We start from the raw sequence: 60,948 nt of genomic DNA on the forward strand, positions 1-60,948 counted from the left end.
AGTCTATTTGTTAAGTTACCAATAATTAACATATAACTATAGCTTTCTATCTTTCTTAGGCATAAATAGGATTAGGTAGCCTGCTAGTGATATTAACAGGTAGATATATCCTCTTCGAAGGTTCTCCTCTAAATATCACTTAAGTTCTTCGTTCTATATCTAGCTCATATAGTAAATCTTAAAGAACTTTAGTCGTACTCCTTTCTTAAGCTTGATCTCGTAATCTTATAGGCCGTACTCTAGTAATCCTTTTAGATACTTCGGTTCGAATGCTAGGTATCCTTTGTATTCCTTTAGTACTTCCCTAGTCTTGTCTTATCTCTTAGCTTTCTAATAGTATACGAACTTAGTTCTGTCCATAGCGATGCTAGTGATTTCTCCTATCTTAACTTACTACTCTAGTTATAGTGCTCTGCATTTGTTAATAGAGAGAATAGCTATTAGCGGTTTAGCTCGTTCCTCCTGTCGTAACGTTGGTGTCGTTATACCGCTTCTTCTAGAGTCTGTAGTAGTCTGCCTGCTATTGTCTGTCTCTTGTAGTAGATCCGTAGGATATGCCTTTCCTTGAGCATTGTCTGCTTGTAATCCTTATATACTCCTTATCTTACTAGTCAAATATAACTCCATTTAGGGTCGTAGGTAGCTACCATTTTTCTAGCTAATGTCTGGGTTATAATCTTCATACTATAGTAATCCTAATATTATATCTTTGTCGTTGCCTATATCTATAATACTAAATACGATTGCTATAGTTTTCCCTGCTATAGTAATATTAATCGGTTCGGTCTCCTTATATACCTATTATATTAGAAATGGCCCTTTAACTATACTATACTTCTACTTCATTCTCTAAGGTATCTATAGCTAATTTACAAATATTGGCGAAATTAGGTTTATCTCTACTCTACTATCTACTAGTATAAGCATTTTATACTGTCTCTATTGTGCTATTATCTATAGTCGCTTATCTTACCGCCGTCGTCCAAAGATTATAGCGATTTCCTATATTTCTGCCGGGAGGTCTCGATATAATAGTCTCTTATGCCAGTTCCTCCTATACTATGCTACTACTTGCCGCTATACAGGCATTAATAGTTTTCAGGCCCCTTGAAGGGCCCTAACCCGTTTCCTAGGTTAATACTAACCTCTTTGGTTATTTAGCTAATAGTAGCTTTGTCGATTATACTCATTTCTATAAGCTATTAAGTACTTATAGCTTCCTACTATTAGGTCTGTTCTGCTTTTCGTCGTACGTGCCATAGCTTTATCTAAAGCTCCTAGATCCGCGATTTCTTTTCGTCTACGTAGTAGAGGCAGTCGTTACTCCGGCACGAGTCCTATATATCTCGTCCTATTCTATAGTGCCTAGGCTAGGCTCGTTTTGGTACTACTATAATGCCTTCTAGATTACGGGCTTCGATCTTCTAGAGTAATTTGGCTACTCTATTTCCTATATCATAGACCTATTCTATAGGGTAGAGGCTTCCGTTCTCATTTCCTTATTAGGTTAGCTAGTGATTGTTTTTAAATTTGTTATAAAAGTAGTATTAGCATTCTGTCATAGAAATATACATGTAGATACTGCCTAAGCCACTGGCACAAATAGGCCAATCAAGTCAAAGGAACAAAAGGACCAATCATAGCATGGGAAGCATAATAATCACTACGCTTACCAGTGATCAGGGTAATTATCGCCATACGATCACTTACAATCACCGTAATTAGGAATGATCACTAGGATTATATATATATATAGATAGTCACTCGTTATAGTAGACTCTAGGAGTTTACTAGTAGTAATAATTACAATCATAGTACTTATACTAAGCATTACTAATTACTATAAGAGACAACTCTAAGTATTATTATAAATCCTTTAGCTTTACCAAATCCCTTAGACAACCTATACGCCTATCCTACTTTACCTACCTCCATCTAGACCCTTTTAGAAGAAATCTAAGTTAGGTTCGTTACGTATTATTACTACTCCCTTTGTTCTATCATGGTTCAAAACAGAGGTAACTTCGACCTCGACATCGATATAGCTACTAACGTCACGGCCAAACAGCTGCTCACTTAGCTTAGTCAACTCTAGCAGCGGATCTAGGAGTTAGACCAGAGAGATAAGGCTGCTTAAGCTTAAATCAAGGAACTCGAGAACCACGAAAAGTACTTGTAGAAGCTAGTTAATGAGGCCTACACTAAAATCGAGACGCTCGAGACTACTAAAGCGAGCTACATCAAGATCGAACTACCTGGTAAATATAGAGGAACTAAGGAAGATCTTGTAGGATTCCTAATAAACCTCTGATCCTACTTCTGGCTTAACGACAATAAGTTTCTAGATAATAAAGCTAAAGTTCTCTATATAGCTACGAGACTAGAGGGTAAGGCACTTAGATAGTTTGAGCCTATATAGAATGACTATCTTATTGAGGAAGACGAAGACGACCGAGACACGTTTATATAGGCAGTCTTCTAATCTTACGACCGTTTCGAAGAAGAGCTTTAGAAGGTTTTTAGCAATAAGGACAAGAAGATTTATATATAAGAAAGACTCGCTAATCTCCGACAGACCAAGTTAGTAGCCTCCTATACTATATAGTTTAGATAGGACATACTTAAGTCTTAGCTTAATGATAAGGTATTAATATAATTATTCTATAATAGCTTAAAGGAAAAGGTTAAGGACAAGCTATATAAGTGTAATCGGCCTAAGACCCTAGACAAATATATTATATAGGCTATTAGAATTAATAATTAACTCTATATATAAGAGCAGCAGAAACGAGGTCAAATAAACAGAACTATAGTTAAGGCTAATAACAAGAAAAAGCGAGTATATATTAGTACCTTATATAGGATATACCCTAGAGCTATAGATATAGATATAGCATAGAAGCAAGACCGGAAGAAGACGACTAAAGACAAGTCCAATGTTACCTACTATAACTATAGAAAGAAAGGGCACTATAAACAAGAATACCAGAGCCTAAAGAAAGAATAGAAACTAACCCCTAGAAAGGAAATTACGACTATTAACGAAACTACTAAGGACGTTATCAAAGTAGCGACTATAAGCTACAAAGACAAGGGCAATAATATAGATAGTCTTAGATACGACAGCGACAGCGAAGACAAACAAGCATCGTACTCCGAACTAGTCACTATAGACCCAGAGACAGGTCTTGCCGAATGGGACATGGCAGGAGAATATGCACCGCCAGTTTCGATTCTCCTAGTCTTGAGGCAGTGGGGTTTTACAGTTATACAGAGGCGGGATAGATCGTAGATAACCGACACCTAAGGAATTGGAAGACCTAGACCTAATGTTCTATTCCTCTAGGAACGAATTAAATAGTATTATAATAAAGTTTTTCGGCTTAATATAGAACTATACGAACAGGATGGACGCTTGATTTGACTTGCCTATTAGAGCGATAGAATGAGGGACGAAATGAGGGAACTCTAATATATTATAGAAACTATCAAAGGAGAACAGCCTATAATATACGATAGGCCTGATAGCTATACTAAGTATCTTAATAGCTAATAACTTAGTAACGACATATAGAACCTAGAATACTAGTTTATACAAGCAAACTATAGAAAAGACAAGCGTACGTGGGAAAGCTACTAGAAGAAATACTCCTATATTAGTACTAGAGTACCTATAGTCTATATATAATGGGAAGGATTTGGGAAAGAATTCTAATACCTCCTAGGTGACACTACGCAACTATACCCTCGACATAAGGCATATACGCAAGTGCCCTAGTTCTAGTGTATAGCACACGAATGCCAATACCACTTCTATGACAAATTCGAAAATAATCACTAGCTAACCTGGCAAGGAAATAAGGACAGAAGTTCACGCCCTATAGAATAGGTCTATAATATAGGAAACAGAGTAGCCGAATTGCTCTAGAAGATTAAAGCCTACAATTTAGAAAGCATTACAATAGTTTTAAAACAAGCCTGGCCTAGGCACTACGGAACCAGACAAGATATATAGGACTCGTGCTAGAGTAACAATTGCCTCTATTACACGGATAAAAAGAAATTACGAATTCGGGAGCTTTAGATGAAGCTATAGCATGTATGACGGAAAGTAGAATAGACCTAATAGTAGGAAGCTACAAGTACTAAATGGCTTATAGAAATAAGTACGATCGATAAAGCCGCTATTAGCCGAACAATTAAAGAGGTTAGTACTAACCTAGGAAATAGGTCAAGGCCCTTCGAGGGGCCTAGAAACTATTAACACCTGTATAGTGGCAAGTGGTAGCATAGTATAGGAAGGACTAGCACAAGAGACCACTATATCGAGACCTCCTAGTAGAAACATAGGAAATCGCTATAATCTTTAGACGACGGCGGCAAGACAAGCGATTATAGATAATAGTATAGTAGAAATAGCACAAAATGCTTATACTAGTAGATAGTAGAGCAGAGATAAATCTGATTTCGCCGACACTTGTAAATTAGCTACGAATACCCTAAAGAATAAAGCAGAAGTATAGTATAGTCAAAGGGCTATTTCCGATATAGTAGGTATATAAGGAGACCGAACCGATCGATATTACTATAGTAAGGAAGACTATAACAGTTATATTTAGTATCATAAACATAGGTAACGATAAAGATATAATATTAGTGTGACGAACCTAACTCAGACTTCTTCTAAAAGGGTCCAGACGGAGGTAGGTGAAGCGGGACAAGCAGGCAGGTCGTCTAAGGGATTCGGTGAAGCCAAGGGGTTCATAACAACACTTAGAGTTGTCTCTCACAGTAATCAGCAATGCTTGGTATAAGTACTGTGATTGTGATTGTTACCACTGGCGAACTCCCAGAGTCCACCATAACGAGTGACTAGCTAGCTATATATACACAATGGTCTGTCCTTCTTCAATAGTTATCACCAGTACTACTTCTCCTTTCACTTCGTGATTCTACGTTGTCGACGGTGATATGTTATTATCACTAGTGAAGACCTTAGTCTTGGCGGTGATAATCTTCTGATTGGTCCGTCGAGTGATTAGCTGTCGGAATGTCCCGTGTCCTAGCTGTAGCCTGCTAGGCCGCCTATGTGCTTATCCGTGACACGATGCCCCTCCTTTAAGGCTTTCGACCCGAAAGCCCTCTTAGGTCGTTTCAAATAGCGCTAATAGCCTTTCGCTTGTAAGTACTACATTCTCCCTGTTTCTATATTGTGGTCGCTATGCTAACAAAATGCTAATAGAGAAACGGAAGTCGTATTCTATACGTTACCATGCTTCCCTTGCTTAGAACATCGCTAAGAACGGTTTTGTTGTTATGCCTTGCTCTTAGTACGCGTCATAAGGCCTCATCTATAAAATGATCGTGTATATAAAGTGTTACGAGGCCTGTGTTTGTCAGGGTCATTCTTGCGATGGCTCTAGCATCCTGCTTTCTTCTTATAAGCTTGTCTCCTTTTTTTTTTTTTTTTTTTTTTTTTTTTACTATGATTCTTGATGTTTGTTCTAGTAGATTGCATTCTTTAGGAGTAGCGTCGTATCAAAGATGCTGAACGTCGTGCCGAACTTGAGCTAGATAAATCCTAACGCCGTCTAGAAGAGGCCTAGTGTAAGTTATCCGAAAAGCTTATACGGCTCCGGCGTCTTCGTTAGCAGAAGGAGTTTTTGGTAGAGAAAGGTGCCGATATAGTAGCGTGTAGTCTGTTAACCTTAGACGAGTTGGAGGAGGTTGAGTGGCAAGAGATGCCTGCTATGCCCTCGTTATAGATTAATAATGCCGTCGATGCTATCGACTAGGGCGCTATCTTTAGTCCTGTCCTGGGTTTTCCTTTAGTCGATCCGGGTTCTACTAGTAGAACTGTTCCAGTTTCTTAGGGCAGTTCAAATTCTTGACTAGTTCCTATAAGTTGTCTTCTAGTCCGAAATCAAGCTATTTGACCAGGTACTATAGTTCCCCGTTAATAATATATGAATCTAGAATTTCTTCGACGTCCTATTCTTCCTCTTTGTCCTCTGCTTCGATGTATATAGCAACCTTGGCGTTCTTTGGTGCTAGTTCGAGAAGTGAAATATGAAAAACATCCGTCTATAGTCGTATAGATAACGGTAACGATAGTCGGTAGTTAGATGTCGAAATTCGTTCTTTGATAACGAAGGGTCTGACCTTCTTGAAGTCTAGCTTCGTGCTTGGTCGTTTGGTTCGTAAGTTCCGTATAATCAAGTAGACTTTGTCTCCCCTCTCTAGGCGAGGTCCTTCGAGCCTATGTTTGTCGTAGTAGTTCTTTATTCTGGTCTTGACAAACTCGAGTTCCTTTTTAAGCTTTTCATGCAGTGTATACATTTGTTCCGCTTTGACTGCTACTCTCGGCACTGTAACCCCTGGTCCTTGCCTAAGGTCTGCTTTATATCCGTAGTTCGCGAAGAACGGTATGACTTTGGTCGTTTCTGTTAGCGTCGTGTTATAAGCGAGTTGTGCTATTAGTAATAGTATGACCTAGTCGTTTTGCTGGTAGTTGATATAAGAGCGGAGGTACTGCTTAATAACTTGGTTTAGTCGCTCCGTTTGTCTATCAGTCTGTAGGTGATATGCCGTTAATAACTTACTGTTAATGCCTAATCGTTATATTAACGCTTGCTAGAATTTCGACGCGAACTTGGTGTCTCTATTGGTGATCTATTCTTGTGGCTAAGCATATACTGATGTAACTTGCCGATAGATTACGTCTGCTAACTATTCTACTGTCTAGGACTCCTTATAGGGAAAGAAGTATGCCCACTTAGTCAGGCGATCTACTATAGTAAGAATACTATCGTAGGTCACTCCTATAGCTATGTCCTTAGATTCCGGCAGCTTTATAATGAAGTCTATTATGACTAAACTCTATAGTTTATTAGCTGTTAGTAGTGGCTAAAGTAGCCTATATAGCTTATGTTATGCCGTTTTGCTCTAATTATAGATATTATAGTTCCGTACAACTTCCTTAACTTATACCGTTAACTATAGAAAGTCGTAGTGTTTCTTAACTTATATGACAGTCTTCGTAACTCCTTTGTGTCCTCCGAGTTTTGACTTATAGAGTTCTCGAATCATTCGTAGCTATTGATCTTTATCATGGATATATACTTTGCCTTGGTATCAGAGTTTCCCATCTTTTTCTTCTACTCCGTTAGGTACCAGTGGTCCGGGTGCTACTTGATACTATATCTCGTTGATCCTTTCTTTTTGAAAGATTGCGTAGCATTCTAGGAACGAGTCGAGTGGATTATCTTCTACGGGTGTCTGCGTCTCGTGATGTAGCGTTCCGTCTGTCCGTTCCTTGAACAACGGTGGTGTCGTTCCCGTTCGTCCTTCCGTGTGATCCGTTCGTCGACTTAAGATGTCCGCTCGTACGTTCTCTTTGCCCTTCTTATAGCGGATCTCAAAGTTGAATTCCGCGAGGAATTCTGCCTATCGTATTTGTCGTCCGTTAAGTTCCTTTATCGTCGTAAAGTATCGTAAATTCTTGTGATCCATATATACTTGTACCGGTTCAATCGTGCCGCTAAGGTATAGTCGCCATTCCTTGAAAGCTTCGACAATCGTAAGTAGTTCCTTATTATAGATCGGATAATTAAGACGTAGTCTATCGAGCTTCTTTGAAAAGAAGGCTATAGGATGTAGCTTTCCTTGTCTGTCTCGTTATCCTAATTGTCTTCTGATGGCGTAGTCTAAAGCGTCCGTTTCTACCTCGAATAGCTTCTTAGGGTCTAGTAGTACTAGTACTAGGTCTTTGGTAATGGCGTTCCGGATCTACGTAAATGCTTACTCGTGTTATTCTTCCCATTAGAATTTAGTATTCTTCTTAGTGAGTTTGTATAAAGGTTATACGATCGCTCTAAAGTTCCTAATGAACATCCGGTAGAAGTTTACAAATCCGATGAAGCTTCGTACTTCCGTGACTGACGTCGGTCGTAGCCAATTCTTGATAGCTTTAACCTTTAAAGGTTCCATCCGGATTTGTCCTAGGGATATCTCGTATTCTAGAAACACCATTTTCCTAACGTAGAATTCGCTCTTTTCCTTGTTAACTAATAGCTTGTACGCGTATAGTGCGTCTAGCACTGCTTTTACGTACTTCTAGTATTCGTCTATCGTCTTGGAGAAGATGAGTATGTCGTCGAGATAATATACCGCAAATTTGTCGAGAAAGGGTCAGATAGCTTGATCAATTAGGGCTTAGAACGTTGCCGGCGCGTTTGTAAGTCCAAATGGCATGACGAGGTACTCATAGTGGCTATAGGGTGTCCTAAAGGCCGTTTTCCACTCGTCGCCTTCTTTAATCCGTATATAGTTATAGGCTAATAGCAAGTTAAGACGCGTAAAATATTAGGCTCCTGCTAACTAATCTCGGAGCCGTGAGATTAGCAGTAACGGGTATCGATTTTTCACAGTCTGTTTGTTAAGTTACCAATAGTCGACGTATAACTATAGCTTTCCGTCTTTCTTAGGTATAAATAGGATTAGGTAGCCTACTAGCGATGTCAACGGGCGGATATATCCTCTTTGAAGGTTCTCCTCCAAATATCGCTTAAGTTCTTCGTTCTATATCTAGCTCGTATAGTAAATCTTAAAGAACTTTAGTCATGCTCCTTCCTTAAGCTTGATCTCGTGATCCTATAGGCCGTATTCTAGTAGTCCTTCCAGATGTTTCGGTTCGAATGCTAGGTATCCTTCGTATTCCTTTAGTGCTTCCCTAGTCTTGTCTCATCTCTCGGTTTTCTAGTAGTATACGAACTTGGTTCCGTCTATAGCGATACTAGCGATTTCTCCTGTCTCGACCTACTACTCTAATTGCAGTGTTCCGCATTCGTTGACGGAGAGAACAGCTATCGGTAATTTAGCTTGTTCCTCCTATCGCGATATCGATATCGTTATGCCGCCTCTTCCAGAGTCTGTAGTGGTCTGCCTGCCACTATCTGTCTCTTGTGGTAGATCCGTAGGATATGCCTTTCCTTAAGCATCGTCTACTCGCGATCCTTGTACGCTCCCCATCTCGCTAGTCAAATACGACTCCGTTCGGGGTTGTAGGTAGCCACTATTCTTCCAGCTAATGTCTAGGTTATAGTCTTCATGCTATAGTAACCCTAATATTATATCTTTGTCATTGCCCATGTCTACGATACTAAATACAACTGCTATAGTCCTTCCTACTATAGTAATATCGATCGGTTCGGTCTCCTTACGTACCTATTACGTCGGAAATGGCCCTTTAACTATACTATGCTTCCGCTTTATTCTCTAGGGTATCCGTAGCTAATTTACAAGTGTCGGCGAAATCAGATTTATCTCTACTCCACTATCTACTAGTACGAGCATTTCGTGCTATTTCCACTATGCTGTTATCTATAATTGCTTGTCTTGCCGCCGTTATCTAAAGATTGCAGCGATTTCCTATGTTTCCGCCGGGAGGTCTCGATATAGTGGTCTCTTACGCTAGTCCCTCCTATACTGCGCTACTACTCACCGCTACGTAGGCGTTAATGGTTTCTAGGCCCCTCGAAGGGCCCTAACCCGTTTCCCAGGTCAGTACTAACCTCTTCGGTTGTTCGGCTAATAGCAGCTTCGTCAATCGTACTTATTTCCGTAAGCTATTAAGTGCTTGCGGTTTCCTACCATTAGGTCTATTCCGCTTTCCGTCGTACGTACTATAGCTTCGTCTAAAGCTCCTGAATTTGTAATTTCTTTTCTTCCGTATGATAGAGGCAATCGTTACTCTAGCACGAGTCCTATATATCTCGTCCGGTTCCGTAGTGCCTAGGCCAGGCTCGTCTTAGAACTATTATAATGCTTTCTAAATTATAGGCTTCGATCTTCCAGAGCAATTCGGCCGCTCTGTTTCCTACATCGTAGACCTATTCCGCAGGGCGTAAGCTTCCGTCCTCATTTCCTTGTCAGGTCGGCCAGTGATTGTTTTCGAATTTGTCGCGGAAGTAGTATCGGCATTCGTATGCTATACACTAGAACCAGGGCACTTACGCATATGCCTCGTATCGAGGGTATAGTCGCGTAGCGTCGCCTAGGAGGTATTAGAATTCTTTCCCAAATCCTTCCCATTATACGTAGACTATAGGTACTCTAGTACTAACATAGGAGTATTTCTTCTAGTAGCTTTCCTACGTACGCTCATCTTTTCCGCGGTTCGCGTGTATAAACTAGTATTCTAGGTTTCGTACGTCGTTACTAAGTTACTAGCCGTCAAGATACTTGGTGTAGCTATCAGGCCCATCGTATATTACAGGCTATTCTCCTTTAATGGTTTCCACGATACGTTAGAGTTCCCTTATCTCGTCCCTCATTCTATCGCTCTACTAGGCAAGTCGAATCAAGCGTCCATCCCGTTCACGTAGTTCTACGTTAAGCCGAAAAACTTTGTTACGATACTATTCGATTCGTTCCTAGAGGAATAGAACATTAGGTCTAGGTCTTTCGATTCCTTAGGTGTCGATTGTCCACGATCTATCCCGCCTCTACGTGACCGTGAAACCCCACTGCCTCAAGGCTAGGAGAATCGAAACTGGCGGTGCATACTCTCCTGCCATGTCCTATTTGGCAAGACCTGTCTCTAGGTCTACAGTGACCAGTTCGGAGTACGGTGCTTGTTCGTCTTTACCGTCGCCGTCGTGTCCGAGACTGTCCGTGTCACTGCCCTTGTCTTTATAGCTTGTAGCCGCTACTTCGATGACGTCCTTAGTAGTTTCGTCGATAGCCGTAACTTCCTTTCTAGGGACTATCTTCTATTCTTTCTTCGGGCTACGACATTCTCGCTTATAGTGCCCTTTCTTTCTGTAATTGTAGTAGGTAACATTAGACTTGTCTTTGGTCGTCTTCTTCTGGTCCTACTTTTGCGCTACGTCTATATCTATAGCTCTAGGATACATCCTATACAAGGTACTAACGTACGCTTGCTTTTTCTTATCGTTAGCCTTAACCATAGTTCTGTTCATTCGACCTCGTTTTTACTACTCTTATATGTAGAGTCGATCATCGATTCTAATAGCCTATATAATGTATTTGTCTAGGGTCTTAGGCCGGTCGTACTTATATAGCTCATCCTTAACCTTTTCCTTTAAGCTATTATAGAATAGTTACATCAACGCCTTGTCGTTAAGCTAAGACTTAAGCATGTCCTATCTAAACTATATGGCGTAGGAGGCTACTAACTTGGTCTATCGGAGATTGGCGAGTCTTTCTTATATATAAATCTTCTCGTCTTTATCGCCGAAAACCTTTCAAAGCTCTTCTTCGAAACGGTCGTAAGATCGGAAGACTGCCTATATAAACACGTCTCGGTCGTCTTCGTCTTCCTTAATAAGATAGTTGTTCTATATAGGCTCGAACCATCTAAGTGCCTTACCCTCCAGTCTTATAGCTACGTAGAGGACTTTGGCTTTGTCGTCCGGAAACTTGTCGTTATTAAGCCGGAAGTAGGATCGGAGGTTTGTCAGGAATCCTACAAGATCCTCCTTAGTTCCTCCGTATTTACTAGGTAGTTCGATCTTAATACGGCTCGCCTTGGCGGTCTCGAGCGCTTCGATTTTGGTATAAGCCTCGTTAACCAACTTCTACGAGTACTTTTCGCGATTCTCGAGTTCCTTGATTCGAGCTTAAGTAGCCTTGTCTCTCTAGTCCAACTCCTAGATCCGCTGCTAGAGTTGACTAAGCTAGGCGAGCAGTTATTCGGCCGTGACGTCGGTAGCCATGTCGGTATCGAGGTCGAAGTCACCTCCGTTCTGAACTATGACAGAACAAAGGGAGTAGTAACAATGTGTGACGAACCTAACTCAGACTTCTTCTGAAAGGGTCCAGACGGAGGTAGGTGAAGCGGGACAAGCAGGCAGGTCGTCTAAGGGATTCGGTGAAGCCAAGGGGTTTATAACAACACTTAGAGTTGTCTCTTACAGTAATCAGCAATACTTGGTATAAGTACTATGATTGTGATTGTTACCACTGGCGAACTCCCAGAGTCCACTATAACGAGTGACTAGCTAGCTATATATATACAATGGTCTATCCTTCTTTAATAGTTATCACTAGTACTACTTCTCCTTTTACTTCGTGATTCTGCGTTGTCGACGGTGATATATTATTATCACTAGTGAAGACCTTAGTCTTGGCGGTAATAATCTTCTGATTGGTCCGTCGAGTGATTGGCTATCGGAATGTCCCGTGTCCTAGCTACAGCCTGCCAGGCCGCCCATGTGCTTATCCGTGACAATTAGGGTTACTATAGTATAAAGACTACGACCTAGACATTAGCTAGAAGAATAGTAGCTACCTATAACCCCGAATGGAGTTATATTTAACTAGCGAGATAGGGAGCATGCAAGGATCGCGAGTAGATAATGCTTAAGGAAAGGCATATCCTACGGATCTACCGCAAGAGACAGATAGTGGCAGGCAGACTACTATAGACTCTAGAAGAGGCGGTACAACGATATCGATATCACGACAGGAGGAACGAGCTAAATCGCCAATAGCTGTTCTCTCTATTAACGAATGTAGAGCACTATAATAGGAGTAGTAGGTTGAGATAGGAGAAATCGCCAGCATCGCTATAGACGGAACCAAGTTTGTATATTACTAGAAAACCGAGAGACGAGATAAGACTAGGGAAGTACCGAAGGAATATAAAGGACACCTAGCATTCGAACCGAAACATCTAGAAGGACTACTAGAATATGGCCCATAGGATTACGAGATCAAGCTTAAGGAAGGAGCATGACTAAAGTTCTTTAAGATTTACTATATAAGCTAGATATAGAACGAAGAACTTAAGTGATATTTAGAGAACCTTCGAAGAGGATATATCTGCCTATCGATATTACTAGCAGGCTACCTAATCCTATTTGTGCCTAAGAAAGATAGAAAGCTACGGTTATATATTGACTATTAGCAACTTAACAAACAGACCGTGAAAAACTAATACCTGTTACTACTAATCTTACGGCTCTAAGATTAGTTAGTAGGAGCCTAATATTTTACACGTCTTGACTTGCTATTAGCCTATAACTATATATAGATCAAAGAAGGCAACAAGTGGAAAACGGCCTTTAGGATACCCTATAGCCACTATAAGTACCTTGTCATGCCATTCGGACTTACAAACGCGTTAGTAACGTTCTAAGCCCTGATTAATCAAGCTATCCTACCCTTTCTCGACAAATTTATAGTATATTATCTCGATAATATACTTATCTTCTCTAAGACGATAGACAAATACTAGAAGTACGTAAAAGTAGTACTAGACATACTATATACATACAAGCTATTAGTCAACAAGGAAAAGAGCGAATTCTATATTAGGAAGACAGTCTTTTTAGGATACAAGATATCCCTAGGACAAATCCAAATAGAACCTTTAAAGGTTAAAGCCATTAAGAATTAGCTATAACTAACGTTAGTTACAGAAGTACGAAGCTTTATTAGATTTGCAAACTTCTACCAGATGTTTATTAGGAACTTTAGAGCGATCGTATAACCTTTATACAAACTTACTAAGAAGAATGCTAAATTCTAATAGGAAGAACAATATAAGCAAGTATTTACGTAGATTCGTAACGCCATTACCAAAGATCTAGTACTAGTACTACCAGACCCTAAGAAGCCATTTGAGGTAGAAACGGACGCTTTAGACTATGCCATCAGAGGATAATTAGGATAACGAGATAGATAAGGAAAGCTATATCCTATAGCCTTCTTTTCAAAGAAGCTCGATAGACCATGTCTTAATTACCTAATCTACGATAAGGAACTACTTGCGATTGTTAAAGCTTTCAAGGAATAGCAACTATACCTTAGTAGTACGATTAAACTAGTACAAGTATATATAGATCATAAGAATTTATAGTACTTTACGATAACAAAGGAGCTTAACAGACGACAAATACGATAGGCAGAATTCCTTATAGAATTTAACTTTGAGATCTGTTACAAGAAGGGCAAAGAGAACGTATAAGTAGACATCTTAAGTCGACGAATAGATTATATAGAAGGACGAACGGAAACAATACCACCATTGTTCAAGGAACGTACAGACGGAACGCTACATCACGAAACGTAGATACCTGTAGAAGATGATCTACTTGACTCGTTCCTAGAATGCTATACAATCTTTCGAGAAGAAAGGATCAACGAGGTATAGTATTAAGTAGTACCTAGACTAGTAGTACCTAACAGAGTAGAAGAAAAAGATAGGAAACTTTAATACCGAGGCAAAGCGTATATCTATAACAAAGATCAATAGCTATAGATGATTCGAGAACTCTACGAGTCGAAACTTAGAGGATATAAAGGAGTTACGAAGACTATCGTACAAGTCAAGAAATACTATGACTTTCTATAGTTAATAGTACGAGTTAAGGAAGTTATATAGAGCTACGACATCTGTAATCGAAGCAAAACGGCACGATATAAGCTATATAGGCTACTTTAGCCACTGCTAATAGCTAATAAACTATAGAGTTTAGTTATAATAGACTTCATTACAAAGCTGCCAGAATCTAAGGACACAGCCATAGGAGTAATCTATAATAGTATTCTTACTATAATAGACTACCTAACTAAATAGGTATACTTCTTTCCCTATAAGGAGTCCTAGATAGCCAAATAACTAGCAGACGTAATCTATTAGCAAGTTATATTAGTATATGCTTAGCCGTAAGAATAGATTACCGATAGAGATACCAAGTTCGTGTCAAAGTTTTGGCAAGCGTTAATACAACGATTAGGCATTAATAGCAAGCTATTAACGGCATATTACTTATAGACTAATAGACAAACAGAGCGACTAAACCAAGTTATTAAGTAGTACCTCTGCTCTTATGTCAACTACTAGTAAAACGACTAAGTCATGCTATTGCCAATAGTATAACTCGCTTACAACACAATGCCAACAGAAACAACCAAAGTCATACCATTCTTCGCGAACTACGGATATAAAGTAGACCTTAGGCAAGGACTAGAGGTTATAGTGCCGAGAGCAGTAGTCAAAGCGGAACAAATGTATACACTATATGAAAAGCTTAAAAAGGAACTTAAGTTTGTCAAGACCAGAATGAAGAACTACTATAATAAATATAGGCTCGAGGGACCTTACCTAGAGAGGGGAGACAAAGTCTACCTGATCGTACAAAACTTATAAACCAAATGACTAAGCACAAAGCTAGACTTTAAGAAGGTTAGACCCTTTATTATTAAAGAATGAATTTCGACATCTAACTACTAACTATCGTTACTATTATCTATACGACTATAGATAGATGTTTTTCATATTTCACTTCTCGAACCAGCACCGAAAAACGCTAAGGTTGCTATGTATATCGAAGCAAAAGACGAGGAAGAAGAATAGGACGTCAAAGAAATTCTAGATTTATATATTATCGATAGGGAACTATAGTACCTAGTCAAGTGGCTTGATTTCGGACTAGAAGATAACTTATAGGAACTAGTTAAGAATTTAAACTGCCCTAAGAAACTAGAACAGTTCTATCGGCAAAACCTAGATCGGCTAAAGGCAAATCTAGGACAGAACCGAAAATAGCGCCCTAGTCAATAACGTCGATGCCACCATTAAGCTATATAATGGCCCCCGATTCCTGCTATTCTACTACCTCTAATTTGTCTAGATTTGACAAACCCTATATAACTATATCTACCCCCTTCTCTACTAGGAACTCTCATTATTTATAGACCTAAGTTAGACAGGCTAATGCCTTAGAAGCTTTATATTAATATTCTTATAGCAAGGCTTTGGCCTCTTTCTCTTTAGCCTTTAAACGACGTTGCTCGCGTATAATACGATTTACTACGTTATAATCAGAGATATACTCTTATAAGGAAACGGGAACTTACAAGAAGAAACTAGAACGCTAGAACTATTATAAGCATGACCCCGACATATATAAGCCTTATAGCAATAAGATTTTTTAATCATCTTATATACTCGGTTATACTCCGTGTAATAAGAACACGCTATTACTGCAAACCTATAATCGGAAATAAACTAAGCTAAACGCTCACAACAAATAGATGCTAGGGATCTATATACATTAGACAGTATAACTAATAGCACAAAGGGCAATAAGAGGCTAAGGAGAAAAACACGTACAAGGAATGTAAGGGATGTTAGCGCTATTTAAGACGGCCTAAAGAGGGCTTTCAGGTCGAAAGCCTCGGAGGGAGGGCATCGTATCACAGAAATATATATACAGATGCCGCCTAAGCCACTGGCACAAATAGGCTAATCAAGTCAAAGGAACAAAAGGACTAATCATAGCATAGGAAGCATAGTGATCACTACGCTCACCAGTGATCAGGGTAATCATCGCCATACGATCACTCACGATCACCGTAATCAGGAATAATCACTAGGATTATATATACATATAGATAGTCACTCGTTATAGTAGACTCTAGGAGTTCGCCAGTGGTAATAATTATAATCATAGTACTTATACCAAGCATTGCTGATTACTGTAAGAGACAACTCTAAGTGTTGTTGTGAACCCTTTGGCTTTACCGAATCCCTTAGACGACCTGTACGCCTGTCCTGCTTTACCTACCTCCGTCTGGACCCTTTTAGAAGAAGTCTGAGTTGGGTTCGTCACACATTTGTATAATATATACTAGAACTAGGGCACTTATATATATGCCTTGTATTATAAGTATAGTCATATAACGTTGCCTAGAAGGTATTAGAATTCTTTTCTAAATTCTTCCTACTATATATAGACTGTAGGTACTCTAATGCTAAGGTAAGAGTATTTCTTCTAGTAGTTTTCCTATATACGTTTGTCTTTTCCGTGGTTTATATATATAAACTAGTACTCGGGGTTTTATATGTTGTAGCTAAGTTACTAATCATTAAAATGCTTAGTATAGCTATTAGGCCTATCGTACATTATAGGCTATTCCCCTTTAATAGTTTCTATAATACGTTAAAGTTCCCTTATCTCGTCCCTCATCTTATCGCTCTACTAGGCAAGTCAAATTAAGCGTCTATCCCGTTCGTATAGTTCTATATTAAGCCAGAAAACTTCATTACGATACCATTCGATTTGTTCCTAGAGGAATAGAATATTAGGTCTAGGTCTTTCGATTCCTTAGGTATCGGTCGTCTACAATCTATCCTACCTCTATATAACTATGAAACCCTACTGCCTTAGGGCTAGGAGAATCGAAATTAGTAGTGTATACTCTCCTACCGTGTCCTATTTGGCAAGACCTATCTCTAGGTCTACTATGACTAGTTCGGAGTATAGTGCTTGTTCGTCTTTACTATCGCCGTCGTATCCGAGACTGTCTATATCGCTGTCCTTGTCTTTGTAGCTTGTAGCCGCTACTTCGATAACATCTTTAGTATTTTCGTTAATAGCCGTAATTTCCTTTCTAGGGACTATTTTCTACTCTTTCTTCGGGCTTTGACATTCTTACTTATAATGTCCTTTCTTTCTATAGTTATAGTAAGTAACATTAGACTTATCTTTAGTTATCTTCTTTTAGTCCTACTTCTATACTATATCTATATCTATAGCTCTAGAATATATCCTATATAAGGTGCTAACGTATACTCGTTTTTTCTTATCATTAGCCTTAACTATAGTTCTATTTATTTAACCTTATTTCTACTACTCTTATATATAAAGTTAATTATCGATTCTAATAGCCTATATAACATATTTATCTAGGGTCTTAGGCTAGTTATACTTATATAGCTTATCTTTAACCTTTTCCTTTAAGCTATTATAAAATAGTTATATTAATACCTTATTATTAAGCTAAGACTTAAGTATATCCTATCTAAACTATATAATATAAGAGGCTATTAACTTAGTCTATTAAAGACTAGCAAGTCTTTCTTATATATAAATCTTCTTATCTTTATTACTAAAAACCTTCTAAAGCTCTTCTTTAAAATAGTTATAAGATCAAAAGACTACCTATATAAATATATCTTAGTTATCTTTATCTTCCTTAATAAGATAGTCATTCTATATAGGCTTAAACTATCTAAATACCTTACCCTCTAGTCTTATAGCTATATAGAGGACTTTAGCTTTATCGTCTAGAAACTTATTATCATTAAGCTAGAAGTAAGATCAGAGGTTTGTTAGGAATCTTACAAGATCCTCCTTAGTTCCTCTATATTTACTAGGTAGTTCGATCTTAATACGGCTCGCTTTAGCGCCTTCGAGTGCCTTGATTTTGGCGTAGGCCTCGTTAACCAGCTTCTACAAGTGCTTTTCGCCGTTTTCGAGTTCCTTAATCCGAGCTTAAGTAACCTTGTCTCTCTGGTCCAACTCCTGGATCCGCTGCTGGAGTTGACAGAGCTAGGCGAGCAGCTGTTCGGCCGTGACGTTGGTAGCTATGTCGATGTCGAGGTCGAAATCACCTCTGTTCTGAGCCATGATAAAACAAAGGGAGTGATAGCAACGTGTGACGAACCCTTTTAGAAGAAGTCTGAGTTGGGTTTGTCACATGCCCTAGCTTATAGGGCCTCGAACTTCTATAAGCCTACTAAGCTAGGGGGTAAGCTAGAAGGCCTTACTAGGGAGCTATTAAGGGCCTAATATAGGGCCCTTTAAGTGGTTACTAGGGCCTATAAGGCTACCCCTATCTGGTACCTTAAAATAGAAGCCTAGGTACCGCCCCTTGACCTCTATCTGTCACGAATAAGCACATGGGCGGCCTGGCAGGCTGCAGCCAGGACGCGGGACATTCCGACAGCCAATCACTTGACGGACCAATCAGAAGATTATCACCGCCAAGACTAAGGTCTTCACTGGTGATAATAACATGTCACCGTCGACAACGCAGAATCACGAAGTGAAAGGAGGAGTGGTACTGGTGATAACTATTGAAGAAGGACAGACAATTATGTATATATAGCTAGCTAGTCACTCGTTATGGTGGACTCTGGGAAGTTCACCAGTGGTAACAATCACAATCACAGTACTCATACCAAGCATTGCTGATTACTGTGAGAGACAACTCTAAGTGTTGTTGTGAACCCTTTGGCTTCACCGAATCCCTCAGACGACCTGCCTGCTTGTCCTGCTTCACCCACCTCCGTCTGGACCCTTTCAGAAGAAGTCTGAGTTGGGTTCGTCACACGTTGTTACCACTCCCTTTGTTCTGTCATGGTTCAGAACGGAGGAGACCTCGACCTCGACACCGACATGGATACCAACGTCACGGCCGAACAACTGCTCGCCCAGCTTGGTCAACTCCAGCAGCGGATCCAGGAGTTGGACCAGAGAGACAAGGCTGCTCAAGCTCGAATCAAGGAACTCGAGAACCGCGAAAAGTACTCGCAGAAGTTGGTCAACGAGGCCTACGCCAAAATCGAGGCACTCGAGGGCGCCAAAGCGAAGCGCATCAAGATCGAACCACCTGGCAAATACGGAGGAACCAAGGAGGATCTCGCAGGATTCTTGACAAACCTCCGATCCTACTTCCGGCTCAATGACGACAAGTTTCCGGACGACAAAGCCAAAGTCCTCTACGCAGCCACGAGACTAGAGGGCAAGGCACTCAGATGGTTCGAGCCTACGTGGAACGACTATCTCACCGAGGAAGACGAAGACGACCGAGACGCGTTCACGCAGGCAGTCTTTCGATCCTACGACCGTTTCGAAGAAGAGCTTCGGAAGGTCTTTGGCGACAAAGACGAGAAAATCCATGCGCAAGAAAGACTCGCCAATCTCCGACAGACCAAGTCAGCAGCCTCCTACGCCGCACAGTTCAGACAGGACATGCTCAAGTCTCAGCTTAACGACGAGGCGTTGATGCAATTGTTCTATAACGGCTTGAAGGAAAAGGTCAAGGACGAGCTGTACAAGTACGATCGGCCTGAGACTCTGGACGAATACATCGCGCAGGCCATCAGGATCGATGATCGACTCTACGCACGAGAGCAGCAGAAACGAGGTCGAATGAACGGAACCACGGTTAAGGCCAACGACAAGAAAAAGCGAGCGTACGTCAGTACCTCGTACGGGACGCACCCCGGAGCCATGGATGTGGATGCAGCGCAGAAGCAGGACCAGAAGAAGACGGCCAAAGACAAGTCTAATGTTACCTGCTACAACTGCGGAAAGAAAGGGCACTACAAGCGAGAATGCCGAAGCCCGAAGAAAGAATGGAAACCAACCCCTGGAAAGGAAATTGCGGCCATCGACGAAACCACCAAGGACGTCATCGAAGTAGCGGCCACGAGCTACGAAGACAAGGGCAGTGACACGGACAGTCTCGGACACGACGGCAACGGTGAAGACGAACAAGCACCGTACTCCGAACTGGTCACTGTGGACCCAGAGACAGGTCTTGCCGAATGGGACATGGCAGGAGAATATGCACCGCCAGTTTCGATTCTCCCAGCCTTGAGGCAGTGGGGTCTCACAGTCACGCAGAGGCGGGATGGATCGTGGACAACCGACACCCAAGGAATCGAAAGACCCGGACCCAATGCTCTATTCCTCCAGGAACGAATCGAATGGTACCGCAACGAAGTTTTCCGACTCAACACGGAACTGCGCGAACGGGATGGGCGCTTGACTCGACTCGCCCAGCAGAGCGAAGAGATGAAGGACGAAATGAGGGAACTCCGACGTATCGTGGAAGCCATCAAAGGAGAACAGCCTGTGACATATGATGGGCCCGATAGCTACGCCGAGTACCTTGACGATCAGCAACTCAGCAACGACGTGCGGAACCCAGAATACCAGTTCATGCGCGCGAACCGCGGAAAAGACGAACGCACGTGGGAAAGCTACTGGAAGAAACACTCCTATGTCAGCACTGGAGTACCTACGGTCCACGTACAATGGGAAGGATTCGGGAAAGAATTCCAATACCTCCCAGGCGACGCCATGCGACTGCACCCTCGACACGAGGCACATGCGCAAGTGCCCTGGTTTCAGTGTGTGGCACACGAATGTCGATATCACTTCCGCGACAAATTCGAAAACAATCATTGGCCGACCCGACAGGAAAACGGGGACGGAGGCTTACGCCCTGTGGAATGGGTCTACGATGCAGGAAACAGAGCGGCCGAATTGCTCTGGAAGATCGAAGCCCGCAATTCAGAAAGCATCACGATAGTTCCAAGACGAGCCTGGCCTAGGCACTGCGGAACCGGACGAGACACATGGGACTCGTGCTGGAGCAACGATTGCCTCTATCACGCGGACGAAAAGAAATTGCGAATTCGGGAGCTTCAGACGAAGCTATGGCACGCACGACGGAAAGCAGAACGGACCCAATGGTGGGAAGCCGCAAGCACTCAATGGCTCACGGAAATGAGCACGATCGACGAAGCCGCTATCAGCCGAACAACCGAAGAGGTCAGCACTGACCTGGGAAACGGGTCAGGGCCCTTCGAGGGGCCCGGAAACCATTAACGCCCGTGCAGCGGCAAGTGGTAGCGCAGTACAGGAGGAACTGGCGCAAGGGACCACTATATCGAGACCTCCCGGCAGAAACATGGGAAATCGCTGCAATCTTTGGACGACGGCGGCAAGACAAGCGACTGTGGATAACAGCACAATGGAGACAGCACGAAATGCTCGCACTAGTGGACAGTGGAGCAGAGATGAATCTGATTTCGCCGACACTTGTGAATCAGCTACGGATACCCTGGAGAATGAAGCGGAAGCATGGCATAGTCAAAGGGCCATTTCCGACGCAATGGGTACGCAGAGAGACCGAACCGATCGACATCACTGTGGCAGGGAAGACCACAGCAGTCGTATTCAGCATCGTGGACATGGGCAACGACAAAGACATGATATTGGGGTTACCATGGCATGAAGATTACGACCCGGACATCAGCTGGAAGAATGGTGGCCACCTGCGACCCCGAACGGAGTCGTATTCGACCAGCAAGATGGGGAGCGCGCAAGGATCGCGAGCGGACGATGCTCAAGGAAAGGCATGTCCTACGGATCCACCGCAAGAGACGGACAGTGGCAGGCAGACCACTACGGACTCTGGAAGAGGCGGCACAACGACATCGATATTGCGACAGGAGGAACGAGCTGAATCGCCGATAGCTGTTCTCTCCGTTGACGAATGCGGAGCACTGCAATTGGAGCAGTGGGTTGAGACAGGAGAAATCGCCAGTATCGCCATGGACGGAACCAAGTTCGCATACTATCAGAAAACCGAGAGACGAGACAAGACTGGGGAAGTACCGAAGGAGTATGAGGGACACCCAGCATTCGAACCGAAACATCTGGAAGGATTACCAGAACACGGCCCATGGGATCACGAGATCAAGCTCAAGGAAGGAGCACGACTGAAGTTCTTCAAGATTTACCACACGAGCCAGACGCAGAACGAAGAACTTAAGCGATATTTGGAGGAGAACCTTCGAAGAGGACATATCCGCCCGTCGACATCGCCAGCAGGCTACCCAATCCTGTTTGTGCCAAAGAAAGACGGAAAGCTACGGTTATGTGTCGACTATCGGCAACTCAACGAACAGACCGTGAAAAACCGATACCCGTTACCGCTGATCTCACGGCTCCGAGATCAGTTGGCAGGAGCCCAATATTTCACGCGTCTTGACTTGCCATCGGCCTACAACCACATACGGATCAAAGAAGGCGACGAGTGGAAAACGGCCTTTAGGACACCCTATGGCCACTACGAGTACCTCGTCATGCCATTCGGACTTACGAACGCGCCGGCAACGTTCCAAGCCCTGATTGATCAAGCTATCCAACCCTTTCTCGACAAATTTGCGGTATGTTATCTCGACGACATACTCATCTTCTCCAAGACGATGGACGAACACCGGAGGCACGTGAAAGCAGTGCTGGACGCGCTGCACGCGTACAAGCTATCAGTCAACAAGGAAAAGAGCGAATTCCATGTCAGGAAGACAGTCTTTTTGGGATACGAAATATCCCCCGGACGAATCCGGATGGAACCTTCAAAGGTTGAAGCCATCAAGAATTGGCCACAACCAGCGTCAGCCACGGAAGTACGAAGTTTCATCGGATTTGCGAACTTCTACCGGATGTTCATCAGGAACTTTGGAGCGATCGCACGACCTTTGCACGAACTCACCAAGAAGAATGCTGAATTCCAATGGGAAGAGCAACACGAGCAAGCATTCACGCAAATCCGCGACGCCATTACCGAAGATCCAGTACTGGTACTGCCAGACCCCAAGAAGCCATTCGAGGTGGAAACGGACGCTTCAGACTACGCCATCGGAGGACAATTGGGACAACGAGACGAACAAGGGAAGCTACATCCTGTAGCCTTCTTTTCAAAGAAGCTCGACGGACCACGTCTCAATTATCCGATCCACGACAAGGAACTACTTGCGATTGTCGAAGCTTTCAAGGAATGGCGACCATACCTCAGCGGCACGATTGAACCGGTACAAGTGTATACGGATCACAAGAACTTGCGATACTTCACGACGACGAAGGAACTCAACGGACGACAAATACGATGGGCAGAATTCCTCGCGGAATTCAACTTCGAGATCCGCTACAAGAAGGGCAAAGAAAACGCACGAGCAGACATTTTAAGCCGACGAACGGATCACACGAAAGGACGAACGGGAACAACACCACCGTTGTTCAAGGAACGAACAGACGGGACGTTGCACCACGAAACGCAGACACCCGTGGAAGATGATCCACTTGACTCGTTCCTAGAATGCTGCGCAATCTTTCGAGAGGAAAGGATCAACGAGGCACAGTATCAAGCAGCACCCGGACCAGTGGTACCTGACGGAGTGGAAGAAAGAGATGGGAAACTCTGGTACCGAGACAAAGCGTACATCCACGACAAGGATCAACAGCTGCGAATGATTCGAGAACTCCACGAATCAAAACTCGGAGGACACAAAGGAGTCACGAAGACTGTCGCACAAGTCAAGAAGCACTACGACTTTCCACAGTTAACGGCACGAGTTAAGGAAGTCGTACGGAACTGCGACATCTGCAATCGGAGCAAAACGGCACGACACAAGCCGTACGGGCTACTTCAGCCACTACCAACAGCTGACAAACCATGGAGTTCAGTTGCGATGGACTTCATCACGAAGCTGCCAGAATCCAAGGACACAGCCACAGGAGTGACCTACGACAGTATTCTTACTGTAGTAGATCGCCTGACTAAGTGGGCATATTTCTTTCCCTACAAGGAGTCCTGGACAGCGGAACAGTTGGCAGACGTGATCTATCGGCAAGTTGCATCAGTGCATGCTTGGCCGCAAGAATGGATCACCGACAGAGACACCAAGTTCGCATCGAAGTTCTGGCAAGCGTTAATGCAACGATTAGGCGTCAACAGCAAGCTGTCAACGGCATATCACCCGCAGACCGACGGACAAACGGAGCGACTAAACCAAGTTGTTGAGCAATACCTCCGCTCTTACGTCAATTACCAACAAGACGACTGGGTCATGCTGTTACCAACAGCACAACTCGCCTACAACACGACGCCGACAGAAACGACCAAAGTCACACCGTTCTTCGCGAACTACGGATATGAAGCAGACCTTAGGCAAGGACCAGAGGTCACAGTGCCGAGAGCAGCAGTCAAAGCAGAACAGATGCACGCACTGCATGAAAAGCTCAAAAAGGAACTCGAGTTTGTCAAGACCAGAATGAAGAACTACTACGACAAACACAGGCTCGAGGGACCTCGCCTAGAGAGGGGAGACAAAGTCTACCTGATCGCACGAAACTTGCGAACCAAACGACCAAGCACGAAGCTGGACTTCAAGAAGGTCGGACCCTTCGTTATCAAAGAACGAATCTCGACATCCAACTACCGACTATCGTTACCGTCATCTATGCGACTACGGACGGATGTTTTTCATATTTCACTTCTCGAACCAGCACCAAAGAACGCCAAGGTTGCCACGCACATCGAAGCAGAGGACGAAGAGGAAGAATGGGACGTCGAAGAAATTCTGGATTCACGCATCATCAACGGGGAACTGCAGTACCTGGTCAAATGGCTTGATTTTGGACCAGAGGACAACTCATGGGAACCAGTCAAGAATTTGAACTGCCCTGAGAAACTGGAACAGTTCCACCGGCAGAATCCGGATCGACCAAAGGAAAACCCGGGACAGAACCAAAGACGGCGCCCCAGTCGACAGCATCGACGGCATCATTAATCTGTGACGAGGGCATAGCAGGCGTCTCTTGCCGCTCAACCTCCTCCAACTCGTCCAAGGTCGACAGACCACGCGCCACCATGTCGGCACCTTTCTCCACCAAAAACTCCTTCTGCTGACGAAGACGCCGGAGCCGCGCAAGCTTTTCGGACAACTCGCGCTGGGCTTCTTCCAGACGGCGTTGAGATTCATCCAGCTCAAGTTCGGCACGACGTTCAGCATCCTTGATACGACGCTGCTCCTGGAGAATGCGATCCACTAGAACGAACATCAGGAATCACATTCAAAAAAAAAAAAAAAAAAAAAAAAGAAGAAGAAAACGTGCTTACAGGAAGAAAGCGGTATGCCAGAGCCATCGCAAGAACGACCTCGACGAACGCAGGCTTCGCAACGCTTCGTACGCGCGATCATTTTGCAAACGAGGCCTTGCGACGCGCACCAAGAGCAAGGCATAACGACAAAACCGTTCTCAGCGATGTTCTGAGCAAGGGAAGCACGGTAACGTGCAGAATGCGACTTCCGTTTCTCTATCGGCATTTTGTCAACATGGCGACCACGACGCAGAAACAGGGAGAATGCAGTACTCACAAGCGAAGGGTTGTTGGCGCTATTTGAAACGGCCTAAGAGGGCTTTCGGGTCGAAAGCCTTGAAGGAGGGGCATCGTGTCACGAATAAGCACATGGGCGGCCTGGCAGGCTGCAGCCAGGACGCGGGACATTCCGACAGCCAATCACTTGACGGACCAATCAGAAGATTATCACCGCCAAGACTAAGGTCTTCACTGGTGATAATAACATGTCACCGTCGACAACGCAGAATCACGAAGTGAAAGGAGGAGTGGTACTGGTGATAACTATTGAAGAAGGACAGACAATTATGTATATATAGCTAGCTAGTCACTCGTTATGGTGGACTCTGGGAAGTTCACCAGTGGTAACAATCACAATCACAGTACTCATACCAAGCATTGCTGATTACTGTGAGAGACAACTCTAAGTGTTGTTGTGAACCCTTTGGCTTCACCGAATCCCTCAGACGACCTGCCTGCTTGTCCTGCTTCACCCACCTCCGTCTGGACCCTTTCAGAAGAAGTCTGAGTTGGGTTCGTCACACTATCTTAATAAGAGGTTAGCTGACTTCGAAGCCAAACTCGACTAGCTACTCCTATAGACTAGGGCAGGCCTAGGGGCCTCCCAGGTCCCTACAAGGGCCCTTATCTAATAGGCCTATAATAGGCTAAGCTAGAGGTTCTAGAAGAGGAGGGCTAGGGCAAGGGGCTAGGAGCCAAAGCCTATAGCCCTAGAAGTAATAGGGTCGACAGTCTAGTAGTAGGTTTAGGAGGGCTATAAAGGGGGTTAACCCCCCCTATAGACCCTATAAAGAAGGCTATAGGCTATAGAACTAGCTATGTTAGCTAGCTAGAGCAACTAATAAAGCGCTAACCAAGCCGGTAGGAGGATATAATATATATTAGATAAGGACCCTCTATACCTAATTTTTATAAAAGAAGGCTTATAAAGGTACTAGGGCCTAATAAAGGCCTAGAGCTCCCTATTAGTATAGGCCTATATAGGAGTTATTAGCCTCTATAACTTCCTTTTTAGGGTTTAAGTCCCAGGGATTAGTACCCCTTACTATACCTATAGCTAGGGGAGGGAAACTGTAGAGCACCTAGTCATATAGTACCTAAACCTACTAAGAAGCCGAACGTAGGAATCCTAGGAAATATAGTCGTAAAGGGACCTAGACCTCGTTCTACAGGGTATAGGGACCCGTAACCATCGTTTGGCAAGGAGGGTTCTATAGTGGCTAATAGACCTAGGGAGACTCCCGGAATACCACCTCGTAAGGAGGCTAGACCGGGAGGGAAGGCCTCTATAGGGCTATTCTAGCCACTTCTCCTTTTCTTTATAGTGTATTAGTACTCCGGATTAGGTGTTAGAGGCGGGACAGAGGTTTTTATCTGGCCTATTAGGCACGGTTTCCTTTATATATAACTAGAGAGGCTCTGGCATGTTTATTAGTATAGCGGTATAGGACTAATAATGATAATAATAATAATAATAATAATAATTTTCTTATGTTTGCTCTATTTTAGCCTTTTATATACACTTTTAGGCTTTGCTATATCTAACGGGACTTACTCCATATATATAGTAGAAACATATAGTAGAAAGGAGCTATAAAAAAGTAGGGTGGAATGCAATCTAGTTATCTTTAGGTTTTGCTCTATCTGTATGATTCTTCTCTCGTTTTGTTCGTATAGTGCTTCTTCTAGCCAATGTATCGACCGTATCACGACACGTACCTTGGACCGCTCACCTTCTTAACGTACGGCGTCCTAGTGTTCAACCATGCCGACCTGATTGAAAGTTATTAGGCTTCTTTCACAGTTATGCGCATGATTCTGAGGGCAACACTGTCGGCACGGTTATCGTTCTTGCTGGTGTTACCGCCAATCAGCCGACGGGGCATTTAGGGCAGGATGGCGGCGTTGAACTCTCAGTTACCACCGATACCTACAGTACCGCTACCAAAGGTCCCAACATCGACGAGTTCGGTGTCGGCAAAAACGATGCGGGCATCGACATGTCACTGTCGACTCAGTCCGGCCCTCCGCATGCTACAAAGCGCCCGCCTACCGCGAGCATGCTGGAAACATTGCCTTCTGAGCTGAGACTTGAGATTCTTTCTCATATTGTTGACCTCGATGACCTAAGGGTGCTCGTGCTTGCATCGCCCTTCTTCCCCTAGCAGTACCACTTATATGGAAAACATGTGCTTAGCCGGGTGCTTGCTTCCACCGTTGGTAACCTTCTGGTCGAGGCTCACGCCGTCCAGAGGTCCACCATGTTCTATACCCTTCCTCGGCAGCTTTCCGAGGATGCACTATGGCAGTCATCCAAAGCGATACCTCACAGCGCCCTGCTACACCCGAGGTTGTCCTCTAAGACTATACTATTGCCGACCTAGTCGATATGACCGTGTTCCATCGCACTGTCGCTCGGCCTCTGGTGCTTAAGTGCGCAGCCCTGTTCCTGCAACGTTTTGATCCTTCGCTCCAGCCCGGCAGCCTACCCGGTACGGAACAAGCACATCTTCTACGAGGTCTGTACCGCTTTCAGCTTTACTGTAACCTCTTTGGCAAGAGTCCCAAGCCTGGGGGGTACTACGTGGTGGGGAGGCTCTCTGCTGCCGACATCTTGGCTCTCTTCTTTGTCTCCTTCAGCCCATGGGAAGTAGAGGAGATTGACTGTATCTACACAATGATATGGAACAAGTACAATGTAGTCCTTGACGTCGTCCGGTACAACCTCGCCAAAGTCAACAGTCCAAGGCTTGACAATAGGGGCCGAGCAAGAACGCCTCCCGGATCATGAGACTATACTCAGAAATGTAAGTGGCCTTCCTCCAAACCAGCTCTCCTCCCTCTCTTCAGACTTCAAAGATACCTTATCGAGGTCCCGGGTGTGGACTGTTCTAACTAACACCACACGTTATCAGCTGATCGTCAACTCCTAAGGCAGGGCATTGTCTTAAACGGGCTTACACTATTCTCCGAGGTTTTGGAAATCTACGACCACAAGGTGCTAGTCAACACAATGGAACAATACCTGGTTAAGTCGGGCGCACTTGAGCGCGTACTAAGCTAGGAGGCGTAGCATAGTAGATGGGCTCTCTATCCTTCGGAGGGAGACCTAGCCGAAGCTCGGGGTGAAAAGCTAGCATTTGCCCGCGACACCGAGAATAGGCCGCCACTCGCTTGGGTTATAGGATGGTGTAGAAGGTATGCAAACACCTATAGATCTATTATTCCCGCTTCTCTTAAGGGATGGGGCCATGTATTTTAAGACTTTTCGCCGCTTGATCGAGATCAAGGCGAAGGATGCGATTCTCTATACAAGGGAGAGAGGACATATTACCGATATCAGCTTTATTTCTCAAGATGTACCCCTTCCGTACACGAAATACCGGCCGCCTTAGCGTGGACCCTGATATCCGCAAATTCTACCTACCCCAGGCCCTGTAACCCAAGATGATCGAATTCGACGCGGCCTAGCCTTTGCCACCGCAGATCGCGCTTGGCCTAACTATACTCGACGAAGATAAGACAGCCAACATCCGTATCCGTGTATGTACATACGCCACCACAAAGCCAGCTGACTGAGAAGAGTTTTGTATTAAACCTAGACGCGTGGGCAGATACGAAGCTCTATAATGCTGGCGCTACGTGGCTTGAGTTTGCTAAGAGTGAAGTCGACTTTGAAGGTTCTACAACTCTCCTCGGCCTCTCCTTAGCTCCTTTCTTTTACTTACCAGTAATAGTAGGCCAGTTTGACCGACTGTCAACGGCTTATTTGAAGATCTACGGCTTAATGTCGTTGGGAGCAACTTCCGGCGCGACGTGTAGCACATCAACCTCCCGCCCGGCAAGTATGCCGAATAATTATTTGGCTAAACGAACTAGACCTAAGCAAGGACTTCAAACGTATGTGACAATTTACATTAGTTTGGGTTTCCCCTCTCTTTATAGTTACTGTTCTTTCCGAAACACCTCCCCTATTAGCTCCTAAACCAAGGGAGGTATATAGAGCATCGAGTGGGTAGCTGACACCGAGTGATATGGGGCGAATCCGCGCTACGGCGGACGGAGTAACGCCGTCCGGATTTGACCTTGTTATTGAGTCGTAGGACGATACTGTGGTCTACAGCGCGTCGGTTGCCTGGGTCGGTTACCCAAGGAACCACCCATGCGTCGCTAGCGGTACTATCAGCACGCTAGAGCTCTTACTTGCGGTCTAGAAAAAGGACTTTGTGAGTACATACGCAATCTCCTGGCTCGAGAAGAGGGAAAGGAAAATATATAAACGATAATTAAACCATCACGGAGACCCGGCACTTTCTATGTCTCAGAAGAGTAGGGGCCGTACTAATACGTTGAATTTTTGATATAAGGCCAATCCGTATGTTAAGCCGAGTGTGCAAAAAGTGTTAAATGCTCACTTGTTTCATTTGTCCGTTTTCATACAGCTAGAAACATTGCCGTTGCCTATTTGTAAGTTGCAGCTTGTAGCCTGCAATGCCGAGTCCGAATCCCTGTGCCATTGTAAATTAGCGGTTCTCCCCCTCTCCGAGCCGCTACGCTCCTCACTGCGCCGACGGAGCCATGACTCCCCTCAACCTCCTCCTGGTCGTGCTCCTGCCGTTCCTACTCGCGGTCATGACTGTCATGGTATGCACAAACCGCAGCTTGCCCTTTTCTACTCTAAAAGCATGAGAATCCGGTATGGCGTTGAAGCTCAGGAAGACAGAGACGGCGCCAATTGTCTCGTCAATGACATATCGTCGGTTAGTCAGGTTCACGCCGCTGGGGATGCCGACGTCACACCTGTCGTCGGGACCGCCATTGCCTGTGTACGCGCCGCCTTCAAGTCTGGCACAGGGATATCCCCACGGCACTTGGACGCTCTTGTCGCTGAAGATATCGCAGTAGGCGTCGGCAGCAGCCTGGATGACCTCACGAGAGTCACGCTCCTCCTCCGGGATGGTGCCCCAGTCTTCCTGGCTAGCCCAGTAGAGCGTGCCCGTGGCGTTGAACAGCCAGTCGCCGGTGGTGGTAATGAGGGTGTCGATCTTGGAAACGGAATTGTCTGTGAAGTACATTTGCACGCCGATCACGTACGGCTTGCTGCCTGTGGCCGAGATCAGCTCCGTGAAGGTGGCGCACTGCGTCGTGTCGAGGTAGTGCCGGCTAAAGTCTATCTCGAGCGGCTTGGACAAGATTCCAGACTCAAAAGTTGCCGTAGCATAATTCTCGTTATAGTCGAGTGCGTCCGAGACAGGCTGAAGCAGGCTGGGATCTCCCGCAGTCTGCGCGGCCACCAGGCTGTCCGCGCTATCCTGGAGGAACTCGCGGGTACAATCGGACGCAGAAGTCACTAGGGGGGCTAGGGCCCCAATGGTGAAAATTGGCAAGGTGCGCATGATATCTTATAGACACGTTGGGTGGGAGAAGATCAACAAGGTGAGTTCGTCTGCTGCTGCAAATTAGAACGAGTTGAGCTGGTTGCTAAGTATTGCAAGACAGGAAGTTAATATATACAGTTGAGGGACTGGAGCTCAGGCTGGCATCGGTTAATTGACGAGGTGACCATTCGTGATATTTAGCAGTTCAATAATTACTCTGAGAGGAGTTTGCTTTCGGCAGTTCGTTTCTGCCAAGTGATTGGCACGGATTAGAGTCGAGATGGATTTCCCACATCGTGGGCGAATTAAATGTTACCTTAATAAGGGAGCCAGGCAAAACGATCGACGCGACATCACGCGGCTTAAGGCCGGGTATTCTATCGCTCCTCTTTTCATCTGGATACTTAACAAACATGCATCGTATGTTAGGCAACTTCCTGTATGTCAGCTAAGAACTATTATCTTTTAAAGATTCGGAATTGATAGTGGTCTTGGACACGGGAATGAGACTAGTGAGTACCTAGAATGCCAGCTATAATCGCGAGGTCAAACGTCAGCTTCCGTCCGACACGGACTGCTCAGTTAAGATTTTAACATCTTAACTTCAAAGTAGTAAAGAAGGGTGAAGAATATGTGACGTTGGCTAATTAGGAAGTGGGAATCGAAACTGCCATAAAATGATTACAAGAGCTCTGGGTGTTTGTATAAACCTTAATTACCTGGAGAGGAAAAGTCATCCCTTGGCGGCATAACCTACACTCACAACACTCTATCAATGACAACCGGGCTCTTTCAATAAGTGTTGTGAGTAGCATATCAATCAGACTTTTATTACCTGTTCTGTCTTTTACTCGATCCTTGTCAATAGCTAATAACGCCATGACACGCCCTCTCGGGGGATTCAAGTCTTATTAAGGCCCTGTAGCTCTTAGATCCTGATACGGTAGTAAACCGGAGAAGTTGGAGCGTGACACAGCAGCAGCTATAGACTATCCTATGTCTATCAGACTGGGGGGGGGGGGGGTAGGTATTATGCGTGCTATTACGTCGGAGAATGATGCTAGTGTTTTTTTTTTTTTTTTTTTTTTTCCCTCGTTCTCTTTGAAAATATCAGCATCAGCAATTCCACTAGCCGTAGACCAGCCATGGAGGTCCTGTTTAAACACCTATCTCGTCCATTGCTAAGTAGTATACACAATGTTGTGAGCCATATTACAGGAAAACTCTACGCGACATCCAGAGTCTAATATTTAGAACTGATTGTCTTGTCTAGGTAATTCGACAACACCTCAATTTTGACCATTACACCATACGCCGCGGTAGACTTAATCTCCAAACATTGGAAGTCGTCTCGCCGCCTGCTTCTGCCCACCAAACTTAAAGCTGAACTAGAACGTATGGCCAGGGCCTGCCTCCTATGATTATCTCGCCAGACGCCTCGAGCACCCCGCAGATCGGACAGAGCTCGTCAGCCTTCGTCTCATACTGCATCGGGCAGTCGGACGGCAATGTCACCGGACTGCGTGATGTATCGCACCCATGGTAGTGAAGGGTATTGAAGCTGTGATATGCACCGCGTCAGCCGGGAGCGAAAAGGACCGCGTTGTGAAACTGAACATACCTTTGGCTCCGTGATCTTCAGATACCGTACCTGGATCCCGCTGGTCGTAAAGTATGGGATCTCAAACTTGACCTGAATCGGCCTCTTAGCTCCCTTTCCGGGCCCACCAATGCCACCCATGCTTCCTCCAAACCCGCCAGTCATGCCGCCACCATGCTCGTCATCACCCCGGACGCTGGGAAGACCCAGCTCCGCACGCATGAGGAACTCCTTGCCACCTCCGAACTGCTTGATCTTCCACACGATCGCGCTTTTCTCGGGAGCGTAGTGCACCGACCCGACATTTGTGCGGAAACGCGGAGAATCCGCGTCGTCGGGAACAGGGACGATGATCTCGACGTTGTTGGCGGTGCTGCGGCGCTTGAACTGGGCTCGCGCCTTGAGCATGTATTCAATGCGGGACCCGCTGTGCGATTCGACCACGCACTCAACCCAGATGAGCGGCTTAACTTGGGTGTTGAGGCGATACGACATGAGCTCGAACTCGCCATCGGGCGGGATGAAGCTGATGGTGCGATCGTTCTCAAAGCGCGACAGGCGAACGCACTGGTGGAACTTGACGTCTTCCATTTCGATGGCCTTGCCGCGGGTCGTCCGGCCCGTCGTCTCAAACATGACCTTGTCGTTGAGGCCCAAGCGCAGCTCGGGCATGCCTGACAGATAGCACTTCATCTTGATGGCACCCAGGATTTCCGACCGCAGCACGTTGCCGTTGGCCGACACGAGCAGATTGAGCGACTCGATAACGTCGAGAAAGACTTCATTCTTGCGGTACCGTATGCCTTCAGAGCGCCACGAGACGGCGTTGGTCACGGCAATGGGCGGCCGGGCTTGGATCTCAAGCTTGTGCGACTCTTGAGTGATGTATTCCTGCAGGATCTTGGACTCGGTCGTTTGCGGGTAGCCAAAGTCCATCATTTCGTCGAGGAGCTCGTAAATGATGACAAAGTTGTCTCGGATGGATTCCTCCTCGAGCACCTTGAAGTACTCGGTAAAGACCTCGACGATCTTGTGGAGGAAGAGGAGGATTTCGGCGGCATTGGTGTTTCGTTTTGTGAGAGCGAGGAGGTACAGGTTGTTGTGGCGGATGTACAGGTACTGCGGAAGTCAGAGTCAGCCAACCTCTTGTCAAGTATGGCCAAGCCAAGTCGATCATGGAGTCGTTACATTGATGCCTTCGTGGGAGAAGCAAGGAGGTACTGCTGAGGACTCTTCTTCGGCTTCACTGAGGAGTATTGGGAACTTCTCGACCGCTGACATGGGGATGTCTCCCCTGTAGTTGCGGGCAAGAAGCGTCTTGCCCTTAAGGTCGAGGAAGAAGATGGCCGACGCCATGGTGGGTGTTTGGCGGGTGGGGGGGGAGAAGCTGGGCGTGGTCGGCGCTCGGGATCGGGAATTCGTTACGGTGACGGGGAGGGCCGACGCCCAGTAGATAGGCGGTTCGGTAAAACGGTGCAGGCCAAAACGCCGGTCGGTCGCGCCTGTCACCTCATGTAGCGGAAACGTGGTTCGAAGTTTGGCGCTGCAGTTCCGGAACGCGAATCGCAACTTGCCCGTCGAAGTATCGCTCTCCCAAATGCGATGTACTGGTATGCCACAGTTGATGCGGGCATGAGTGCACAGACCCTAACGGCGACTGGCAGGGACCCCACATGGGGTCATGGCAGGGCTCTGAATGGGTTGAATGGAGCCAAGTTCCATTTCAAGGTTAACTAGTTAGTTAGTCATGTTGGCCCATCGGGCGGCGCTGAAATTAACCCTAACCCTGACGCTCGGACTCCTCGGGAGCAGGCAAAACTTGGCTCCGTAGTGGAGCAAATATTCTCGCAGCCAAAATTTTTCTGGGGCAAGAGCGCTCCTGCTCTTGTCTTTTCCTTCTGTTCTCTCTCCCCAACGCTCTCAATAGACAGTGCAGTCCATCGTACGCACAACAGGTACTCGGCATTCTGTCGAGTCTCCGACCCGTGTCGTTGTTGATGATGTCTGCGATTCCGAGGTGCGGAGAGGAAGTCCTTGCGACGCCATAAGAGCTGCCCGAGCACTGCTCCCCTCAAGGTGCTTAATTTGTTGCTTGGGCAGCGTCAGAGGCGCCGAACATTCTGAGCATGAAAATGGTGACCATTTCAATCGCATGTGCACACAGATCCGTACATTTTTTTTCATGCTGTGGCGGATCGTGGGCTGCTTCGATTCGTGCAAGTACGTCCTCTCTCGGTCAATTTGAACGAGCCTGGGAACCAGCAAGAAAGCTTCTTTTTTTCTTTTACCAACTCAATGGCACGGTTGATTGAAAGAATAGCCAACGTCCGGTGAGGGGGAACTCGGGAACAACCGAGCTTGTTAGATGCCGGCTAGAGGGTCCTTGTCAACTTCAATCTGCGTGCACTACGTTATCATCTACCATCGTATGATCTGAATATACTCTCGATAGCCGGCAGACTGTCATGTGCCAACACACAGGGACTCTGAGAGTGAACGGGGGACGCCCCAACCGCCGCATTCTTCTCTCCTGCAGGCCGCGGCGATGTTGAGTAATTGAACGGGGCCGTAACCCGCTCGTCGCATGTGAAGGTGGGTCATGAATGGGGCCAAGCGCTTTCGAAGCCGTCTGGTGGAGGCATCGGGCTTGGACTCTGTTTGCTCCGCTCTGACACGTGCTTGGTGTCGACTGCCATGCCAGCATTTCGTTCGGCAGGGACGACCGCCGTTCTGTTTAATGGCGCCTGAGACTATTGATTGGGACTATTGAATTATTTTGCAGTGCTGGCCGCTGACCGATTTGCCTGACAGGGAGATAGACATGCGTGCTGCGAGTTCTCGACGAGGAACCCGTAGTAGGGCATAAATCGGTCTTTGACTCTTTAGGGGCCCAGGGCAAAGAACAACGCCCATCCATGTGATACTGCAATTGGGCCCCGCCGCCCGCGTCAAAATGGAGCTGTGGCGGGACGATACCAAGGACTGACAGCACGTCTGTATCCCGTATTTGATGCTGAGTGCAAGAGCCACCCTTGTTGACTGGATTATCCAGAGCGTGATTGTGGGTAGAGGCAAAGGTTTGCGTTCTTCATTTAGCGTGCAGATCGGGTAGATTCTAGTTTGGAAGCCTCAGCTGCCAGTAGGTCCTCTGCATAATGACTTGACATCTGAATCAATCCTGCACAGGCGACACTCGGTCAGAGCGCTGTGAGGAGTTGGCTGCGATGCCTCGGCCGCTGTTGACAGACAAAGGCGGGGTTCAGGCCCTGGACCGACCGCGCCTGACCTCACAGTGACATTCCGGGCTAGTGGTTCCAGGATGCGCGGGTAGTTACATAACTAACACTGGAAGCCACCCAACCGCGGGCTAGCCACCAGGGCAGCGGGGCTTTTTGGACGGTTTTCCCACCCTTCTCAGCTGACGCTGCCCTTGCTACTGGAGACCCCAAAGTTCCATTGTTCCTCTCGTTTGGCATCTGAGCTCCCCTGGGTACCTCGCAACAATCCTCAATATCCGACCGAGAACCCTCCGTCGCAACCTTTCCTGAGCACAAATCCGCGATCGCAGAACCCTGGCGTCGAGGCTGCCCTGCAGCGCAGACTTCAGTACCGATCATCGGTCTCATCATCAACACCACCACTACCCTCTGTCGTCGGTAAACCCGTCGGTAAACCCGGGGCCTGCCTGAATCACCGAGCGACCGTCGAACCGACCTTCCACGCCGCGCAGGCGAGCAGCCGTCAGTGAAAGCAAGCAGGGCGACTGCTCTGTTCGTGCTTGACAGTACCTAACCGAAAGTTTGGACGACACGAGGGGGAAGATTCCCGTGCTGCTCGCACCACGACATTGACTGGGTGGCCGAGTGAGGAAGAGAGTCGAGCGGATGCAACAACTGGAACAATAGCATCACATGGACGCGCTGTTGGCCTGACTTGCAACACCAATGCCAACTCGTTCCTGACCGCCGGCGCTGTCGTTTTCGGATTTCAGTTCGTTGGTCGACGAACAACCGACATGGAGCACAATCACATGCCAACCGACGAGCGCCCGCCGCAGATTTCACCAACGCAGCCCGGAGCAGGTGCAGCGCTGCCCGCTCCTTCAATGCAGCAATCCACCGACGCGGACAATGCAGCTGCGGATGCTTTGGGATCGGACCGGAACCCGTTCTCACCGGACCATCGCCCTGCAGTAAATTCGACACCCTCCTTACAACTCCCACCCCTCTCGGTCTCATTCCCAAGCGACTCGACAACCGAACTGGCGCCCATACAATCGTCGCGAGACTCGACTTCCCTGCCTTCCACTCAGACTTTGCCGCCATTGTCATCTGTGACCGGCGCCCAAAGCCATGCTCCTCTCCCTAAACCTCCCGAGCCGTCGCGTCCTGCCCCCTTCACCGGGCCGACAAATCCCTGGCCCAGCCTCAACCCGTTTACGACATACTACAAACCTAGCTACCTTGAGTCGGCCGAGTCGCCGCCGAGCATGACGTCGGAGCCTGGGCCCAGCCGGAGCGTGAGCTTGGATGATCCGGACGTGAGGATTGCCGCCGAGGCACTGGGGCAGATGAAGACAGGTGCGTTCTCAAGGCCCTCGAGAACATCTGGTTTTACAGGCCATGGCCGCTAACGTTCCGTTTCTCGTGTAGAATGCGCCTCCTCCCCCCGCAACCGAGGGTCGACTCCCAACACCCGCGCATCATCCAGAGACTACAAGACAGCGAGTCCTCCGCCGCGGAACCACACCGGCAGAAGAGCAGAGCCCCTCCTGTCACTTATAACGACAACGTATCCGCTTTTGGGCTCCACCATTGAAAACGCCGCTTCTGCTTATAACACCGGTAAGAACTATTCGCCGCATCTCAAAACTGGTGCCGAATACGTCGAGAACCTCGTCAAGCCAGCAGTCGAAACCGTGGGCCGCAAGACGGGGGTTGAAGGGGGTATGAGGTGGCTATTTTCGATGCGAGGCAGAAAACAGCGTCCGTCAACAGACATCGAGACCGACGAGCGGGGCAACGGCAAACGCCGCAGGTCGGACCGGAATTCCAAAGGCGAGGAGACGCCACACACGTCGCCGCATGACATACACACCGATAGTGTGGACCGGCGCATGTCTATCAGCACCGTCGACACGCTGCCGGCCTATGACGACCAAAGATCGCCAGCATATTCCGAAGTTGTCGAGAACCCGCCGCCATCGGGTCCGGGCGCTGCCGTCACGGGACAGCAATGGGGCCAGCGGTTCGTCGTAACCACTTCCGGACTCGGTATTGCCATGAAGAAGGAGAGCATCAAGAGCCTGAAGTACTGTCTTAAGGTGGTTAGGGACACGAACAGCTACCTCAGCGATATTCTCGTCAAGCTCAAGAGCGTCATTGAAGAATACGACCTCGCATCGCAAACGGACGTGGATGACCACAGCATGACAGACGGCGACCCTCCCGCTCCGCACACGGCCGAGCAACGCAGCAAGCTGATCCAGCGCATGTCTGAGCTTCGCGAAGATCTCTTCCGCGTCATCCAGCGTACCGTGCAGACAGTCTCCAAGTACGCCGGCGGCGCTCTTCCCGAGAACGCAAGGAACCTGGTGCACAGCCAGCTCATGAGTCTGCCTGGGCGCTATCAGATTCATTACGTGCGGGAAACCGAGGGGCGGCGGAATCGAGAGAACAGCAGCCCGGACGCGTGGACGCGGGATAGCGCCCATTTGGCCCTGCTCTTTGCGAAGGAGGCACTGCAGATGATGACCCAGGTCGGCGAGGTTCTAAACAGAACCCTCGTGAGTGCGGAGGAGTGGTGTGACACACTGTACGGAAAGAAGGGGCAACCTATTCCGTCGCTCGGTACTGACCAGTCCTCACCGGCCGCGCCGGTTCCTACCATCGACCAAGATGTTCAGATGTCTGGTTAAGCGTCATGGATTTATTGGCGTTTGGGAGGTTGGAGTTCCGGGATAGCAGCGCGGGGTTAGAGGAAGGAAAGAAAGAGTAAGATATACGAAGGATTTGGCGGTTTGTTGCGCAGAGATCAATCACGGTCACAGTTCCTTATTCCGCCGACGTTTATTGGCAACTTCGGGATACCCCATCTTCAGACGCACCCAGCGACCTTTTTCATTTCCTTTGCTTTCAAGGCGTCGCCAGTTGGCAGCCTCGACACACTCCCTCCATATTCCTTTCTTGTCAAATTCGGTCACGCTTGTGTTGCGCTAATACTCTCAACTCGATATACCTCAGTTTCTTCAAACATTAGGTGCGTTTGCTGTTTCTTTTCTTTTTGGACAGAGTTGATCCTCCATAGCCTCTCTTTTACAGCGAGAGAAGCTTCAGTTTCTACTGAATAACTTGAATTTAAAGGCGGATCGCGTAGATGTGTGTGTGTGTGTGTGTGTGTATTTGTGTGTGTGTGTGTGTGTGTGTGTGTGTGTGTGTGTGTGTGTGTGTGTGTGTGTGTGTGTGTGTGTGTGCGCGCTCGTGCAATCATAGTGTTGTTGTACAGTATATGCCCGGTGCTGGCAAAGTGGTGGAAAGAGTCTAGTTTCAGCTCCCTGATGGCTCCGCCGGATCCTCCGTCTTGCTTCAGAGCGCTGCTGTCTGTTTAGTTGTTTACCTATTTTACTGGAGGAGAGGCTATCGGCACCTATGAAGATGGAGTGCTCCATCCTAAGCTCGGCTGGCTGAGAGCGCTGGCAGCTGTGCAACAGGACTGAAAAGTGCGGTCTGTTAGGCTTTGCGGCTTCCACCCTTAGTACTCTATTAGCCACTCAAGCACCTCCTGGGTGCTGTCTGCGTGTATCGTCAATGGGGGACCATCTCGGTGAAACACTTCGTCGAGCCTCTTGTTCCGCAGCTGATCCAAGTCGAGTACACTGTCCTGACCGGACACTTCTTCTTTGGCGCCAACAAAGATCGGATTCCACCCCGCACCGCGTGCTCCGACCACATCTTTCTCATACTCATCACCAACATAGAGTTTCAGCCAGGGTAATGCAGGCTGCGCCCGCTCGACGTCCCGGCCATGCTCGGCAGCTTCCTGTGCCATGACAAGCTGGACGGCCATCTCCTCGGCGGCGTCAAAGATGCGCCTGTCCGGTTTCGTAACTCCGACGTCGTAGGACATGCAGTGCAAGTCGACGTCATAGTGCTCAGACGGCCCTCCTCTGGCCGAGTTCAACGGGGCTCCGAAGCGCAAGGGACTGACGTGGAGACCCAGGGAGGAAAGGATGCTCGGGACTCTGTCGTCAGAGTTGGTGATGACGCCGACGATGAGCCGAGAGGACTTGGGCCTCCGTTCTTGCTGCCGCTGCCTGAGTGACCGGAGGAGGGATGCCACGCCGGGCGAGAGGCTGTATCCCTCCCCGGAGCTGAACCTGTGCCAGAGCTTGGGAGCAAGGTCATTGGGCAGCTCCGTCCCTTTCCCAATGAGCGGCTGGAACGTCTGGGTGATGACCTGGCAAGCTGTTAGCGGATGATGCCTGAGCCCGAAATGATGACGGGCTTATCTATCCTTACATTAGTCCACCACTTTAATGCGCCCATGCCGCTGGCCCTGCCGTAATTGGGATGCAGCTTTGACTGGCGAGAGAAGGCAGCTTTGAACGACGCCTCGACGTCTTGGGCGCTGAAACCACCAAGGCCGCATTGTTGCGCGACCGCGACGTATTGCTCCATGACAGGACCCTTCGGGTGGAAGAGGGTCCCAAAGGCGTCGAAACAGAGTAACAGGTTTCTCTGCCCCATGGCTCACTCTTTGCGCGAGCGCAACGGGGCGTACCGTATGAGAACAAGTGGTGGGATTGCTGATTTATTTGTGGTTTCTTAAGGAATTTGTGATTTCTCGGTCCCAGTATTGGCCGTGGCCAGAAATCCTGCAGCCAGTTTGGTAACTTACCATAATAACTAAGTGGAGCTGATATGCATAAAGCCGTTAGTTCTCCCGGATGACATTAGCGGCCAAGAGAGCACGCATGTAATTAGGTAAATACCACGGGGCGGCGGAGGGCGAGAGAGGCCCTTTGCTCAGCCGAAGATCTGAAAAAGACATCGATGTGACATTTACCTTTCGTTACTTCTTACAGTACTCAAGGTAAGGTACCTTATTAATAAGTTGCCTATGTACCTATGTGCATATCTACAATACATTATATACCTACATATACACGTAACAGCCACCACCGAGGACTCCAGAATCAGTAACATCTTAGTCCAAGCTTAGGTCGAAGCCTTGGCGCTTGACGGAATCGGCAGGCTTCACGCCAAACGCGTAAGATGAGAGTCATGACTGGAGGAAACCGTGCGCTCAGGACATCGCGAGAATATCTACCTAATTAATTACTCCCCGTGCCGTGGTCCGAGTCGAATATCAAATCGAGTCTCCCTTCTAGAACGCCGTCCACAGCAGCTTTGATCTTGGAACACAACTCGCGGCTTTGAAACAAGATACCCAACTCCTGGCTGGTGAACCAACTCGCGCGGTCAAGATTACCTGAGCCCAGCAACGCATATTCTGCGTCAACGAGGGCCAGCTTCAGGTGCGAGTGGACCGGTTCCTCTCCCTGTGGCCGAGTAGCGACCGCGGGCTGCCCCTCCAAGACCCCGGGAGAACTGGGATTCTTGGCATGAAAGTACCATATCAGGAGGCGGCCAACTCGAGTGCCCGTGTTTGGTAGTCCAGCTTCGAGGTCGCGGGAGGCGTCGCCGCCACCGCTCTGAGCCTTTTGCTTGCCACCGAGTGCGGCCTTGGGCCGACAGAAGCGGCGAATCAACGACCTGATACACCAAGATGTGGTGGTCCCTGCCGTGACAAGCTGCTCAAGCAGCATCATGTTGCGGTTTGTCACAATGTTAACTTCTACGCCCCTTGCTAGGGCGTCCAAGAGGGCGATAATGACGCTCTCGCAGGTGAGGTTAGGTGTCTGAATATAGATTGATCGTTGCGCTCGCTCGAAGAGCTGCATGGACGCAATATTGAGAGGGGTGTCGGGCGGCGGAGGGGACCTCTGCCAGGGGAACGGGCGGAAGCGCGGGTTACGATGGTACGATGAGGGAAGGACGAGCGTCGCAACCGTGTCGTGCGACTCGAGGTCTACGCAGAGACGAGCGGTGCTACGTACCATGACAAGGCCGGCTTCGGCCCCGTCCCAAGAAGTGCCAGCTGCCTCCGAGTCTCCGGGGACTCTGTCGGACCACGCATCGCGAGCTGGCTCAGTATCGGCCGGATCCTCCCAAGTGCGCGAGTAGAAGGCGAACAGGGCGCGAACCGCGTCTCCCGTAATCTCTACACAGCCCTCGAGCCAGGACTCCCAGCTGACGTTGCAACTGGGAACGAATGCTCTCTGCCTGTCAATGATGACAAATTTGGGATGCATCACGCTGAAGGGCAGGAAAAACAGACTCTTGGCCTCGAGGCGGATCCCTCCGGCTTCGAGCAGCGCGGGTTCAGGCAAGCCAAGCTTCTTGTGCCACGAGGCAGGCGGGTAGGTATAGCCGCTGCGAGATTGCGGATGAAGGAGCTTCTGAAGCAGGGAGCGCGACGACAGACAGATGCGGACGTGCAACGGCGGGATGGGAGTCGATCCCGTCGCTCGTGCCTCCTGAACCAGACGGCGACGGTGTGCGGCGAGCTTGCTTAGGGCCTCGCACAGAGCCGTCAACGTTCTGGAGGGCGCCCAAAAGCAGGTGACCAGAATGACCTCATGCTGGGCAGAGGTGATGGCGGGTATCAGGTAATTGGTAAATATCGAAGCGCCGGTGCCCAGGAAGAAGCGCTGGGGACGACTGCTCGTCACGAGCAGCCCCCGGTCAGTTGGGTTCTGAACATCGTAACGCGGCAGGTCAGGGTTGGATTCGGAGTGAAGCGACTGTCTGGACTCGAGCTGTCGAAGGAATTCGTGGATTAGGCCCGGGGGCCGAGTCATCTTGTGAAATCCTCGGGCATTAGGCACTAGAGTTTAGCGAAAAGGTTTTTACAGTACTCGGTAGTTCGTCGCCTTTTTCGTGCCGCTGACGGGGAGCGTTTCCAAGTTTTGGTGACCAAATCAGTGACTGAACGCCAAGAAACTCCTGTCAACCAAGCAGGCGCACCGCTGAACCCGCCCACGTGGGTCCGACCCCCGTTCACTGCTTTCGATGAGGTGGTTCCATGGACCAAGGAAACACTTGATGGCGCTCGTCACCAGAACGACGAAGGCTTCTCGACTTCGATCTCAATGTCGTTCCCTATATGTACTGTACTGATACATACATACCACGTAAAGGTGCCCCTTAGCACGTCCTGCAGCAATCCTCAGAGCTCCGGTCTCATCAGATGCATACCGCAATTGATAAGTGGCTACGGAGTAGTTACGGGCGACATATCAAGCGTAGCGACCTTGATTCCCAGTACCGAGCCTATACCTATTGAAATAATCTGCATTATCCCATCACAGATCCTCCTTAGCCAGGCTTACCTGGGGCCGCTTCTGGAGCTTCACATTCCCATCCAACCCGCTGCCGCTGTAAACTGCGAATGGGTTCATTGTATTTTTTTTTTTGTTGTTGTTTTGAATAGAAAACTCTGATTCCGTATCACCCATTCATACAAACCACTAGTCCCTTATTCGAGGCGACCGGCTCCTCTCTGCAGAAGATGCCTCCTCTCTCCCACAGTCACGGGCCAGAGAACTCGAAAATTCTCGCAGTACAAGATCCCCCTAGAGATTAGTCTAATTTAACTCGAATCGCGACCATAACCGAGTTGATGGATATTCACCCTACACGCCCAATGCTCGAGCTTGCTCGACGATGCGTCTCGTGGAAAGTTAGGCACCTCCCCCCTTTCGGGGCGAGTAGCCGAAGCGGGGGCATCAACTGATTAACAGGCTTGTTAAAGGAAGTCTTCACGGTCGGCATACAAGTCGGCCAAGACGTTGAAGATGCCATAATACATAATATGTATGTACAATAACCGGGCACATACGGTGCAACTGCTAGTCAGCAATTGCGCCTCGCTTTTTGACACAGAGGGCAATGCAGAACGTCGAATCGACCGAGTCAGTTGCTGTTGGCGTCATGATGGCTCTAGGGTCAGACAGAAGGTCAGAGAAAGCATGCCTTAGCTCGAAGCCGCTCAGATGTAATTACGCAACGCTCGGCGTTCGAGTTTACGGAGGACGACGGCTACAAGATGGGGCTGCTTAAAGTTACCTTAAATAGAAAATAGTGCCTGGCTTAAGAGATCATGTCCGCGGGGCTAGCAAGGATGTCGGGTCTTAACTCGACGGCTCGCCTAGATTTCGTGAAAAGGGAACTCACTCCCCGACAGGCCCGCAAGTGAATATGTAATTACTCAATGGAAGTTCTCGAAACGGAGTCCAGAAATGATGTGGTTCTGTGGGAATGCGGCAAGAGGCGACGTTGCCGTGAATGCGTGAACATTCCCGCCTCTTCTTCTTCTCGTCTTCTTCCTTCTTCTTCTTTCGGGTCGCGGATTTATCGAGCGTCGGTACGTCTAGCCAACATCCCGTAGACACGACGACCAAGCGTCTTGAGAATGCAACAACGTCTCGGAACCTGGCACGCATCTTCCGCCGCAGGTCGGCAGACGCCGCCTGGGCAATACCACCCCTGTCCAGGCCCTTTCCCCGCAGGCAGAGCCGCGCTCTTCCTTTCATGGTTATTCAGGAACGTGGCTTCCGAGATTCTCGCCTGTTCTCCCCCAGTCAACCTGCCGACCGTAACCCGGTTCCACCACCGCGGACTGTCCGCAAAACCTGGTTCGCCCGAGATTAATATGCTATTTCCGGACTAAGTGCACAACACACAAGCACCCCTTCCGCCTCGCGCTCTAGAATCTGCTTTCTAACCCGGTTCTCGGGCCCTTCCCTTTCGCGACGCCTCCGCTCTCCTTACCAGGCACCATCCGCAATAGGTAAGGTAGCCAACCGTTTTGGAGCGTGATTCTGCCAAGGACCGCATCCTTGCATTCGCCATCTGGTCAAGGACCCCTCTTTCCCGCTCCATTCTGGTGGCTCTATCGGGACGGCGTTCCCCATGGCTCTCCAGGAGAGTGATGTGCGAGTCTGGAGAGCCGGGGTTGGCGTCACGATGCTGCCCACCTAGGGCCGGCCAGCCCGGCACTGCGCTCCCGTTGATCCGTCTATCCCCGTCAAGAGCACCAGCCCCGGCGCTCGTGAATTTTCGACTTGTTCGACTTGCTACAGGTGATAAAGAGGATGCACGCCGCCCTCGATCGGCCTGTGTGGTTTCTCTCCCTCGTGCCAAACCACTCCCACCTCCCGCCCCGAGATAGTTGCTTGTTTCGCTCCGTGAGAGGGACACACACCAATGGCCAAGAAGCTTTTCATCACCGCCGCGCTTGCGGCTGCCGTGTTGGCGGCCCCCGTCATTGAGGAGCGCCAGAACTGCGGCGCTGTGTGGTAAGAAAGCCCGGTCCGAGTCTCCCATGATTTTCTCGTCGAGTAATGGCATAAGGGCCACCCCTTCGACTGACCGTGAGAATCGATCAAATCCAGGACTCAATGCGGCGGTAACGGGTGGCAAGGTCCCACATGCTGCGCCTCGGGCTCGACCTGCGTTGCGCAGAACGAGTGGTACTCTCAGTGCCTGCCCAACAGCCAGGTGACGAGTTCCACCACTCCGTCGTCGACTTCCACCTCGCAGCGCAGCACCAGCACCTCCAGCAGCACCACCAGGAGCGGCAGCTCCTCCTCCTCCTCCACCACGCCCCCGCCCGTCTCCAGCCCCGTGACCAGCATTCCCGGCGGTGCGACCTCCACGGCGAGCTACTCTGGCAACCCCTTCTCGGGCGTCCGGCTCTTCGCCAACGACTACTACAGGTCCGAGGTCCACAATCTCGCCATTCCTAGCATGACTGGTACTCTGGCGGCCAAGGCTTCCGCCGTCGCCGAAGTCCCTAGCTTCCAGTGGCTCGACCGGAACGTCACCATCGACACCCTGATGGTCCAGACTCTGTCCCAGGTCCGGGCTCTCAATAAGGCCGGTGCCAATCCTCCCTATGCTGGTGAGTTACATGGCGACTTGCCTTCTCGTCCCCTACCTTTCTTGACGGGATCGGTTACCTGACCTGGAGGCAAAACAACAACAGCCCAACTCGTCGTCTACGACCTCCCCGACCGTGACTGTGCCGCCGCTGCGTCCAACGGCGAGTTTTCGATTGCAAACGGCGGCGCCGCCAACTACAGGAGCTACATCGACGCTATCCGCAAGCACATCATTGAGTACTCGGACATCCGGATCATCCTGGTTATCGAGCCCGACTCGATGGCCAACATGGTGACCAACATGAACGTGGCCAAGTGCAGCAACGCCGCGTCGACGTACCACGAGTTGACCGTGTACGCGCTCAAGCAGCTGAACCTGCCCAACGTCGCCATGTATCTCGACGCCGGCCACGCCGGCTGGCTCGGCTGGCCCGCCAACATCCAGCCCGCCGCCGAGCTGTTTGCCGGCATCTACAATGATGCCGGCAAGCCGGCTGCCGTCCGCGGCCTGGCCACTAACGTCGCCAACTACAACGCCTGGAGCATCGCTTCGGCCCCGTCGTACACGTCGCCTAACCCTAACTACGACGAGAAGCACTACATCGAGGCCTTCAGCCCGCTCTTGAACTCGGCCGGCTTCCCCGCACGCTTCATTGTCGACACTGGCCGCAACGGCAAACAACCTACCGGTATGTTTTTTTTTCTTTTGTCTCTGTCCCCCCCTTTTCTCCCCCTTCAGTTGGCGTCCACAAGGTCTCTTAGTCCTGCTTCATCTGTGACCAACCTCCCCCCCCCCGGCACCGCCCACAACCGTTTGACTCTATACTCTTGGGAATGGGCGCCGAAACTGACCGTTCCACAGGCCAACAACAGTGGGGTGACTGGTGCAATGTCAAGGGCACCGGCTTTGGCGTGCGCCCGACGGCCAACACGGGCCACGAGCTGGTCGATGCCTTTGTCTGGGTCAAGCCCGGCGGCGAGTCCGACGGCACAAGCGACACCAGCGCCGCCCGCTACGACTACCACTGCGGCCTGTCCGATGCCCTGCAGCCTGCCCCCGAGGCTGGACAGTGGTTCCAGGCCTACTTCGAGCAGCTGCTCACCAACGCCAACCCGCCCTTCTAAACCTCGTCATAAAGAGAGAGAGATGGCGGGCATGGGCCTGATTGGGTTCATTGACCATGCGGCTCTTCTGGGGGTACATATTTTACCTACCTACCTATAAATAAGGCGGCCTATCGGGCTCTCGCTTCGTTTATTAGGTACTTGTTCTTGTACATACTTTGTTTATACATACAGCAGTTAGCATCCACTATTCGTTTCGACAAAGCGGAACTTTCCAGAAAAAAAAAGGTTGTACATAATTAGTCTTTAGGCTTCGATTCTTTGTGCCTTTCTTTTTGGTAAAAAAAAAATTTTTTTTGAGGCATGATTACCTTAGGTACGTTCGTCGTTGTATTGGTCCCCCTGCATTTTGGCGCGAGAGCAGCTCAGCCCCTTGCAAATCCCTCAACGGGCGTTCAATTCCCTCCACTCGGGTCTTCAGCGAGACCAGCCGTCCAGAGTATCCCACCGTGTAGTTGCCCCACGAACCAGTCGTCCTCGTAAGCCTCGTCAAAGTGTCCAAGAGCAGTATAGAAGCAACGACCTCCGTCAAAAGTCTGGCACCATGCGATCGGGTGGTCCTCCCCGTGCGCCCCGCCCTCGTAGGACTTCTCATCCACGCCAAGGAGCACGTGCAGGCCGTCGGACGTCGCCCGCGGGTGCGCCTTGAAGTTGTACCATTCGTCCTTCCAGACGCGCTCCAGCTGCGCCTGCTTGGGTTCCTGCGGTTCCTGCGGTTCCTGCGCTGGCCGGTCGGCGCCGCCGTCTTGGTCACACGCCCGCAGCGACATGACTGGGTGTTTCGGGTCGAGCAGCTTGACGAGCCCGACCTGGGGTTCCGGGTGGTTGTCGAACACGGCGCCAATGAGGTGGCCGTACCATTCGGATGACTGCATGGCGAAGCTGGCGCAGTGTACCGCCACGATCCCGCCGCCCGCCTGGACGAAACCCCGCAGGGCGCCCAGCTGCGCGCCGTCCAGGAACTCGCCCGAGCACTGCAGGAGGACGATGACGCGATACGCCGAGAGGGAGCCGGGGCTGAACACGGCGGGATCCTCGCTGTCGTCCACCGTAAAAGGGTGCCGCCCGGCAGCCGAAGCGGACGCGAGACGGTGCAGAGCCCGGATGCCGGCTGGGATCGAATCGTGCCTGTATGCCGTCGTCCGGCTGAAGACGAGAACCCTGAAGGGGTCGGGCATGATGACTTAATAGTTGCCTAGTTTTGGATGCTATCAAGCCAGTTCTGCAGCGGCTTATAATAGAATTTTCTGCCCCTGGACTCCAGAGCGAATCGTCGAGAGGTTGTTTATTTAACTGATAATTAGGCACTTATCACCAACAATTTGCGGGGACAACTTCATCCCTTATTATCGACAACAACAAGGAACAACCATCCGGCAGAAATGGTGCGGGGTAAGTGAATGCTCTGAGAAGTGGAACCCTCGGTTGGTAATTAGCTATCACTAGGTAAGCTCTCCGAAAGTGACGAGTTCAGAAATTGCTTGCTGTCTAGGGAGTCTGGCTAGCTGAGCAACATTATGCAAACCTTGGAAATCGTTGAAGGGGTAAGTCATTAGACACCCCCCACTGCCTCATAATAGGATGTAAGTCCACCACTAAAGAGGGCGCCCATGTTCCAAGTAAGCATAATTAGGAAACAGCAGCAGCAAAGTAAGGTACTGGAGAGGGGCAGGAGTGAAGATCAAGCAGAACGCTCGAGTTCTGACTTTCTTTCTTGCCTCCTCCAAAACAGCTTGAGGTATAGCATATACTATTAGTGGGAGGAAAGAGACATTGTTGATTCGTTCCACTCTGATTGGACGGACGACTTGGAAGCGTAGCATCAAACGCTTCCAACAGCGTCCCATTACCTATATATTCAAAGCTTCCAAGGCGCAGAGTCACTCGAGCGTGATGCTCAGTGCGTAATAATAGGATTTATCTGCTCCGTACGCAAGGAGTCTGATTGAACAACTCGGGGAAGCTGGAAGCGGTGCTTGGGAGGCTGGGTGATAGAAGATGGTTTCCAATAGATGGAAGAAAGTTGGTAAGTTCAAAATAGTTCAAAAGTGCGATGTCTCCTTCCTACGTTTGCTGGCCCTGTTGGCTCTGTATAAGTAGAGGATAGGAACAAAGAACACTCCGTTTGCCAGCCCGTTTGCCAGATCCACAGGGCTTATCTTATCCATCCTTACATGATGGACGCGTCCGTAGACAACGTACTGCATCACTGGGTTAATATGGGATAAAACTGGACAGAACATTCTGGCCTAAATGTTTCGTAGAAAAGGTTGGACAACCCGGGCCTTATTCTAAGGTAATTAATTTCTAGGTAGGTAGGCAAGGTGTCTTCTACGGGCCTCTGGCGTTGCCTTTTGTCCACTTAATACGGCTGAACTCTTCCAAGCTCTTGGTCAACAAACCAACAATCGCCGGCTTTGTTGTCGAGAACCTCACTATTGATATTCCTAACGGCTTCCTAACGGTTCTCAGTCATCGAAGCGGTGAAACGACCACTAGGTGGAACGGCCTATTATCTTAGGTCAGGTAGGTATGTATGTGCCGTAACAGTTCCCCAAGGTAGTCGACGTTGAACTCCCCACTCTCAACGGTTCATTGATGATCATCATTGCTCGCCACGTTTCCCCACGGGCTCGGAGCACAGTAATTACTAATTACCTATTACGTACCTGCACACATACTTAGATACACTACTAAGGGAGTGAATGTACGTAGGTCGGTCGCCACCAAGGCACCGTAGCGTACGAATTACATATATAGGTGTCACGCACATGATTGCACGGGTGAATTTCACATTTTCAAGTACCGAAACCGTGGATTCGCGATGTCGTGATTGGTATCCTTGTATGGCCAACCCTCGTTTGGAACTCTGCGTGGGGGGCTGCGGCCCAATGATGTTGACTGAACCGCCATGTCGCAATTCTAGCGGCAATGAAGCCATAAAAACATGCACCGAGTTGCACCAGGGTCCAACGTGAACTGTGGAAAGTGCCTGCTGCTCCCTTCCTGTCCAGGACCTTTGGCCGGCGACTTGTCCGCATGCAAGAGCGGCCATGTATATTTAAAGGGAAAGGAAGCGTCACGGAGGAAGATGATGCGCTATATCCTTCTTGTATGTAGGTAACAGCGTACAGCCTTGCAAGCCGCGGCCGGCCGTTACTCCCCCGATTTCTAGGTGTCTTCTCTGTCACCATTGACCGGGGTGCGTCTCCCAGGGAGAGAGAGGCCGGAGGTCGTGGGCTTGGAAACAACGAGATTACTCCAATAACTTTGCTGCCACCTCACCAACCGCCCTCTTCACCATGTCTGCGGAGACACCAAGTAAGCTGGCAGAGACCGGTGGTCCGGTTCTGCAGACGGAAAATGATTCCAACGTTGGCGGACTCAACAAAAAGTTGAAGAACGAGCCGGAACCGTCTTCCGGATCGGAACTGGAAGAGGTCGAATCCGGGACGGTGGACAAAAAGGCGCTGCTCCGGAAGCTTGACTGGCGGCTGCTTCCTGCTGTCGGTATCTTGTATCTTCTTTCGTTCCTCGACCGCAGCAATGTCGGAAACGCTCGTATCGAAGGTCTTGCCGACGACCTCCACATGACCGGGAACCAGTACCTGACCGGGTTGACGCTGTACTTCATCGGTTACGTTCTGTTTGAGGTAACCGGCTGCCGTACTCAGAGACGCCGTCTTGTCGAAAACCAAGCTAACAGGAAGCGGACTTGTGCGCTCTAGATCCCATGCAACATCATTCTCAAGAGGACAACGCCTCGGTTTTGGCTGCCCACCTTGACCATCGCGTGGGGTGTCGTAGCCACCCTTATGGGCATCGTCCAGAACCTGACGGGCTTCTTCATCGCCCGTTTCTTCCTGGGTGTGACCGAGTCCGGCCTCTTCCCCGGAGTGGTTTATTACTTCTCCATGTGGTATCAGAGACGGGAAAGGCAGTTCCGCATCTCGCTGTTCTTCGGTTTCGCCGCCCTGGCAGGCTCCTTCGGTGGCATCCTCGCCTACGTGAGTGATCATGCCGGAGAGAGAGACGGCGTAACATGCTGACTTTGAATCGGATAGGGAATCGGGAAGATGGCAGGCGTCGTATGGGAGAATGGCTGGCGATGGATCTTCATCCTCGTGAGTCTGCTCTGGTGCACGCAATCCAGGAGATTTCCCGATTAACCGAGCTGCAGGAAGGTATTGCCACCGTAGTCGTGGCTATCACCGCCTACTGGTTCATCCACAACTACCCCGAGACGGCTGGGTTCCTCTCGGATAAGGAGCGCAGTTTTATACTACAGCGCCTCGCAGCAGACAGTGACGCAACCCGCGACGAGCGCTTCACATGGGGCAATGTGAACAAGGCGCTACTCGATCCAAAATGTTGGCTGTATGGGTTCAGCTTCCACGCCATGAGTCTTCCGCTGTATACCTTCTCCCTCTTTCTGGTACGTAATCAATCAGCAGCGCCCCCCGGATGTTCTCCTGAACGTAATTATGCAGGCTAACTAAGCCCGGTCACCGTCCAGCCGACAATTATCAAAGATCTCGGCTATGAGGCGGCGAGCGCGCAGCTGCTGACGATTCCCCCTTACGCGTTGGCCTTCATCACGACCCTGGCCGTTGCAACGGTCTCGGAGCGGACAGGGCAGCGTGCCCTTCCCCTGATCGGGTCGTCACTATTTGCCATTATCGGGTACATCATTCTCTTGACAAATTCGGACCCCACAAACCGGCCGGGCGTGTCGTACCTGGGTACGTTCTTCGCCGCCGGGGGGATCTACCCGGCGACGGCACTGGCCCTGTCATGGCCTGCCATCAACGTCTCGGGCCAGACAAAGCGAGCCGTTGCCAACGCCATGCAAATCAGCATAGGCAACCTCGGCGCCGTCCTCGGTACGCAGCTCTATCGAGCCAACGATGGCCCTCGTTATTTTGTCGGTCACAGCTTCGCCCTGGGCTACTTGGTAGGCGAAATTGTCGTCTCATCGGCGCTGTACTTCCTGCTCAAGAGGGAAAATGAGAGGCGGGCAGCAATTAGTCCCGAGGTCAAAGAAGTGGGCGAGTTGGAAGATTGGAGCGGTGATGATGATCCTAGGTGGAGGTTCCAACACTGATGGCGAGGCGAGTGGTGATGGTGGAAGGAGACGGAACCCAACAGTTCATGCACACCTTCCTCGGTAGGCTGGTCATTTGTGTAGCTGCCTTGATGCTAAAGATCAGCCAGCTTTGTCACAGTGTGTCACAGTGCTTTTGTGCCCAATTTTGCACCTCTAACTCCGGTCAAGGGCCTACACAGTAGTGTATACGGACGTAGTTTACTCCGTAGTGTATGTGTAATTACCTCGTACAGTACATGAAGAAACATGACCACTCTCCGCAAGCACGAAGGATGGCTAGTGTAGTCCGTAGAGTCGCAAAATATTCGCCATACGAACCTTGTCATTTCCGTCGTGGAGTGCGCTGGCGCCAAAGGCCTCTGGTGGGTCCACACCCGGTTTACGCCGTTGGGCTAGGCCTCTTGGCGCGGGTGGTGCCGCTCTATTGCCGCGAGCGATCGGGGGACTGGCGCGATCAGCCAACTGGTTTGACAGCACAAATGATGACTAGAAGTGTAATCCGTACCCTACACTAACTCTGGAGCGTAAACTACCGGGTATTCCATCTCGAAGTGTATCCATCGCGCAGCGGAGGGCAGGCTAGACGTGCATGTGTTCGGGGCTGTGGCTGCGCAGGAACTTTTCGAGATCGCGCCGCAGACCCCTGCTCATCGCGGAACAGCATCAAAAAAGCGGCATTGTTCTCCGCGGCGGGGACGCAAGAATGGGCCCCAGGCGCAGAATGTTTTTTCCGCACATCCAATCGCAGAATCGGATGAAGATGACGCAGGGGTCCGGGCGACATTTCCGGTGGTCCTCGAATCCGTTCGACGTTCGACACGAGGCCAGGCAACACCCAATGGTCTGGGGTTGGTACTGGGGTCAGGTAAGCTCGCTGCTCCCCGTTGGACAAGATCTGTTTCAGCAAAAGCTTTCGCAAAGCCTAGAACCACGTGGCGCAGCGACCGTTGGCCCCTGAAACTCGCACCTTTTGAAGAGAACCCCGAGTGCTTGGCAGGGGATACCCGTGTTAGAAAATAGAACGCCTTTGTGTCCGTGTCCGCGCTTTGACGGCGACTCACACCATCTTCTTTTTTTCAACATTATTTTATCTATTTTTTCTTGTTTCTTCAGTTCTCTTTTACAGTGTCCCTCGTTTGTTCTTTCCCATCCTTGCCCACAGCTATCTTATCATTCCGGCTCCCACTTTTTTCATTGGGTAATTACGGCACCTAATTAAACCGCACCTTCTTTTTCAACTACCGGGTGTCCTTCCCATCAGCGGGAGCAACCGCTCGTCGATCCTTGAAGGCAGCATCATGGCCGAAGAAGGAGGTCACGGTGCTGTTGTAGCCCCGAACGCTCATGCTCCCAGTGCTCCGGGTGGCGGTCATCATGGTCCCGCCGAGAACCTCGTCATCAACACGCAAGGCGCCACGACAAACGGCAACGCTACGAAAAACCCTCCTCGCGAGGAGATCGCTTCCTTGACATCTCCGCGTCTCATCACGCCGAACCCCTTCAGCCGGAAGAACACGTCTCTGGAGATTGACGATTACTTTGTACGAAACTAACTCGGTCCCCGGTTCTCCCTTTTTTTTTCCGCCTGTTATTAACAATCCCTGTGGCATAGACCGGGCCCCGTGACATCCAAAAACACTCGAAATGGCCCATCTTCCTCCAGATGCACGGGAGCATCTTGCCCAAGCTTATCCTCCCACTGCTCGCTGTTGCCATGTGGTCGACCTGGATTACGTGTATTCACGTCTTGGTCACTCCAAGTAAGTTCCAACCTCACCATTTCCTCAGTCTATGTCTCGGATTGTTGACCTGACTCGACGCGAACAGTCAGCATCGGCAGCGTTCTGCTTACCGTTCTCGGTTTTGTGGTCGGTCTGGGGCTCTCGTTCCGCAGTTCCACAGCATACGAACGCTACGCCGAGGGCCGGAAATACTGGGCACAGCTCATCCTGGCAAGTCAGAATCTCGGGCGCACCTTCTGGCTGCACACGGCCGAGCGCAGTGACGTTCCCGAGGATCAGAAGGAGGAATACAAGAGGCGAGACGTGCTCGAGCGGTTGACGGCCATGAACCTGATCGTCGCGTTCTCGGTCGCGCTCAAGCACAGGCTCCGGTTCGAGCCGTACACATGCTACGAGGACATTTCCAGCCTTGTTTCCCACCTCCGCACCTTCGCTCAGGCCGCGACCCAGGAGGACCACGACAATGCTCAGCGAACACTCAGGCGCCACGGTTTCTTCAAGAGCGTGGGCGAGTACCTCGGCGTCTCCTTCGCCGAGAGCAACCCGCGCAAGGCCGTCAAGAAAGCCGGCCGCCCCCTGGGAAACTTGCCGCTCGAGATCCTCTCGTACCTCGCCAGCTATGTCGACGAACTGGCCCTCTCTGGCCGACTCCCCGTCCCGATGCAGCAGACCAATGCCTACAATAACATTGCCGCCCTCAACGACGTGCTGGTAGGGACGGAGCGCGTGCTGAATACCCCTCTGCCCATCGCCTATTCGATCGCCATTGCGCAAATCACGTGGGTGTACATCCTGGTCTTGCCGTTCCAGCTTCTCGCGACAGTTGGCGATCAGACTTGGATCACGATCCCGGCCACGGTGGTAGCCGCGTATATCATCCTCGGCATCCTCTTCATCGGCCGCGAAATCGAGAACCCCTTCGGACAGGACGTCAATGACCTCCCGCTCGAGGCGTACTGCGCTCAAATCGCGTCCGAGATGGATATCATGGCTAGCCTTCCCAAGCCCAAGAGCAGCGAATGGATGGAATCCATCGATAACCGCGTCCTCTGGCCTCTCTCCAGCTCCGGCTGGCCCGTGTGGATGAGCCGGGACGAAGATAAGATTCGCGAGGCTATCATCCACAAGGTCGAGGCGACGTTCATCAGCCAGAAGGGCGAGGAGGCGGTATTGAAGGGTCAGTCCAGCTCGGAAAAGTCGGGACATGAGCATTCCAAGAGATCCATGAGCGACGTTTGAGGAGCAGCACCTTTGCATCTTTGCACGAGAAAACAAAGCAAAAAATAATTAGAGGAAAAACAGGTTTTTGGGCGGCAGGAACTGGCGGCTTAGTCACTGAGGATTCGGCTGGCAGGGGTCATTAAAAAATAAGCAGGCGGTCGGGTGTTTATTAACCTGTGATAGAGTTGCGATTAATCTTTTTTTATTTTTTTTATTTTTTTATTTTTTGCTTTACCGATTTCAAATCCATTCTTCATTAGAAGTCTGTAACTACCGGAGATTTATTCGAAGTCTAGTCTGATCAACCATGTTATGAATGGACACCCGACATATGCAATGAAAGCTGAAGTCACAGTTGTGAATGTTGCTCATTTCGAAGTTGCTGATGGCCGGGAGACCAACGAATGACCCTATTCGCAGTCCCGCCGTGTTCTGAGACCACTAGCTCTGTACACACAAAGACCTCTTTATCGGCCGGCCTGCTACCAAAAAGGCAGAGTCTGATTCAGTTCTCTGATGTCCGAGTCGCCCTCGTACTCGGCTATGCTATGACTGTTTGTTTCGTGGCTCACTAGACCCTCCTCCGAAGCACAGAGAGTATCACAGTCCCGGTGAAGCAAACACGGGTAGCACGCGTACCCGGGCCTTTCCCGAGGACACTTGAAGATGAAGCGCCTGGTCAAGAGGAACGTCCGGACCATGATGGCCTCAGACTCACCATCTCTGCCCGAAGTATATCGGCGATCTGCCCGTTCCGAACCCCGACGCCGAACAGCCACCTCCTTCTCTACCCTCCAAGACCGACAACCACCTTCTCCCTCTCGCCCGCCAAATGCCGCACCACATGCCGTGCAAACCGTCGACGTGTGCTCGGTGGCAACAAAGCTGTCCAATGACCTTCAAGCAACATGTTGCGCTTCTTGGGTATATTAGCGGCAATGTAAGGGACTGGTGTCGCTGTTGCTCGGTGGGTTCTGTTGAGACCGCGGGTAATTAGCTTCAGCCGGAGGTCGTTGAGTCCTCCCGGAGCGAGGGAGTGGACGAGGTCTTCCTGACAGGGCCTCTTGGTCGTCGCGGTATCGGCGCCGATTCCAACAGGCGTTGATATTGTCAGTAATACCCTGAAGTGCTCGGATGCTTCCGTCACCTGCAAACTCGGAGATATTGTAGAGACAGTTGATGTCGGGCATCCCGCCGGTAAGGAGGGCTTCCTCGAGGAGTTTGATGACGCTGCCTTGGAGAAGAATGATATCTGGCTCTGAATCTGGGTTTGGGCCACCACTGGAGGCATCATCGGATGTTCCGGTTAATTAGTAGCCGTGCTCACTTCCGTCTTGCTAGCAGCCAGCCGTGACCCGAGAGACTTACAGTCGCCCTGAGCAAACCTGGGACCTAAGTTCGCGAAGTGACGGTCGTATTCGTTCTGAACCATCTTGCCGCTCTGCTGCAAGGTAGTCCTGAGCCCGTCGTCTGCGCTGCCACCCGGGACCTGCATCATCCCCTCCCCCCCCCCCCCTTCCGTTCTTGATCCGTTTCTTTTATTCCTCGGCTTCACTCAGCCGCTCCTCGAGCTCCTTGATTCTCTTATTCTGACCTCGGTCCAACTTCTCTTGCCGCCGCTGTTCAATAAGACGGTCGTAGAGATTGATCACAGTTGAGACTAGGGTTGCGAGGACGAATCCTTGCGATGTTCGACGAGACAGCGTTAGCAACTACGCATATGCAACATCTTGCTTTGCCTCTCTTCGCTGCGCTCTACGTACCCTAAGCTCCTTCTCGTTGATCATCTCGGCACAGTCCATCGCAGATGAACGGAAAGACGGGTGCGAGTTTGGTCACCTCGAGGAACTCTCCACCAGCGTCCGAGGTTCTCATCTTGAGCGTTCCGAGTCACCTTTTTCCTTCTTAATAGTTTCCTCGTTTCCTCACAAACCAAGGCAAGGATACTTGGACGAAGAAGAGGGGAGAGAGAAAATATTTTAGTCTTGAAAGATGTGCTACGAAATAAATTTCGAAGCTCATAAGGTTTATCCTCTCCTCTCGAGAGCTCTCGCCCAAGGGCCGACTTAATTACAAGTTTACAACGAATACCCAAAGTGCTGCCCCATGACATCACCCGACGTTGCTGGCTGCTGGTGAATGGACGCCGTGTGCACTTGGTTCAGCCAGCGCCGATCTGCGATAGCAGCTAAGGTCCGTGGGCTTCCTTCATTTGTGTGACCGGAGGCCACGTGCAGCCGAAACTCACGATCTTGGGCCCTTTAGCACTGCAGCCGTCAAGAGAGTTCTCAATGTTCCGCCAACCCTCCCAAGTAAGCTGAATTAGCAAAATGCGTCCCTCTGCTGGTCGGTTTTGGCGGGGCCGGTGCTAGCGGCCCCAGCGTTCAGCGTTCCCGTCAGAGCGCATGGGGAAGACAAGAATGGCAAGAGTGCTGTGGGTGCAATGGACCCATGCCAACTCGCGTGCAGAGAGGTTGCAACTAACGTTAACCCCTTGCTCGGCGCCCCAGTTCTCGCCGCGGATTCTGCCGGCTCCGCACCGCGAGACCCGCTCCTGGACTCCCTACCACTGCGCAAACTGGGCCTTAGCCGCCGCACGCATCATTACGTTCGACCTGCCGACCGGCCGTCCCGTGCGCGACGCGAAGCCCGCCAATATGTTGTCCGGCATCCTCATATTCAATCAGAAAGGCGAGAACCTCATCTTCCGCGCCTTCCGCAATGACTGCCGCCCGCGACTCGCCGACGTGTTCCGCATTCAGGTCATCAGCAACGCCCAGGTCCGCTCGCCCATCCTGACCCTCGGCAGCACCACCTTCAGCCATGTCAAGCATGAGAACATCTACCTGGTTGCCATCACAAAGAGCAACGCCAATGCCGCTCTCGTCTTCGAATTCCTCTACCGCCTGATCCAGCTGGGCCGCGGCTACTTTGGCAAGTTCGACGAGGAAGCCGTCAAGAACAACTTCGTCCTGGTCTATGAGCTCCTGGATGGTTTGTCACCACAACCATGTGTTGCCGGCACTTTTTTTTTTCCTTTTGCGCTGGCATCCTGCTGACCACCCGCATCGTCCAGAGATCATCGACTTCGGCTATCCCCAAAACACCGAGACCGACACGCTCAAGATGTACATCACGACCGAGGGCGTCAAGTCGGAGCGCGCCATCGAGGACTCGGCCAAGATCACGATGCAGGCGACGGGCGCCCTGTCTTGGAGGAAGGCCGATGTCAAATACCGCAAGAACGAGGCGTTCGTGGACGTCATCGAGGACGTGAACCTTCTCATGAGCGCAACCGGCGCCGTGCTGCGCGCCGACGTCACTGGCCAGATCATCATGCGCGCCTACCTCAGCGGCACCCCCGAGTGCAAGTTCGGCCTAAACGACCGCCTCCTGCTCGACAATGACGGGCTGCTGAGCCTGCCCAGCGGCAACAAGATGGGGAGCAAGGCGACCAAGGCGGCGGCCGGGAGCGTCACGCTCGAGGATTGCCAGTTCCACCAGTGCGTCAAGCTCGGCAAGTTCGACAGCGACCGCATCATCAGCTTCATCCCGCCCGACGGCGAGTTCGAGCTGATGCGCTACCGCGCCACCGAAAACGTCAACCTGCCGTTCAAGGTCCACGCCATCGTCAACGAGGTCGGCAAGACAAAGGTCGAGTACAGCATCGGCGTGCGCGCAAACTTTGGCTCCAAGCTCTTCGCCACCAATGTCGTCGTCCGCATTCCCACGCCGCTCAATACTGCTAGGATCACGGAGCGTTGCACCCAGGGCAAAGCCAAGTACGAGCCGTCCGAGAACAACATTGTCTGGAAGATTGGCCGCTTCCCCGGCCAGAGCGAGTTCGTCCTGAGCGCAGAGGCCGAGTTGACCAGCATGACCAACCAAAAAGCATGGAGTCGGCCGCCCCTGAGTATGAACTTTAGCCTGTTGATGTTTACGAGCTCTGGTCTGCTGGTGCGCTATCTCAAGGTATTTGAGAAGAGCAACTACTCGAGTGTAAAATGGGTGCGGTACATGACTCGAGCTGGAAGTTATGAGATTAGGTTCGTCATTCCCGTTGCTTTTCATGACATTTTGTCCTCTAGTTGCTAACTATAAGATCCCTAGGTTTTAACATCTCAAGTCTGATTTGTCTAAGCGTTTTAATCCTGCATAGCATCGGCGTTAATGTCTTCAGATTTCAAAAGGGTGCTAGACTAACTTAGGGTTCCTCGAGCTCTTATCCGTCGTATTGACCGAGTCCTCCTCGACCTTCTCGAGGGCGGCAGCTTTCCTCTTGTCCATCTTGTCACTTGCTTGACGGTTGACAAGCTCCGCATAACGACTACTGTATTTGAGTTCCTCCCTATGACATGCAAGGCCAAAAGAAAGAGAGGACGTTTCGGACCGCAGTGTCTGCCCATGTAATTATACCCCATATTTATGTACTTAATAGAACATGACCTGTTCCCACGTATATACCTCACTATCGCCTCCCGGGCCTACGCCTATGCACGCTCTCCCTTTCGCTCCCTAGAGCGGTCAGTTGAGTGAACCGATCAATCAATCTATCTTCTGATAATTAAATCACTGAGATATGCAACGACATTGTTTGGTAGATTGTATTTCATTCTAACTAAGCAACCCATCGCTAAAGCGCGTTCAGAGTATTACCACCACGACCTATACAAACCCTCTAGTTTTGTGTCCCCTATCTATATGGCCAACACAAGCCCCTTTCCTTGGTCTTAGTTCCTTATCTTCAGCCTGCCAGCCGCAGATTGGTCACTCCGTGACATGACGCTGTTACCCACCATATTACATCTCAAAGACACGAGACTGCTATCTGATTAGGAAGGAGTGCGGGCTTAGAGTGCCCAGTGTGAAAATAATAGGAACACAACATACAAGGATATTGACTATATACAACGCAATATACAGACAGCGACACCGATATCTATCTGGGCAGATTGAGAGGAACTTACCTCAAGAGGAGCGTAGGCTCACAGTGACTAGGGAACACAAGCTGGCAACGGATGCCCTTATGGGAAACAATCCGTACTTCACGGCTATATCTGTCCTGCTCCTTCCTCCTTGGACGCAGTGAAAATCAAAAAACAACACCATAATGGCAGGCGTATTCGGGGATGATGCATTGATATTGAACTTAGAGTCATCTTGAGACTTTTGCCTCTCGCTCCTGCAGCCTCTGAGGTCAGGGTTACCACATGGAGAAGAATATGAAGGTGCTCCCTCCACATTAGTCGGGAACCCGTCAATGTGCTACGTCTCAACTAAATGACTGAAGGAAATTGCGAGTCTGTTAATTAGACAAATGTCGTCTAGCATTTAAGCCTCGCGTTCCTGGCTGACCATGCACGTAAAGTATTGTCAAGCTTGCACACACACGCACGCACACGGCGAGAAGAAGAAAGAAGTATCACCAGCACCACCAGCACCAGCAACATCAACGACAACAACATGCCTCTGGGGCTGGACGTGTTAGGCGTTGTGGTGCAGTTTGTAGGCATCTTCTTGGCCCTGGCGATCGCGTGGCGCCAGCACCGCGAATTGGCGGACTCGCGGCGGGCGCTGAAGGCCGCCGAGGAGTGGAGACGGCGCGCCGGGAGTCCGAGGTGGCGCGCCAGGAGGCCAAGGGGGACCGCGACCAGCAGCGGGTCGAGGAGGAGCGGCAGCAGAGGAATGAGATAGCGACGGAGAGAGACCGGTTGCAGGGGGTCCTTCATTCCGTCATTGGGGCCGCTCAGTCGGCACTCTGACCTCGGCCGGGAAGGGGGTTGAGGAGAGAAGAGATGGGAGAGGATGGGGCGGTGGTTAGCCGGATTGGCTTATTAGTAAAGACGAATCTAGCTTTGTTTTAAGACGACCTATGGTGCTGTAGTGCCATAATGCTGTGCCCAACATGGTAACGGTTCTATCCTCTTTGATACATTGAGTGCTAGACACCTCTAATAGTAGGCTGGGGTACATGCTTCTTGGTGTCACCGGAG

At 49.3% G+C, this 60,948-nt stretch overlaps 17 protein-coding genes across 17 annotated transcripts; 8 read left to right on the top strand and 9 right to left on the bottom strand.

The window, feature by feature from the left end:
- Window positions 1-7,621: 7,621 nt before the first annotated feature.
- On the bottom strand, window positions 7,622-11,537 carry MYCTH_46877 (uncharacterized protein; the record flags this gene model as incomplete). Its single annotated transcript, XM_003660974.1, has 2 exons — window positions 7,622-7,734; window positions 11,393-11,537. Coding segments are annotated over 2 exons (258 nt in total), but the record flags the coding sequence as incomplete, so codon positions are not given.
- Window positions 11,538-19,175: 7,638 nt separating this feature from the next.
- On the top strand, window positions 19,176-21,437 carry MYCTH_95605 (uncharacterized protein; the record flags this gene model as incomplete). Its single annotated transcript, XM_003660975.1, has 2 exons — window positions 19,176-19,358; window positions 20,199-21,437. The coding sequence occupies 2 exons, from the start codon at window positions 19,176-19,178 to the stop codon at window positions 21,435-21,437; spliced, it is 1,422 nt and encodes a 473-aa protein (XP_003661023.1).
- Window positions 21,438-24,886: 3,449 nt separating this feature from the next.
- MYCTH_2058544 (uncharacterized protein) lies at window positions 24,887-25,723 on the bottom strand (the record flags this gene model as incomplete). The annotated part of the gene is made up of 3 exons (XM_003660976.1): window positions 24,887-24,976; window positions 25,089-25,444; window positions 25,516-25,723. 3 exons carry the CDS (start codon window positions 25,721-25,723, stop codon window positions 24,887-24,889), a joined length of 654 nt encoding a protein of 217 aa, XP_003661024.1.
- A 2,442-nt stretch (window positions 25,724-28,165) lies between these two features.
- On the top strand, window positions 28,166-28,840 carry MYCTH_2108373 (uncharacterized protein; the record flags this gene model as incomplete). Its single annotated transcript, XM_003660977.1, has 3 exons — window positions 28,166-28,510; window positions 28,580-28,583; window positions 28,692-28,840. 3 exons carry the CDS (start codon window positions 28,166-28,168, stop codon window positions 28,838-28,840), a joined length of 498 nt encoding a protein of 165 aa, XP_003661025.1.
- Window positions 28,841-30,108: 1,268 nt separating this feature from the next.
- On the bottom strand, window positions 30,109-31,285 carry MYCTH_2299964 (uncharacterized protein). Its single transcript, XM_003660978.1, has one exon. It carries the CDS (start codon window positions 31,170-31,172, stop codon window positions 30,336-30,338), a length of 837 nt encoding a protein of 278 aa, XP_003661026.1. The 5' UTR covers window positions 31,173-31,285; the 3' UTR covers window positions 30,109-30,335.
- A 960-nt stretch (window positions 31,286-32,245) lies between these two features.
- MYCTH_2299965 (uncharacterized protein) lies at window positions 32,246-34,397 on the bottom strand. The gene is made up of 3 exons (XM_003660979.1): window positions 33,943-34,397; window positions 32,776-33,873; window positions 32,246-32,715 (listed from the first exon to the last, which is right to left on the bottom strand). Exons 1-3 carry the CDS (start codon window positions 34,108-34,110, stop codon window positions 32,635-32,637), a joined length of 1,347 nt encoding a protein of 448 aa, XP_003661027.1. The 5' UTR covers window positions 34,111-34,397; the 3' UTR covers window positions 32,246-32,634.
- A 2,179-nt stretch (window positions 34,398-36,576) lies between these two features.
- Window positions 36,577-38,812, top strand: MYCTH_2299968 (uncharacterized protein). The gene is made up of 2 exons (XM_003660980.1): window positions 36,577-37,334; window positions 37,407-38,812. The coding sequence occupies exons 1-2, from the start codon at window positions 36,770-36,772 to the stop codon at window positions 38,669-38,671; spliced, it is 1,830 nt and encodes a 609-aa protein (XP_003661028.1). The 5' UTR covers window positions 36,577-36,769; the 3' UTR covers window positions 38,672-38,812.
- Window positions 38,813-39,373: 561 nt separating this feature from the next.
- On the bottom strand, window positions 39,374-40,599 carry MYCTH_2299969 (uncharacterized protein). The gene is made up of 2 exons (XM_003660981.1): window positions 40,272-40,599; window positions 39,374-40,209 (listed from the first exon to the last, which is right to left on the bottom strand). The coding sequence occupies exons 1-2, from the start codon at window positions 40,497-40,499 to the stop codon at window positions 39,505-39,507; spliced, it is 933 nt and encodes a 310-aa protein (XP_003661029.1). The 5' UTR covers window positions 40,500-40,599; the 3' UTR covers window positions 39,374-39,504.
- Window positions 40,600-41,086: 487 nt separating this feature from the next.
- Window positions 41,087-42,676, bottom strand: MYCTH_2058820 (uncharacterized protein; the record flags this gene model as incomplete). Its single annotated transcript, XM_003660982.1, has 1 exon — window positions 41,087-42,676. The coding sequence occupies one exon, from the start codon at window positions 42,674-42,676 to the stop codon at window positions 41,087-41,089; it is 1,590 nt and encodes a 529-aa protein (XP_003661030.1).
- A 1,486-nt stretch (window positions 42,677-44,162) lies between these two features.
- MYCTH_2124737 (uncharacterized protein) lies at window positions 44,163-44,528 on the top strand (the record flags this gene model as incomplete). The annotated part of the gene is made up of 1 exon (XM_003660983.1): window positions 44,163-44,528. The coding sequence occupies one exon, from the start codon at window positions 44,163-44,165 to the stop codon at window positions 44,526-44,528; it is 366 nt and encodes a 121-aa protein (XP_003661031.1).
- Window positions 44,529-45,009: 481 nt separating this feature from the next.
- On the top strand, window positions 45,010-47,194 carry MYCTH_66729 (glycoside hydrolase family 6 protein). Its single transcript, XM_003660984.1, has 4 exons — window positions 45,010-45,175; window positions 45,272-45,780; window positions 45,865-46,449; window positions 46,623-47,194. The coding sequence occupies exons 1-4, from the start codon at window positions 45,084-45,086 to the stop codon at window positions 46,883-46,885; spliced, it is 1,449 nt and encodes a 482-aa protein (XP_003661032.1). The 5' UTR covers window positions 45,010-45,083; the 3' UTR covers window positions 46,886-47,194.
- An 86-nt stretch (window positions 47,195-47,280) lies between these two features.
- On the bottom strand, window positions 47,281-48,063 carry MYCTH_2058711 (uncharacterized protein; the record flags this gene model as incomplete). The annotated part of the gene is made up of 1 exon (XM_003660985.1): window positions 47,281-48,063. One exon carries the CDS (start codon window positions 48,061-48,063, stop codon window positions 47,281-47,283), a length of 783 nt encoding a protein of 260 aa, XP_003661033.1.
- A 1,999-nt stretch (window positions 48,064-50,062) lies between these two features.
- Window positions 50,063-52,312, top strand: MYCTH_2299975 (uncharacterized protein). The gene is made up of 5 exons (XM_003660986.1): window positions 50,063-50,538; window positions 50,614-50,892; window positions 50,950-51,009; window positions 51,066-51,320; window positions 51,402-52,312. The coding sequence occupies exons 1-5, from the start codon at window positions 50,188-50,190 to the stop codon at window positions 51,987-51,989; spliced, it is 1,533 nt and encodes a 510-aa protein (XP_003661034.1). The 5' UTR covers window positions 50,063-50,187; the 3' UTR covers window positions 51,990-52,312.
- Window positions 52,313-52,994: 682 nt separating this feature from the next.
- MYCTH_2299976 (uncharacterized protein) lies at window positions 52,995-55,295 on the top strand. Its single transcript, XM_003660987.1, has 3 exons — window positions 52,995-53,533; window positions 53,605-53,752; window positions 53,820-55,295. The coding sequence occupies exons 1-3, from the start codon at window positions 53,291-53,293 to the stop codon at window positions 54,971-54,973; spliced, it is 1,545 nt and encodes a 514-aa protein (XP_003661035.1). The 5' UTR covers window positions 52,995-53,290; the 3' UTR covers window positions 54,974-55,295.
- Window positions 55,296-55,437: 142 nt separating this feature from the next.
- Window positions 55,438-56,450, bottom strand: MYCTH_2124742 (uncharacterized protein; the record flags this gene model as incomplete). Its single annotated transcript, XM_003660988.1, has 4 exons — window positions 55,438-55,501; window positions 55,595-55,678; window positions 55,747-56,236; window positions 56,324-56,450. The coding sequence occupies 4 exons, from the start codon at window positions 56,448-56,450 to the stop codon at window positions 55,438-55,440; spliced, it is 765 nt and encodes a 254-aa protein (XP_003661036.1).
- Window positions 56,451-56,493: 43 nt separating this feature from the next.
- On the bottom strand, window positions 56,494-56,757 carry MYCTH_2124743 (uncharacterized protein; the record flags this gene model as incomplete). Its single annotated transcript, XM_003660989.1, has 2 exons — window positions 56,494-56,636; window positions 56,715-56,757. The coding sequence occupies 2 exons, from the start codon at window positions 56,755-56,757 to the stop codon at window positions 56,494-56,496; spliced, it is 186 nt and encodes a 61-aa protein (XP_003661037.1).
- An 855-nt stretch (window positions 56,758-57,612) lies between these two features.
- Window positions 57,613-59,417, top strand: MYCTH_80081 (uncharacterized protein; the record flags this gene model as incomplete). Its single annotated transcript, XM_003660990.1, has 3 exons — window positions 57,613-57,949; window positions 58,032-59,001; window positions 59,066-59,417. The coding sequence occupies 3 exons, from the start codon at window positions 57,613-57,615 to the stop codon at window positions 59,070-59,072; spliced, it is 1,314 nt and encodes a 437-aa protein (XP_003661038.1). The 3' UTR covers window positions 59,073-59,417.
- Between the last annotated feature and the right edge of the window lie 1,531 nt (window positions 59,418-60,948).

The sequence above is a fragment of the Thermothelomyces thermophilus genome, chromosome 2 (assembly GCF_000226095.1).
Source record: "Thermothelomyces thermophilus ATCC 42464 chromosome 2, complete sequence".
Lineage (NCBI taxonomy): Eukaryota > Fungi > Ascomycota > Sordariomycetes > Sordariales > Chaetomiaceae > Thermothelomyces > Thermothelomyces thermophilus.

Bases quoted from the DNA above. Each gene is read 5' to 3' on its own strand.
- MYCTH_2299964 (XM_003660978.1), bottom strand. From the start codon at position 31,172: ATGCGCACCTTGCCAATTTTCACCATTGGGGCCCTAGCCCCCCTAGTG.
- MYCTH_66729 (XM_003660984.1), top strand. From the start codon at position 45,084: ATGGCCAAGAAGCTTTTCATCACCGCCGCGCTTGCGGCTGCCGTGTTG. The intron at 45,176-45,271 runs GTAAGAAAGCCC...GATCAAATCCAG, and splicing joins CAGAACTGCGGCGCTGTGTG to GACTCAATGCGGCGGTAACG. The intron at 46,450-46,622 runs GTATGTTTTTTT...ACCGTTCCACAG, and splicing joins CAACGGCAAACAACCTACCG to GCCAACAACAGTGGGGTGAC.
- MYCTH_2299975 (XM_003660986.1), top strand. From the start codon at position 50,188: ATGTCTGCGGAGACACCAAGTAAGCTGGCAGAGACCGGTGGTCCGGTT. The intron at 50,539-50,613 runs GTAACCGGCTGC...TGTGCGCTCTAG, and splicing joins TCGGTTACGTTCTGTTTGAG to ATCCCATGCAACATCATTCT. The intron at 51,010-51,065 runs GTGAGTCTGCTC...ACCGAGCTGCAG, and splicing joins GGCGATGGATCTTCATCCTC to GAAGGTATTGCCACCGTAGT.
- MYCTH_2299969 (XM_003660981.1), bottom strand. From the start codon at position 40,499: ATGGGGCAGAGAAACCTGTTACTCTGTTTCGACGCCTTTGGGACCCTC. The intron at 40,210-40,271 runs GTAAGGATAGAT...ACAGCTTGCCAG, and splicing joins CATTAAAGTGGTGGACTAAT to GTCATCACCCAGACGTTCCA.
- MYCTH_2299968 (XM_003660980.1), top strand. From the start codon at position 36,770: ATGGAGCACAATCACATGCCAACCGACGAGCGCCCGCCGCAGATTTCA. The intron at 37,335-37,406 runs GTGCGTTCTCAA...TTTCTCGTGTAG, and splicing joins ACTGGGGCAGATGAAGACAG to AATGCGCCTCCTCCCCCCGC.
- MYCTH_2299965 (XM_003660979.1), bottom strand. From the start codon at position 34,110: ATGGCGTCGGCCATCTTCTTCCTCGACCTTAAGGGCAAGACGCTTCTT. The intron at 33,874-33,942 runs GTAACGACTCCA...TGACTTCCGCAG, and splicing joins TCTCCCACGAAGGCATCAAT to TACCTGTACATCCGCCACAA. The intron at 32,716-32,775 runs GTATGTTCAGTT...TGCATATCACAG, and splicing joins TGAAGATCACGGAGCCAAAG to CTTCAATACCCTTCACTACC.
- MYCTH_2299976 (XM_003660987.1), top strand. From the start codon at position 53,291: ATGGCCGAAGAAGGAGGTCACGGTGCTGTTGTAGCCCCGAACGCTCAT. The intron at 53,534-53,604 runs GTACGAAACTAA...CCTGTGGCATAG, and splicing joins TGGAGATTGACGATTACTTT to ACCGGGCCCCGTGACATCCA. The intron at 53,753-53,819 runs GTAAGTTCCAAC...CGACGCGAACAG, and splicing joins TCACGTCTTGGTCACTCCAA to TCAGCATCGGCAGCGTTCTG.